Here is a 72089-nt window from a genome sequence, read left to right as displayed (position 1 = left end):
ACTCTTACACTCAACCATAAATAAAATATTTCAATGTCCATGTGAACTATCATTATCATATACCAATTTAATAGAGAAATAAAGTAAGTAAAAATAATAATAAAAACTTATACTTTTGAGTACAAGAAATAGTATAATTCTTATACTTTCTAAAATTAAACTTTTTAAAAATATTTAGTACATGACTCAAATAATGTTTTTAAATATGCATGACTTCATGCATATGTACATGGAGAGAGTGTAAATGACTAGTTATTTTAATGTTGAGCATAATAAAATATTTCAATGTTGTAAGAGGAGTAATTAAAGTAAAAAAGTTCATGGAGATATGTATTTTATTTAATTATTAATATCAAACTAAAATGCAACATTTAAAAATATATAATTAACAATAAAATATTCAATGTAACTAGCAAATTAATAAATTTTATATGGAGGGTTAATTAATATTGAAATGTATTCAAAAATATATTAATAACAAAAAACTCATTTTAATGTGGAAAATATATTCCATAGATAAAATATTTCAAGAAAAATATTTAAATGTGTATATATTATATATGATTAAAAAAACTATATATTCATTATATAAAGCAATTGAGAAAAAAAAAACATTATGGCTAAAACATTATAAGTAGTCTCATTGTGGCCCTTTTTTAAGGATATTTTTTGGTCAATTTTGTTTGAAATCAAACAAAGATTTGTTAGAATTGCAAGTTTAAGCTATGTAGTTTACACAATCCAAGTTCTCAAGTAATTTTTGAAGACATTGAACTCATTTTTTACATTCAAAAATATAATTTAAACAATGAAAAATTACAGGTGTTTTGTGTGTGTCTATATATGAAAATTTTTGACTAAAAAATTTGCACACAACAGATTTGGAAACCTAATCGATTTGTAATATATATATATATATATATATATATATATATATATATATATATATATATATATATATATTACAAATCGATTAGGTTTCCAAATCTGTTGTGTGCAAATTTTTTAGTCAAAAATTTTCATTGTAAAAGAGGTTTATTTTCTTGCTCCCTTGAAAAAATATTATATAATTGTCTCCAAGATTGAAATCCAATCCAAACCAACACAAACATGTATGTGTACACTGATTTGATCATGTGTGCACAAATTTTCTAAATTTATTGTTAGTTCCAAGTATTGCAGTTAATTTTCTAATTAATGAGTTCATCCTCATATCCCATGGATAAAAACATACATGCAAACAAAAAAATCATTGTGATCTCTCTCAATAATAATTTGAGGCATTGTACATAAGAATGTTTATCTAAAATGCTCAAGAAGCACTTGGAGAAAGCAAAATCTTCATGGATATCCTGGTTTTCAAAACCTTCGGGTATAGAGGAACTATGTCTTTTGGAATTTTCCCTTACACAATTATATTTTATATATAAATTTTTGTTACATCAATTTTAATAAAAAACAATGATTGAAAATGGTTTATATTTGTTTTACCTCTAGCTTGGTTCATAACAAGTGAGTTCTTATTTTAATAAAAAAAGATTACAAGGTAAATGAGTATGATTAAGTAGACGAGGAATAATATATACCTCTAGTTTCATGCATAACATTAGAAAAGAAAGCACATGTTCCATCCACAATTCATTATTCCCTAATGGTTTCCTATAACCATAATATCAATTCACATAACATGTTCATCACAAGCTATAACGTTATGGATGTTTACTGGTACATTCACATCCAAAAATAAATAGATATAATGATAATTAGTAAAAATGTTGTACCATCATATAAAATTCCATCTACAAGAATTACATTGGCACATATAACATTGATTTCCCATTATGAAGAAATAGTAAACCTATATCAATATTCAACATTCAACATTCAAATATTAAAATACTCCAACAAAGTGCATTGTATTAATCATTTGGATAAAAAAACTAAAGGAAAAGCTTATATATTTTAAAGTTGAAGGGCAACATTAACTTAGGTAGATAGATGTTCCACCTAACCATACACTCTATTGCACTTATTCTTTTTATACTAGGCCACCCAAATTGAGGCTATGATACCACTAAGGAAAATTGTAACATTTTTATGGAAATCATTCTATCTTAGGAAAAAAGAATTACCTATCCCATTTTCTCACCACTAATTGTTTTTCTTGGAACAACACAACTATTTGGTGACACATTGCTTTCCTTACATAGAAAAAGGAGAATACCTTCCTTATCTACTTAATATTCCCTCAAAAATCTCTGATCTCTCCCTCTATGTGTGCATAGAGGGTCTAGATACTATCCATTAACTCGAAAAACATTTACTTAGTTCTTGACCTTTTTCAAGTTTTAAAGGCTTCCTTGCTTGGTCATTCAACCCACACTATGCTTTCCTCAGATTTTATCAATGGCTTCTCCATAACATAGCTTGATATCTTTCCTACATCCCTTTCCAATCTAATTTTTTAATCTCTCTATGTTTTCCCTCTCTATAATTCGCTTGTTTTCCAAGGAATTAGCTTCTAACCATTTGAATCTCTTCCTTATCTATTTTCATAATCTATACATATTTCTATAGTTCTCATCACATGAAATCAAAATGGTCTTTATCATTCCTTGATCAACCTCCTGGTATGAATCGATATCTCTAAAACTACTTTCATGGATGTTAGCATCACCCAAGAGAGAATGAATTTACCCCTCCCTCCATTTCTTTCTCTCTTATAACCTACTTCTCTTCCATATGATTTTCCTTCTCTATTATGTGTAGCCCTATCCATCTCTCTTAAATATGATTTGCATGGGTTTGTAATGGTCACACACCATTTATGAGAATGTGAAATGGCCTCCGCTATTCACCTTAGAATACTATGTTGCTTGTATTAGTCCAATAATGACCAATAATGAATCATTCCTTCTTCCCTATAACTATTTACATACATTGTTGTGGGGAAAAATGCCTATGCAGGACGATCCTATCCACCTAAGGTGTGATAGTGCCTTAGCAACAAACAGAGACAGCTATTCTAGTATTCTTCCTTTATGAATTAAGAATGAAGAGAGATGGATGGACTAACCGATGTCTTCCGTTTGTCCCTCGATCCGGTTTCTCTTCTCTTTGAGAGTTCCCAGCTACTTGCCTTCTCGCTCGCCCAGCTTCAACAGGCCTCTGCAAGATCACAAGAGAAGAACACTACACAAGACATAAATTCATATTCATAACTAGTTCAGAATTAGAAGTAAACTAAACATACTAATGCAATCATACATCAAAGATACATTAGTATATAGGAGAAACCAAGATAGCTTTATTGATGAATAACAAGGTTCAGGAAGAGATACAACCCAGAGGGCTCCAATCCAGCATCTCCTTCCCAGCAAAATGGAATTCCTATCTTCACCTCCCTTCAAAGCATTAGGCACCCAATGATTTCAATCTCAAACCAACAGCAATTCTTTGCAATAACAAAATTCCAGCCTCTAGATCTCATGGAGGAGAGATCCATATATAGATATTTGGAGAGAGGATGAGTCAGCTTGAAATCTGACTAGTGTCCTCTCCCTCTGTCAGTTCTTGATTCCACTTGGAGATTCTTGCTTCCACTTGGAGATTTGGAACCTCTTACTCATCATAGTCGAATTCCCTGAGGCAAGTGTCATTGAGGAAGATTTTGGAAGCTTCCTGGGTTCTGACACCTTGTGAAATGAACTTGCCACATGTCAACTCTCGCTTAGCGCAGGTAGCCAGTGTTGGCTTTGACATTCAGCACAGGTAGCCAGTGTTGACTTTGACATTCAGCGCAGACAGCTAGTGGAGCCACTGAATTGATCCTGAATTGACTTGTTTTTTAGCAGTTTCTGGTGGAGAACTTCTGTGAATTGCTGTGGTTTGTTAGCCTTGTTCCTCTAGGGGTAGGAACAACATGTTTAGGGACTTTGGATCCCTTAGATTATGGACATTTCATGCTCAATGCTGTAAGGCACAAAAATGTCTATAACAGTTGCCCCCTAAAGTATGAGGCCGTTTATCGGGTGAAATGCTTTATCCAGGAGGGTCCGAAGTTCATCCAATGCTGGGAGGAGACCTGTAATAAGATACAATACAATACATTATTTTTCATACTGCTTTCATGATCTAGTGAGGCGGGCATTCCCATGCTCAGCTTTATAAATTCATTTTCTGTACATAGAACAGACAATCGTCTGATGGTAGACTGATAATTTTCATGAAATTATCATCCTTTGAGTAGGATGATTATCTGCTGCAATGATGTACATGTCAATGTCTTTATCTTTCCTGAATATATATCGCAGCCCGAATGGATGAAACTAGATCCGGGGTCTTCAAACTCGTTCGATCTTCACTCTAAGTACAAGTCGATCCATGTGAGAAATGTTCCGAAGTCGAACATGGAAAGACATCGCTTGATTACCGGTCAATGAGGTAAACCGTTAACAAGCGCGAGAGGAATCACCGATAATGATAATGACCCTCAAGGTACTGCAGTACAATTCACGTGGTGTGAATAAAGGACTTGGCGTCGAACACCACGCAAAATCTTTCGGTCGAAGGTCATTGATGTATACCTGTCGCCAGAAGTGAGAAACTTGCCATTGAGGCATGCAAGCTTCAAAGTACTGAAGGGGTTGTTCCTAGATCAACTTCTTGGATAATGAGCTGATGTCGACAAGAAGTGATCTGTCAAAGGAGGGCCTTAATGAATCCCACATCAATGACATGGAATGGAGTTAATGATTTTGATGGAGGAGAAAACGATCTGTGACATATGATTCAGGGTGGCAGTCATGAAAGGATGAAGGATAATGTATGGCAGTGAATGGGACACGGTTGACTTTTCTGAACGACTTCTCTTGAACATATGGCGACACTGATGCGATGGATCGGTAGCATTACCCCAAATATGGATGGTATGGCGAGACCATGGTGATGTGACCGGTGAATGAAACAAACCAACCTGATTGTGGTACGGAAGAAAAGTGTCATGTTCAAGAGCGACTTGCTACCATCAAAGTTTTCTTGAGTTTCTCCCAATTTTTCCCCAGTCATTGCTGACCAGTACCTCTTTATTTTTGTCAAGCTTGAGGAGGATAACATATGCTTGTTCTATAACCTGGCCTTCGGGCAAGCCCATCGCTATGTTTTAACGAGCCTAGCGATAGTGAAACTCGTTCTCGTCTAAAGACAAGTTTGTCGCTATTTAGTGATTTTAACGAGTCTAACGACAAAGATAACTCGGTCCTTTTCATTTTTAGAGAGTCTGAAAAGGTACATAAAGTTAACTCCAAAAGTCCTTTTTCGTCATCTAATCCCTTAAGTCCGAAAAAGTATAAAACAATACAGAAGGGATGAGTTTTCGATAGTTTTAACGAGCCGAACAAAACAAGCGCTCGATCTTTTTGTGCAATAATCCCTCAGGTCCAAAAAGATTAAAATCTAGAGGAGGGATAGCTCTTCCGGTCACTTTAATGAGCTGGAAGGCCAAAACTCGGCAATCTTTTCATATTTTACGAGTCAGTTGAAAAGAGCTTAAAGAAGACTCGTCTTTTGAGGAACGAGTGATAAACAGGGTTAGCAGCTGATTCCAGGTACAGGTTGGAATTTTCCAATCACGGCAGTGTCACAAGGATGGCTAGGTGAAATCACTCTTCGCAGCTGTTCCTCAAAATGGGTAAACAATCATATGGAGGTGAACGATTGGCCAAATGAAAAGTGGAGGTGATGGTGCAAACACGACCAAGGCTTTAATGGCTGATAAATTACATTCACGGTGGTTATTTACCGGGTAGTGGTTCATTTTTTATTTTAAAATGAGCTTAAACGCTGGTGGAAACACTTGCTCATTGCTTATGTTTATTTTTTAACGAGCATGAAGCCCGTGTTAAAACTGCTCGGATCTTGCGTTTATTTTTTAACGAGCATGAACTGTGTGCTAAAACTGCTCGATAAGTTTGTATGCCCCCAGCATAATAACGCAAATCGAGGTACATGCCCCCCAAGCTTCATTGCATTCAACTCGATGGTTGGAATGAAGGTTTACCTTTGAGATTTGGATAGGGGAGTTGTTTCATTTTTTTTTAATGAGGTTGACACAGTAAAAGAACTATCCTCATGACTCCTTGTTTCATTTTTTAACGAGGTTGACATGAGATAAGAACCGTCCTCGGAGTCCAAATCCATTAGATATAGAAGGTTTCATATTCCACTGTGGCCACTTCCGCCAGATTACTCGGAGGTGGTAGGGAAAAAGTACCCATTAAGGCAGGGTCTTTTAGGAGACCTACTCCGATATTTTGGAGCGAATGATTGCTTCCATGGATCATGGGAATGCTTCCTGTAACTTGAGAACCATTGGGGAGGAAGTTTGGCTGATCGACGATTGTGATCCCTCCTTGAAAGGGAAAAGCAATCTTTCGAAAATAGGTCGATACAACTGCGGCCATGGCATATATCCACGGTCTTCCTAGCAGGATGTTGTAATCAAGATTCCCATCGATTACTTCAACATCTATTTCTACTGTTTTTCCCCCTAGTTCAACCTTCAAGTTATTTAGGATACCATATGGGGTATATGTCCTTCCGTCGAATGCTTTTAGTGTCATCGAAGATCGCGACAAGGTCGGAGATCCTAACGTCTTCCAGCAACTCATCGACATAATACATGTGGATGCTCCCTCACCAATAATCGTTCGATGAACCGTTTTGTTGAGGGCTTTCACTTGAATAAGGAAAGCTAGTTGAGCTGGTAACTGAGGGTCATATCCTTTATGATCAAAGGCCACAAGATTGGAATCCATTGGGTCAATCCCACCTATTGCTGATAATAAAGCTTGCTCTTGGGAGAAGAAATTTTGCGGTACCTCAAGTGTCGACATAGCGGATGGCGATTGGGCCAGGTCCTCTATCTGTGCTATTCTCACACAAGGATTAAATGTCGATTTGTGTACTGCTCCCTTTTGCGACTTTATCATTGGCTCAGGAATGATGGGTGGCACAACTTCGGTCAAAGTTGTTGTCGAACTACTAGGTTGTTCATTAGCCTTGTTGTTTGACAGCTTTGGATTCCTGTAATCTTTATTCCTCGTCAAAGCATCATTTTTCTGCTTTGATACAGACAACATAAGCACTTGGGATCGGGAAGCATTTTGATTAGCAACCAGTTCGGTTCCTGGGCTTGGAAACGGATCAGTCAATACTGATGAGGTTTTTGAACTCTTAAAGAGTTTCTTAACTTCAGCTATATGTGGACAATCTCTCGTCCAATGATCCTCATCGCATATATGACACCCCGCAGGGGGTTTCCTTTTTCTCCCTTTCTTTTTCTTCTTGCCCCTTGGTTGCTTCAGTTGTTTGCCCTTGTCGGCCGACATGGCATTTACTTCCGAGGCAAGAATTTTGTCTTTTGCATTTTGATCTGAAATCTTACGGGCCTTCTTGGATGTAGCCTTTATCGATTTCGTGTCTGTTGTGCCAATCATGCCATCGCCGGCATGAGAGTCATTGTTTGATTTAGGAGGAGGAGGAATTGAAAATTCCGGTCTAGGGGCATCAGGTATTTTGTCGTAGAGCGTGCCAGACTGAGTATAGACCAAGTCTAGATATTGCGCACGAGCGATAACTTGCTCTTCCGTTACGACTCCCCCCTTCGCCACATCTTCTGTGATGGCAGGAAGTAATGACTTGATAAACCATTCAGCTAATAGCTGATCGGGAACGTACATTTTTACCATCCTACGATGACGTTGCCACTCATGTATATGATCAGATATGTGAGTGGCCGTTGTCTGTTTGAAGTTGGTTAGGAGTTCCGTTCCCGTTTCATACCTTATGGGTAATTGAAAATGGGTTAAGAAAGTCGTGGCTAGGGTACTGAAGTTGTCGAATGAAGCTCTAGGAAATTCGATATACCATTTTGCTGCCGGACTAGTTAACGTCCTCTGAAAAAGGCGAAGCCTAATCAAATAATCGTTTAGGGTGTTTGATGAACACCACAGATGAAATGTCATCACATGATTCGACGAATCTTCACTTGGATTTCCATTAAATTTAGGAATATCTGACGGATGTTTATGCAGAATCACTGGCCACCAAGGGGCATAAGCAATTGGATCATTCGTCAGCCGGTTTAAATATGGTAATTCTAGAGTTGCTACAAAGGGAAACTGTTGATTCAGGTTAGGCGAAGCATACCCAGGATAAGATGGAATCGCCTGAGCAGTGGGTCTTTACATACCAGCATAATGTATTTGATGCTGGCAACTTTGACAAGGTTGATGGGCATAACCATTATAATATGGTTGTTGGTAACCGCTTTGTAAATGCGATTGCCCATTACTTACAAAGACTTGTTGCTCAGGTCCTTGATATGATTGCTGGAATGGGGGTTGATGAGTTTGAACCAGCTCTGGTTGTTGGACCAGTTGTTGTTGTCCAATACTGGATGATTGACCAAGATGAGGAGTCATAGTACTTGTTTGAGCCTGAGTCGCTCCAGATAAGGAGGCACTAACCGGAGGTTGTGATTGAGTTGTTGAGACAAGAGGCTGTTGTATGGCAACCTGAGAAACTTGGGGTTGACATACAACAGGTAGCGCTTGTACTTGCGACGCAATCACCATACCAGGTATAGTGGCAACATTCGACACAGGGTGGACTGGTTGCATTGAATATGCAACCCTTGGTTGCTGAGGCAGTATCGGTACCCATCCGCTGGATGTAATTCCAGTTTGACCTGAACTTTGTTGTAAACTCCCATATGGTTGTTCTCCGGGAGGGAACAATGAAAAGGCATACTGCCCTCCATATGGTGGCAATCTAGTACTTAAAGGGTAGATTGGCCTTTGAAGACACATTGGATCAATTTGTTGAGTTTCAACATAAGAAATGCCAGATGATAATCCGGATGAAGAAATAGGAACTAACCATGTCGTCGAAACAGTCTCTGATTGGACTCCAGCTTGTTGTTGACAATTTGCTGGGACAGATGGTATACCAGCGAACATTGTTGGAGTAGCAGCAGGAGGCTCTGCCGTTGCTGCGTCGGATGACACAGTCCTGGATGTCGACGGTTGTTCAGACATATTTATTCTATCCAAAAGATTTCTTAGCGATTCTACAAGAACTTGTGATGAAGGGAGGCTAACTTCGAAGATCAACGAGGGAAAGGTGATGATTATTCCGTTTAAAATAAATTTTAACGACGCTTAGACACAACTTGCTTTTTCAATTTTAAAGAGTCGAGAAAAAACTAAAGATGACTCTAGTCTCCTTCGATGTTTTAACGAGCCCGAAGTGACAAATGCTCGGATGGACTTTTTCTGTTATAGAGTCTGAAAAAGGCCAAAAGGAACTGCTCTGGAGTTCTAGGTAGAGGGTGTGCCAAACTTTTCGCAAAACCGCAGAATACTTTTTAGGGTACGGGTGGTCAATCTTCCTGAATGCTGTGTTCAGTGCATTGCGATCAGTAGGGTTGCCGACACGACTTCCTAAGGATAAAGGTTTTATGCCTATAGGGGTCTCCCAATATATACTCGACGGTACGTGGGAGCACAATCCATACTGGCGCTATCGTCCCTCAGGAGGAATCACCCACCTTCAACGAGATCGACAGTCACGAGGCTTTACGACGCTGGAACACGTCTCTAGCCTAGACCTCTATGTTGTGCGTTATGTTGCAAAGCGTTGTTAAGTTCATTTAATTTATTTTAGGTTGATCTTTTTAGAAGTTTGCCTTTCTGGATCACCACGAGATGTATGATACAATTCCTAAATGCAGTCTAAAGATGATAAGCAAGCTTTATATCTTTTCAACTTTGAAAATCCTAGCTACTAAGGGAAAAGAAAGACACCATCTTTTCTCAAAGAGCAATCAGCACACTCTAATGCACTTTTCCTAAATCAAGCATGCAAACTATCAAGATGCAAATGCACAATGCAGGTGTTTGTTTTCCGCTTTCTTAGTATTGATGCCTACAAAGAAAGCTTTTTGTACAACTTTGAATTTGCCTTTAAATGACGAATACAAACAAGTTTACTTTTTCGAAATCAAAAAGGGTAGAAGAGAATACAACACTTTACGACTTTCGAAATGAACACTTGTTTCGACACTTAAAAGAGACAAAACTCAAACCAATAAGCAAAAGCAAATGTATAATCAACTGTAAACAACCAATGAACTCTCTCCTAAGATCACAAGCAACAGATCTGAATCAAGGGCTACAGAATGATTATTTCACTCATGCAAAGGAAAACTGCGAATGACGCCACAAACACATAAAAACACTCACAGCATTTTTGTACAAAAGGAGGCGGAATCTAAGCAGAGAAAAGGAGTTATCAGACTGGTACCTATGCTGGTTACAGGCTGCAAAAATCAGAGATCAAAACAGGGCAAAATAGAGCAGAGAACCCCAGCTGCACAAGGCCAAACTGGTTCAGCGCAACCTCAACACAGGGGTTTTGACATTCAGCACAGGTAGCCTTCACAGGACCTGCGTTGAAATGCAGAATCCCTTCACTGGGTCTGTGCTGAAGGAGAAACTCTTGTTTCTCACTGGTTCTGGGTCACAGATTGCTACTTAATCTACTGTTTTAGGCCAAATAAAAGCAACAAGCAAGGTGTAATCAAAGGGATGCTTTGAGGGACTACTAAGATCTATCACAAAGGATCATCAAATCATTTGTGAGTCCATTGTTCAGATCATAGACAAGTCCAGTGATTGGATCAAAGCAGCAACTGTCTACTTTGCATCTGGGAATAGCAGATGCAGTTCGATTGTTGCTGTCGAGTCTATGAAACAAACAATGATAGAAACACAAATAAAATGACTAAACAGATTTCCCCAGCGGAGTTGCCAATTTGTTGTGGGGAAAAATGCCTATGCAGGACGATCCTATCCACCTAAGGTGTGACAGTGCCTTAGCAACAAACAGAGACAACTATTCTAGTATTCTTCCTTTATGAATTAAGAATGAAGAGAGATGGATGGACTAACCGATGTCTTCCGTTTGTCCCTCGATCCGGTTTCTCTTCTCTTTGAGAGTTCCCAGCTACTTGCCTTCTCTCTCGCCCAGCTTCAACAGGCCTCTGCAAGATCACAAGAGAAAAACACTACACAAGACATAGATTCATATTCATAACTAGTTCAGGATTAGAAGTAAACTAAACATACTAATGCATTCATACATCAAAGATACATCAGTATATAGGAGAAACCAAGATAGCTTTATTGATGAATAACAAGGTTCAGGAAGAGATAAAACCCAGAGGGCTCCAATCCAGCATCTCCTTCCCAGCAAAATGGAATTCCTATCTTCACCTCCCTTCAAAGCATTAGGCACCCAATGATTTCAATCTCAAACCAACAGCAATTCTTTGCAATAACAAAATTCCAGCCTCTAGATCTCATGGAGGAGAGATCCATATATAGATATTTGGAGAGAGGATGAGTCAGCTTGAAATCTGACTAGTGTCCTCTCCCTCTGTCAGTTCTTGATTCCACTTGGAGGTTCTTGCTTCCACTTGGAGATTTGGAACCTCTTACTCATCATAGTCGAATTCCCTGAGGCAAGTGTCATTGAGGAAGATTTTGGAAGCTTCCTGGGTTCTGACACCTTGTGAAATGAACTTGCCACATGTCAACTCTCGCTCAGCGTAGGTAGCCAGTGTTGGCTTTGACATTCAGCATAGGTAGCCAGTATTGACTTTGACATTCAGCGCAGACAGCTAGTGGAGCCACTGAATTGATCCTGAATTGACTTGTTTTTGAGCAGTTTCTGGTGGAGAACTTTTGTGAATTGTTGTGGTTTGTTAGCCTTGTTCCTCTAGGGGTAGGAACAACATGTTTAGGGACTTTGGATCCCTTAGATTATGGACATTTCATTCTCAATGCTGTAAGGCACAAAAATGTCTATAACATACATGCCTCCAAGATTACATGAATAATTGACTCTCTACAATCAATTTCCTACATCCAATCATGATTTTGTTCCCTCCCCATCAACCACATGTGTGGGATGTATAATGATGAATGAATGAATTAAAAAATCACCTCGTCCCCAACATCCTGCAGTACCTAATTTTCCCCCTTATTGTGGGGACATGATTTTTTTCAAAGAAAATGTTAGAAAATATAAGTTTTACCACTCCTCTCACAATTCCCATGATGAAGGTACTTATTGATGCAGGAGCATGTGACTCAGAGGAAAAAGTCTTCCAACTTATTCCAAAAATCCAAAAAAAATCTACAGGCAAGGGAGTGGGGTCCTTTAGCCTGCAATTTCCATGTTTTTTTTAGTTAAAGATCGAATAAAATCTAGAAATAAAACATGCTAATATTATTTTAGATGGATAAGCTGTAGTAAAGCTTTTACGCTTTAAATCATTCATGTAAAGCATGCTTTTGTAACGGATAAGGACCGAGAGGGCCTATCCTTTAATTATAAATAAAGAGGCAGCGATACTCTCAGCAGAGAAGAGAGGAGCGAGTGCCAAAGCATTATTATTGAAACTTTTCTCTCGGCCTACCTAATTTAATAAGCCTTCTGTTAATTGAACTGTGTATGTGTTTATGTGTTTATTTATTGTGTGTCGAAGGTGGATGGATTGCCTTATAATTGCTGCATGATGTTTGATTAAGCCTTATGGGCGTTTCCCTTTCATTTATGCGTCCACAGGCCTTTAACTTCATTTTATAAAGTCCCGTGTATATTCTTGTTTACACTGAGGATTCGTGCATTTTCCCCTAAGCAGAACAGTGGGCGGACGTGAAGCATTATAAACATTGGTTTTTACCCTTATCGGGTCTGAACCAAATATCGCGTCGGAAGGGCGAGAGGGCCTTTAACATTGCGAAAGCTCTGATATATCTGAGCTGAATTATTATAAAGCACGACATATAAAGAGTGTCGGGTCCGAAGGGAAGCCATAGCAGTACTCCGATTTACGGAGCCGAAATATTATAAACCTCAGTATAAGGGAGCGTCGGGTCCGAAAGGCCTTTAGCTTTGGTAAGCTCCGATATTCGGAGCCGAAATATTATACATAGCAGTTGAAGGGGCCGTTGGGTCCGCAAGACCCATTACATTAACGAACCGCCGATAGGCCGAACCCGAAATCTCTTTAGAAGGGAGCTTAATGTGGGTTGGGTCCGCACAGCAGATCGGAAGCATTGGTGTATAGAATCCGCCGATAGCGATTACCGATATCGTATCAGGGGAAAGGGAAAAGGGATATCATAAGGCGTGAATGTATTTAAAGTCACTCTTTTGAATTACTGCCGATAGCATAAAGCCACCGCATAAGGCCGCCGATAGAGTGTTGGGCATATTATCCCTATAAAAGCCTCCGATAGTGTTTTAAAGTAATTCTTTTAGAATTACTGCTCCGATAGGAGTAAAGCCACTGTTTTTGCCAAATTGCAAGGTTTAAGGGGTTCAGAGGAAATAATGAAGCTATCAGTTTAATGACTGATACGCCACAAGAAGTAGAAAAGGAAGTTGAGGCTGATATAGAAGAACTTGCTGTCAGATTGGAAAGGTTATCCCTAACGCCTGCACCCACATCATCATTAGTGGTATCAGAGCCATCAACTGACATTGAATTGAATCTTAGGAGCGGGAGAAGGATGGCTTTTAGATTTGGAAGAGGACGAGGACGTGGTGGAAGAGGACGGCCTGTTGCAAATGCTGAATTAATGGAAACAGTAGAAGAGCTGCGAACTAGATTGGATGCGTTAACTTCAGGCAGAAACATAGATGATGGAGATGTTAGTGAAATCGAGGTTGAAGCTACAGAAGAGGAGGAAGCTGTACAGGTTACTCCTGAGATGAGGTTCTTTCAGTCAGTATTGAAATCCACAGCCAGGCCAAAGACCGAGGTACCAGTATACCAAGGAGGACTGAATCCAGAAGAATTGATAGACTAGATCAATTGCATGGAGAAATTCTTCGATTATGAAGAAACAGAAGATGAGAAGAAAGTGAAGTTTGTTGTCACCAAGTTAAAAGGCCATGCAACGCTCTGGTGGGATGGTGTGCAGGCAGAAAGGAAGAGACTTGGTAAGAAACCAATCAAGAATTGGAGCAGAATGGTAACAAAGTTAAGAGGTAAGTTTTTGCCAAGTAACTATCAGTAAACATTGTTTAGAAAAATGCAAAATCTTAGATAGAGAGCTTTAACAGTAAAAGAATACACAGAAGAGTTCTATAAAGTGAGCATAAGAGCTGGAGAAGCCCAAGATACAGATGAGAAGGTGGCCAGATATATGAATGGCCTCAGGATGGACATTCAAGATGAGATAAGTCTGTTGTCTCCTAAAACAGTAGAGGAAGCTTATCAGATAGCACTGAAAGCTGAGGAAAAACTCATGAGGAAGCAGTCTGCCAGAGGGAGAGGGACTTTTAGAGGAAAAGGAAGTCAAGGTGTTAGAGGAAGATCTACAACACCTAAAGATGGAGCTAGTGGTAGCTCAACCCAGCATGCACCCACAGGAGGTGATGCAAGAGGCAGAGGGAGTTTTTCTAGAGGAAGAAGAGGCAGAGGAAGAGGCAGAGAAATAAGATGTTACAGATGTAACAAGCTGGGACATAGAGCTTTTGAGTGCCCAGAGAATGCAGAAACAAAGCAAAGGAATGCAATTGTTGCTCCAGCTGAGGGAGAAGTACCAGTGGCGGCAGTAGCAGAAGAAGAAAATACACCAGAAAGAGGGGAATCTCTGGTAGTCAACAAAGTTCTACTTAAGCCAGCAAAGGAGGTGGCTGAACCACCACAAAGGAAGAATTTATTCAGGACAGTATGTAAAGTTCAAGGGAAATGTTGTCAGATGATCATTGATAGTGGCAGCACTGATAATTTAGTCTCTACAGAAGTAGTGGAGAAATTGAAGCTGAAGACAATGAAGCATCCAACACCTTATAAAGTGTCATGGTTGCAAAAGGGACATCAACTGTTGGTAAGTGAACAGTGTGAAGTGGAATTTCAAGTGGGCAAGTATAAAGATAAAATTGTTTGCGATGTGATGCCAATGGACGTGTGTCACATATTGCTTGGGAGACCTTGGCAATATGACAGAGGAGCCATACATGATGGGAAAAGAAACACCTACAAGTTTGGAAAGGATGGTGTCAATCATATGTTGTTGCCTCTGCAAGAAGAAGATGTACCGGGACAGAAGACTGATCCAAAAACTCTATTACTTGGAGGAAAAGAATACCTGAAGTAGATTGAAGAAAACGAGGTAAATTTTGCTGTAATTTGCAAGCCCAAGGTAATAATGACCTCTATGAAAGTTTCTAATTTACCCATTGAAATTCAAGAAATGCTGGAGAAATATTGTGATATTATTGTTGATGATTTGCCTAATGAATTACCACCCATTCGAAGAATCAGTCATCATATAGATTTGATTCCTGGAGCAAGCCTACCTAACAAAGCAGCATATAGAATGACTCCTACAGAAAATGAAGAAGTTAAGAAACAGGTACAAGAATTGCTTGACAAGGGGTTGATCAGAGAAAGCTTGAGTCCTTGCGCAGTGCCAACAGTGCTGAGCCCAAAGAAAGATGGAGGCTGGAGAATGTGTACAGATTTGAGAGCCATCAATAAAATTACAATCAGGTACAGATTTCCGTTACCCAGAATTGAAGATTTAATGGATTGCTTGTCTGGAGCAAAATATTTTTCAAAACTAGATCTTAAAAGTGGGTATCATCAGATAAGAATAAGAGAGGGGGATGAGTGGAAAACCACTTTTAAGACCAATGAAGGATTATATGAATGGAGAGTAATGCCTTTTGGGTTGTCAAATGCACCAAGTACATTCATGAGGCTTATGAATGAAGTTCTTAAAGAATTCATTGGTAAATTTGTAATAGTATATCTGGACGATATATTAGTCTATAGCAGGTCCAAGGAGGAGCACTTGAGGCATTTACATTATGTCTTACAGAAGCTACAACAAGAAAAACTATTGCTGAATCTGAAGAAGTGTTCATTCATGAAAGAGGAGCTAGTGTACTTGGGATTTGTTATTTCAGCTGAAGGGTTGAAGATGGATCTAGAGAAGATCAAAGCAATTATGGAGTGGCCTTCACCCAAAAGTGTTTTTGAGGTAAGGAGTTTTCATGGTCTTGCTAGTTTTTACAGAAAATTCATTAAGAATTTTAGTAAGATTAACGCACCTATTATTGAGACCATAAAGAAGGATAAACAACCATTTAAATGGACTGCTGAAGCAGAGAGGAATTTTCAGCTGTTAAAGAAGAAAATAACTGAAAAGCTTGTTTTGGTTCTTCCTGATTTTAACAAAACTTTTCAAGTTAAGTGTGATGCCAGCGCAGAAGCAATTGGAGGAGTTTTAAGCCAAGAAGATAGACCGATAGCTTATTTTAGTGAAAAGCTAAATGATGCAAAAAAGAAGTATTCTTCTTATGATAAGGAGTTTTACGCAGTTGTGCAGGCATTAAAGAAATGGAGGCATTATTTAATGTCAAAAGAATTCATTCTTTATTCAGATAACCATGCATTGTAGTTTATAGTGTAGCAGCCAAAACTCAGCTAGAGACATGCTAAATGGGTAGAATATCTTCAAGGCTTTCGTTTTGTGTTGAAGCATATAACTGGGCAGTCAAACAAAGTTGCAGATGCCTTAAGTAGGAGAAATGTATTGCTGCAAAAAATTCAAATCCAAGTGTTGGGTTTTGATTTTCTTAAGGAACTATATGAGACCAATTCATATTTTAAAGAGGCATTTGAGGCTTGTAAAAATCTTGTTTTGGCGGATAGGAGCAAGTGGTTGGATTATTTCCTACAAGATGTACTGTTATTTAAGAAAAATCAGCTGTGCATACCCAACTGTTCAATGAGAGAGAATTTAATCAAAGAGAAACATAGTGGAGGACTTGCAAGACATTTTGGTGCAGAGAAGACTTTTGAACAGCTCAACAGATTTTATTTCTGGCCGAAAATGAAATCTGAAGTAGAGAAGTACGTAAGAAATTGTAAAGTCTGCCAATATGCAAAAGGAAGGAGCCAGAACACAGGGTTGTATATTCCATTGCCAATTCCAGATAGGCCTTGGGATATGGTAAGTATGGATTTTGTGCTGGGATTACCAAAGACTCAAAGAGGTTATGATTCAATCTTTGTTGTAGTGGATAGATTTTCAAAAATGCCACACTTTATTCCATGTTATAAAACTAGTGATGCTTCTCACATTGCTAACTTGTTTTTTAAAGAAATTGTAAGATTGGATGGGTTGCCCAAAAGTATTGTTTCAGACAGGGATTCAAAATTCGTTGGACATTTCTGGAGAACACTATGGAAGAAGCTGGGAACTAAATTAAATTTCAGTTCTGCCTATCATCCACAAACTGATGGATAGACTAAAGTTGTGAACAGAAGTTTAGGCAATCTTTTGAGGAGCCTTACTGCAGAACATCCAAAGCAATGGGATCAAGTGTTACCACAAGTTGAGTATGCATATAATGACTCACCAAACAGGAGCACAGGACAAAGCCCATTCCATATTGTTTATGGAATGCATCCTAGAGGAATATCTGAATTAAGGAATTTGGGAAAAGAAGAAATGAGAAGTGTAGAAGGTGAAGACTTTGCTTCAAGAATGCAGGTGATACATGAACAAGTGAAACAGCAGATATAGGATAGCAACATCAAGTATAAAACCAGAGCAGACATGAGGAGAAGAGAGGTGAACTTTGAAGTGGGGGATATGGTTTTAGCACATCTCAGAAAGGAGAGATTTCCAAAAGGGGAGTATAATAAGTTAAAATCCAAGAAAATTGGACCTTGCAGGATATTGAGGAAATTCTCTGCAAATGCTTATGAGATTGAATTACCACCTAATGTGGGAATATCACCAATTTTTAATGTTGCAGACTTGTACAAGTATGAGAATGAAACTGCAGATGATACAACACAGGATCAGGAGAATCCAGAGATTAACTGGGTAAAACAGTTACCCACAGCCAAGAATTTACAGCCAGAAAGAATTCTGGACAAGAAAGTGCATAAGAAGACAAGGGGATGAGAGTACTTCCAGTATCTGGTAAAATGGAAAGGACAACCAATTGCTGAAGCTATTTGGGTTACAGAAGATGTTCTACAGAAACTGGGCAAATCTGTAGACGAGCTCATGGACAGGAGCCCATGAAGAATTTTGTCCTCAGGAGTCTGATGTGGGAGCATGTGACTCAGAGGAAAAAGTCTTCCAACTTATTCCAAAAATCCAAAAAAAATCTATAGGCAAGGGAGTGGGGTCCTTTAGCCTGCAATTTCCATGTTTTTTTTAGTTAAAGATAGAATAAAATCTAGAAATAAAACATGCTAATATTATTTCAGATGGATAAGCAGTAGTAAAGATTTCACGCTTTAAATCATTCATGTAAAGCATGCTTTTGTAACGGATAAGGACCGAGAGGGCCTATCCTTTAATTATAAATAAAGAGGTAGCGAAACTCTCAGCAGAGAAGAGAGGAGCGAGTGCCAAAGCATTATTATTGAAACTTTTCTCTCGACCTACCTGATTTAATAAGCATTCTGTTAATTGAACTGTGTATGCATTTATGTGTTTATTTATTGTGTGTTGAAGGTGTATGGATTGCCTTATAATTGCTGCATGATGTTTGATTAAGCCTTATGGGCGTTTCCCTTTCATTTATGCGTCCACAGGCCTTTAACTTCATTTTATAAAGTCCCGTGTATATTCCTGTTTACACTGAGGATTCGTGCATTTTCCCCTAAGCGGAACAGTGGGCGGACGTGAAGCATTATAAACATTGGTTTTTACCCTTATCGGGTCCAAACCAAATATCGTGTCGGAATGGCGAGAGCGCCTTTAACATTGCGAAAGCTCCGATATATCGGAGCCGAATTATTATAAAATGCGACATATAAAGAGTGTTGGGTCCGAAGGGAAGCCATAGCAGTACTCCGATTTACGGAGCTGAAATATTATAAACCTCAGTATAAGGGAGCGTCAGGTCTGAAAGGCCTTTAGCTTTGGTAAGCTCCGATATTCGGAGCCGAAATATTATACATAGCAGTTGAAGGGGTCATCGGGTTCGCAAGACCCATTACATTAACGAACTGCTGACAGGGAACCACCGATAGGCCGGACCCGAAATCTCTTTAGAAGGGAGCTTAATGTGCGTCGGGTCCACACAGCAGATCGGAAGCATTGGTGTATAGACTCCGCCGATAGCGATCGCCGATATCGCGTCGGGGGAAAGGGAAAAGGGATATCATAAGGCGCGAATGTACTTAAAGTCACTCTTTTGAATTACTGCCGATAGCATAAAGTCGCCGCATAAGGCCGCCGATAGAGTGTTGGGCGTATTATCCCTATAAAAGCCTTCGATAGTGTTTTAAAGTAATTCTTTTAGAATTACTGCTCCGATAGGAGTAAAGCCACTGTTTTTGCCAAATTGCAAGGTTTAAGGGGTTCGGAGGAAATAATGAAGCTATCAGTTTAATGACTGATATGCCACAAGAAGCAGAAAAGGAAGTTGAGGCTGATATAGAAGAACTTGCTGTCAGATTGGAAAGGTTATCCCTAACGCCTGCACCCACGTCATCACTTATTGCCTTGATTTCGTAATTGTGGAAGGTGTACATCTCCACAACACCACATGCGTTCAATGATTGGTAGTTAAGGTTTCTAGATTTTTAGTAAGGAACATGGTGATGAAGGAAACAAGGTAAAGTTTGGAGAAATGGAAAACTAAGGATTATTCGACATGTAGAACCCACTAGCTCCCTCTCACCCTTCCCATCTCCTTCTATCATAACCCCTTTTTTATGTTCTCCTATCTTAGGTAGCTCTATTATTTTAATAAATTCAAGAAATATAATACTTACATTATTCAATGTACCATAAAATTTCTTCCTCATGGTGTAAATAAAGAATGGTAATTAAAATATACATGCTAAACAAAATTGAACATTTAATCATAATTAAGTATAGTTAATCAATGGGATTCAATACTAGGACATTCTATCATATCCCCCTTCAAATCACACAATCATAAATATTCTCTTGTCATTAACAACACTTATTTTCCTCATTCTTCAGTTGTATTTGCAGTGCCATCCTATTCACTGTCTTGGTATACCACTAGACTTCAACATTCTAACATATGGCTACATTAGTAATCAAGTAAGCATACATATTATAGAAATTATCAAGAAACACTTATCTTATGCACAAGATTTCTTAATTCCATGATGTAAGCATTTATTCAAATATATGTATGTATTTTTTATTTAATACTTATCTCTATGGATATGCATCTATCCCATATAATTTCTTCCACATGAAATAATCAATTTCATTATCATTTCTAACTTACCCACAAGATTCTAGCCACCATCCCACATGAAATTTTAAGTTTCCTCCTCCTTGATATACTCACCCTCTAGGCTTAGGTGTCCCCTTCTCTACTAAAAAATAACTTAGGTGATCCAGGCTTATCATGGATTTCTCGTGTAAGGAGAGCACTAACTTACTACTAGACATCCACTAGTAGTATATAACGTGTGGAAATCACAAGGTTCCTTTGTCCTAACAATGGCCTTTCTTCGAGGGTTTCCATCTTCAATAGCCATAGATATATTCATAATAATACAACTTATAAATTCCAAGTCTAATTCATAAAGAATATCATATTTCATAAGTATGATATTCCTTCTCATAGTGTTTGGCTCTTGTGCATTGCAACACCTAATATTTCTTATAGAATTACACTCATTTTCATATTTGAGACCATTCTGCCTACAACCTAAACTTTTCAATCAACCAAATAAAAGTGAGTTCTATGCATATACTTCTTTCTTTAAATATTTACTACCATCCATGAGGTGTTCTAAGAATAATATTAACAAACTAATAATTCAATCATTTTTAGTTGTTAATCATACTTAATGAAATGGAACTATGATTCAATGTACATGGGTTACTTAACATACCTACCATTACAAAATGTAACTAAATATTTATTCCAATAAACCAATGTTCCAATACTCATGATCACATCTACTCAATCTATATTTTTCGCTTGATATCAAAATATTACATTTCTATACCATGTATTCCACCATCATTAGTTGGAAGGTCTAGCCAACACCTCAACACATCATCTTGTCAACTCCCATCTATACGTTAGGAATACTATAAGGAACTTCCCTTCTCTACTCTATATTACCTTAGGAACCCTCTCCTCTATAGGTGCTCCTCACAATTTGCAAGAAGTTTAAAGTCTACAACACCAATATAAGCATAGAGATAATTGGACACTTGTGTAGTATTATATCCTTCCATATCCATCAAAAATATGGTCTCACACATGATATCTATTGGCATTCACTTTCATGTGTTATACAAATTCATAACATGATTATGTTACCCATTCACTCATTGTCATGTGACTCAATCATGAGATACTAATCCATGGTTGAATCAAAAGGATTATAACAATCTTTCCATACAAAAAGCTTCTTCCTTCGTTATATCCTACCTAGGTATTATTATCATACATGAATTCCATCATAAAGAAATAAATGAATATATAAAGTTTTCCTAAAGGAATCCTTACTCCAATAATTTCAAGTCATATATGTTGGCATGATTAATGTTCATATTTGGATAGTTTATTTCAACATTCCTGGGGTTACTTGATCAATTGATATCTCATGGGAACTCTCATGATCCATTAATCAACCTATTGACAAGACAATACCTACCATTTTTTGGTCCTGATGATGGATCCCCTTTGGGGTTCGAAACGTCGACATGATGAATATGATACTATGGATAATCTGGTAAATACTACACAAAATAACGACCACATGAGCTTAAAGTCTTACAATCCTATCATCTTTATCCTTTCCACAAGGTTTTCTATCATATACCACTTCATCGTCAATATTTTTCAACCATTGTTGATATTTTTTTTGAAATAAATTGTGTGTTCATATTTGAAATGTCCAATATTCGAATGGACACCCCACCCATCATCAAGGAAAAAGAAAGAAATAACATATGAAGTGAGTTTAAGAATGAAAAGAGAATTTAAAGGTAGCATAAAGGATTTAACCATGAAAGAATAAAATGGTTTCCAAGGAATCGAAAATATCTTTAAATCATATAAAGAATAATGTAGACATTACAAGAAATTTGAGCCATAAAAGATAAAGTATTCGATTTATATATTTGATTATTTAAGGAAAGTTTTTCTTCCTTTCACTTTGTGGTGTCACAAATAATCTTCACCTTTTATAATCTACTATGTTTATTTTATATTTTCTCTGAAAATACTTATTGTTTGTTAATAAAGGAAAATGAGATCTACTTAGTTAACCTAAGAGAAAAATGCTCTACGCACTAGGATCCTATGTGTTCATCATAGGAGTCCTATTATCATGAGACTGACATTCATCTAGTGCAATTATACTTTGATATCAATACAAAAAAAGAATCACATGTTATTAGATGAGAACGATAGACTGTTTAGTGCACTACCATTCTTGAAGTGAAAAATCCCTTGATGATGATTATTTTGTGACATATTTTTCCAAGTAATGAGCATGCAAAGACTATTGTTTATATTTCTTAGCTCACCAAATGTAGTCCTTTTATGAGTTTGTGTTATTACCTTCTTTATTTTTTCTTCAAGTAGGAAATTAAGTTTCAATACATATTTATCTTCCATTCATTTTCATTTTTCATTTTGTGCGATTTGAAATAATTATTTACCAATTCAACATTATTAGAGTTGTCAACTGTAGAATAAAGTGCAACAAGTACTACAATAGTTATGATCCAATAATTAGGTGAAAAACCTACATATGACAAGGAATCACCGTAATTTAAAGCTATTATTTTATTTGAACTCGAGGAATTAGATAAGTATCTACATTTTAGAAAAGCGATGTATGAGAAAACAAATGAATTTGATGTAAATATTCATGATTTTAATATATCTATTCATAGACCTTATTTTCATATGTATCCTGCGAAATATGAATTACATTAAATATGATTGAGTTATCTAGATGCATCAAGACCAAGTTTGAGCAAAATAATTTCCTTAGTTCAACATCAAACGCCTTTTGGGGTGCCTTTCCAACTAGTTTCCCCTTGGGATGTCATAAGAAATTTGTGGTAAAACATGATAAAAACATGCAAAAAAAATTGTAATAGTGTATAATAAGAACCTAGAGTAACATTACTCTGTGATTTTTCTTTTCCAAAACATGGAAAATTAGTATATTATAATTTAACTAACTAATTTTCTTCTTCTTATTATTATTATTATTATTATTATTATTATTATTATTATTATATACATTATTAAGGAATCACCAATATTTTACAATGTTTTCTATTTTTTTAGAAGATTAGACAAGAATTTGCAATACCATATAGCCTAGTGAAAAATTCGCCAAGATTTAACAAAATTTTATAATTCAGTGAAAGATTCGCCAAAAAATTATATATGTATATTATATCAATGAAAAAATAGCCTATACATTTTTCTATATGCCATGGAAATTCACCCATTTATTATACATATAAATTTCGGGGGTTTCTTAAAATTTTCCTTGGCATGGATGCCTCTATATCCCTCCACCTAAACCATGAGGAGTTTGTCTGTCTCCATGTCTTGGCTTTACCATGTATCCCGACATTATCGGTCAAGGGATTCCTAGGCCTATGGGGTCACCACCCTCTAGGATTTTGCTATGTATCCCGCCATTATAGTTCAAGGGATTCCTAGGCCCAATCAAGGGTATTCACAACCAGGCTTTACTGTATATCCCACCAAGAGATTCCTAGGCCTTTTGATTAATCCTGAGACCACCCCACTCATCTTTGAATCCATCTAAAAATCTAGCTCAACCAAAACAAGAGAACCCCATCTCACTATGACTATCTGCAAATGGCAAGGAAAGGATGAAAACCACTGCCAGGCTTTGCAAGACCTATGCCAATGACAGGAAGAGAACCAAAAACACACATGCATGTACCATGCATGCAAAAACTAGTTAGGAAATATTACATGTAACTCGATACCTCCAAGTAATTCCACCATAGTCATTTGATTCCCGCTCTTCCTTGCTTGATCCTTGCTTCCTCTTGCTTTCTTGTCCTTCCTTTTCCTTCTTTCCTTCAATGCTAGAGTGCTCCAAGAATACTCTAAGTGTCCAAGAGTAGGAGAGAGTAGAAAATAGATAGTGCTCCAAAACTGAACTAGCAAAAGGTTGTGAATTGATCGTCAAAAGCCTTTTTATTAATGAAGCCTTTATTTTCTTCATTTTCCATTATTTTCCTTCATTTTCCTCCTCACGTGCAACCTACAACCTTTCACCATTTTTTTCTCCTAATTTCCTTTATTTTCATAAAAAAATTGTAACTAATGCCCCTTTTCCTTTTCAAATCCTTTGCAATTGTGTTTGGAAATTTCCCCTTAGCCATAATAAACCAAATGAACACCCACACTAGGATGTTTTACCCAACATTCAACGTGGAATACCTATCCCATGACCTTGGCTATTATTTTGCCTATATTAACTTTATTACATGGAATTTTGACCAGGGTTGTTACAAGACTAAGGCTAGAGTATGCCTTGGAAGGCACCTCTAATTTTGTTGCAAGGAAGGATCACATGGAGGCGGTATTGGGTGAAAATGGATTGCTAGAATACATCAAGAGGTTTCACAACCACCAAAATATGATGCCTACAACCATGCCCAATGGAAGAAAGATGCAGCGAAGACGAGGAGAATAATCTTGGAGGGAGTATAGGATCACATTGTCTCAAATCTACACAGAAAAGAAACTTCGTTTTCAATGTGGCATTAGGGGAATTTTGAGGTCTAAAATGGGCCTCCTAAGAAAATGTACAGCCAAAATAAACTTTATAAGAACTAATAGGATTCAAGATGATGATGTCAACCATGGGGGATGATTCACCATTTTTAGAGTAAAAAGGTAAAAGGATTAAAAATTAATAAAATAATAAAACTACATTTTCAACTCGTATTTTTAACTTATCTCCCTAATCTTTTACTCAAATTACGAGTGGGAGTACTCATTGGATGCAAAATTTAATTTCTCATCCAAGGAGTACCTATGTTTCCTACTTTCGATGGACCTTGCTACATGAAAAATGAGAAATACATGAAAAAACGTGATTGCAATCACGTTTTTCATGTATTTCTCATTTTTCATGTAGCAAGGTCCATCGAAAGTATGAAACATGGGTACTCCTTGGATGAGGAATCAAATTCTACATCCAATGAGTGTTTCCACTCAAAATTTGAGTAAACCCATAGGGAGATAAGTTGAAAATACGAGTTGAAAAATTAGTTTTTCTTTTTTCCCTCTAAAATTTGATGATGTAATCTAATATTATTTTATTATTTCCACTATTATTTTATAATTTCCTTAGGAGGCCCATTTTAGACCTCAAAACTCCCCTAATGAAAGCACTGACAAAATTGTTCGAGAATAATAGCGACCACATGAAGCTGGCACTCAAGGATAAACTTATCAAGATATAGAAAAATGACACAATTCCACAGTATCTAAGTAGGTTCACACCGTGTCATGATGAAATTGGTGCGGTCTATATTAATGTCCCTAAAGAATATTTTGTAAACCTAATCCTTCTAGGCCTTCCCAAGAGATGGCACAACTATCAAGATTTGGTGAATGGGGTGGAGAAACTACCAAATTGGGAGTGCTTATGGTTTCATTTGGTACAAGAGGAAACAAGGAAAAATACCAGAGATGAGACTTCATCCAAGGGTGTGGATGAAGAAAATTTTTCATTGGATGAAAAGGGAAAGAAGGGAAAATGGAATAAATCTCAATCCAAACCTGAATCCAGTCAAGGGGGGCAAGAAGAAAGATTTGTTGAAAATTAAATGCTTCCATTGTCATCAATTTGGGCACTATGCCATGAAGTGTCCACACAAGAAGGAAAGAAGGAATACCTCATGAGGAGAAGCAAGTGAATATTTGGATTAATAGATCGAGATTGACTTTACCCTCATACATGCATGGCCAACATAATCATGGGGAGCATGTTGTACTTGGACTCAGGTGCATTGTTCCAGATGATAGGGTGTAAAGAATTTTTCAGTGACCTAGAAGAAAAATATTTGAAGATTCACATCGAGATGGGGAATGATGGAAGGTATAGCATGATCAAGGTTGGTACAATCACATTTTAGAGGGAGTCAGGCTCCCCCCTCGGGCTCGAGGATGTCATGTTCGTTTCGGGCCTCAATGAAAATATTTTCTTTGTTGCAGTTTTGGAAGACCATGGTTATGATGTGATCTTCAAAAACAGAAAGGAATTCCTAATATAGATAGCCATAGGATAGGTGAAGCATATTAGGGTTTGTGTGAAGAAATTGTACAAGCTAGATGTGGAGGATTGTGCTACAGTAATCACTAAGGAAGAGAAGGTGCAGAGCCACGATGTCAGTGAACTTTGGCACATAATACTTGGCCATTTGCATCATGGTTCCCTGAAGATTATGCCATAGATAACCACAGACCTTCCCAAAGGATTACTTGAGAAGAAGGATGTATCCAAAGGATGTACATTTTGGAAGTATACAAAATCCACTTTCCATAATTAGGACAAAAAAGTGCATGCAGTGCTTGAATGGATCCACTCTGATGTCTATGGACCTCTCTCAACAACCTCCACTACCACACACAAATATTTTGTCATTTTTATTGACGACTTCTCACGACAGTGTTGGATCTTCCTCATTCGAAAGAAATATGAGACATTCTCCAAGTTCGTAGAGTTCAAGGCACTAGTTGATAAATAAACAACCAAGAAGGTGAAGGCTCTCAAGAGAGATAACGGAGGTGATTACACATTGAATGAATTTAAAAATTTATGTGCAGAAGAAGGAATTCAGCGGAAATTGACATCACCCCACAACCCATAACATAATGGGGTGCCTGAAAAAAATAATTTTAGCGTTATGGTTGCTGCGAGGGTGATGTTGCATGACCAAGCCCTACCTCTAAACTTGTGGGCCGAGGCATGCAACAAAACAGTATATTTGCAGAACCAGAGTCCTCATCGGATTCTGGGAATGATTACACCAAAGGAAGCTTTCTTGACAAGAAAGTCGAATGTGTTGCACTTCAGGATTTTTGGAGCATCTGTTGACTACCATGTCTCCAAATAATCAAGGAATAAGCTAGAGATAAAAACATAATTGGGGGTATTTTTTGGTTACACAGAAACTCCCCACAACTACCATGTGTAGTTTCCATCCCTAAAAATGATAGTTGTGAAAAGGGACAGAAAATTTGATGAGGAGAAAGCGATGCGGTACTCTCTTGAGAGGGAGCTTCAGATCCCACTGGAGGAGCTTCTAGCTCTAAAGGAGGAACCTCAAGAAGTTGTGGATAAACCAAAAATTGAGGAGCAGAGAGTGAATACAACCACTGAAGATGAACCATCTAGAGAAGAAAGAAAAAGAAGTTGAGAGACTTGTGCTGGATGTGAGGGAGAATGTGGGTGCTCCTTCAAATCAACATAGGTAGAGAAGGTCACCAGATCAGTACACTTACTACATCACTCTAATGACTGAGCTTGTGGAGACTGAGCCACCCTCTTTTGAGGAAGTAGTAGCACAACCTGTATGGGTTGATGCAATGGTGGAGGAATACGAATCAATTGTAAAGAACAATGTTTGGGAAGTCATGCCAAGACTAGAAGATAAATGAATTGTGGGTTCATAATAGATCTTCAAGGTATAGCATGCAACAAACAGAAGAATAGAGAAATATAAGGCTAGATGTATGGCTAAGGGGTACTCTCAAGTTGAAGGGATTAAATATGATGAGACCTTTTCTCCTGTAGCAAGGTACTCATCAATCAGATCAATTCTTTCTTTGGCTAGGAAGATGGGGTGGAATATCCACCAGATGAATGTAAAAACAACATTTCTCAATGGAGTTATTGAGGAGGAGGCTTGCATTAAGAAACTAGAATGCTTCGAGATGTTTCATCTAGATTCTCATGTGTGTAGACATAATCGAATGTTTTACAATCTCAAGCAAGCACCCCGTGCTTGGTACACCGTGAAATATAATAACCACGTAATAAAAGTTAATAAAGGAAATATAATAACCACGGTTGATGGGACACTTATTCCAAGATGAATGTTCGGCAGAAACATAGTGATGGTGATCACTGATGATTAATTCATGGCTAAGGAAATTGGAAAAGGCAAGGACAAAGGCTTTGGAAAGGAAAAATGACATTTTGGCACATTTATTTATAAAAATAATGGAAATTAGGAGAAAAGGGAAGTGAAAGTTCACATGTTGCATGTGAGGAGGAAAATGAAGGAAAATAATGGAAAATGAAGAAAATAGAGGCGTCATTAATAAAAAGGCTTTGCAGGATTAGTTCCCAAACTTTTGTCAGTTCAATTTTGAGCTCTGTCTCTATTATCTCTCTCTATTCTCTCTCTCTCATACTCATAGACATAGAGTTTTCTTGGAGCACTCATGGAGAGTGTCGCATACTGGGATTTTTGGAGTAAGAAGGAAAAGGAAGTGCAGGAAGGCACAAGAGGACATCGGGATCAACATCTATAGAAGGTTGTACTTGCAGCTACTGAGTTGCATGTATGTTTTCCTCACTAGTTTTGGCATGCATGGCATATGCATGTGGTTTATTGGTCATGATATGTCATTGGCATGCAGGGTTGCCTAGATTGACAGTGGATTTTCCTAACCTTTCCATTTCCTTGATAGCCATGGTGTTGTGGGTACATTTGTTTATTTATTTTTTTGTTGTTTCTCATGTTTCCTTTAGCTTGGGTTCAGTTACTAGTTCCTGGAGCCTTTGTTGGACAAACGCTCTGGAGTCCTATAACATCTTGCGTTGAGTTACTAGTCCTGGAGCTTTGGTTGGAAAAATGCTTTGGATCCCTTGGTTGGTTGAGTTACTAGTCTTGGAGCCTTGGTTGGACAAACGCTCTTGAGCCCTATATTAGTTGTGGGTTGAGTTACTAGTTGTGGACTCTTGGTTGGAACAAATGCTCTGGACCCATGGAAGGCTTAGGTAGAGACCAACCTAATGATGGTTTATGATGTCCGACTGTTAGGTGGAATCATTGTTTGATGGGTTGAGGTGGTTTGGCCTCTAGAAGCCCTGGATGATTTTGAATGATGTGTTTTATGAGATCCCACATTCATGCTTGGAATATGGCATGGGTGTGACTGGATGAAGAGATATTTGGCTCAGCCGTGTCGATGGTTGTGTGGTTCATGGAAGTCCTGAACCTAGTTGGCCTTTGCATATTTAATATGAGGTTATTTCTGCTTGTTAATTCCTGAGTATTATACTTGTTTATATGTGGATTATATGGTTGTTGTTTCCTTGGTATTTCTGTTGTTATTATGCTATATTGAACATCTATTATGACGGTGGCTATGTATGTCTGTCATCATGTTTTTACTTGTAAATGAATCAACAATGTATCTATGGCCTAATAGATGAAATTGTAGCTAATGTGTTGAGGCACCAATTCTTCATAGTGATTCTCAGATAAGTATGAGACCCGTATGCTTGTTGAGAAATGTAACAAGAAAATCCTAATTTAATTTTGTCCTTGAATTAAATTAGGAATTAAATTGTAATTCTAATTCTCATAGTGACTAGTAAGAGTTAACTAAGTTTATTTGACTTATTTGACTCAATTAATTTGAGTTTTGAGTCTATCTATAGTCATGTAGAGTGATCCCTAAATTTTAGGGGCCGAGGTTGAGTTATTTTGAGTTATAATTATTTAATTCAGTTTAACTGGTTCCAACTGATGGAGGAATTAGTGGGAGATCTAGTTGTGAGGTGTAACCTGTAGTATTGGGGTGTAACCAGGACTGCTCAACCAATAAACTAAATATTCACTCATAAATAACTCGTGCATGTCAGATCAGAGAAAGACCCAATTGAGATTAGAGTTCAGGGACAATGTACTATTAGTGGTAAAATCATCTAAATTAAACTGATGGTGCATGCAATCAAAGGAAGGCATAATGATGGATTGTGTAGTTATGGATGAGGAATTTACCAATTAAATACAGGGTAATTCCCTAGGAAACTACGAAAGGAAATAGGATCTTGGCAGGCAACATATTTGGCTAAGTATTGGCTGGAGTTTGTTTGTGAAGCAGTGAGAGAGATTGTGATAGTGCAAAGTTGCACGAGCTTGAGAAAAGAGTTGTAATCTTCTCAAATTTTCTAATTAATGCAACATATAGAGATCAGGGCTTTTTAGTTGTGGCTTCCCCCAAAAAATTATTGTGTTATGTATGATTGAATTCTTCCTTTTTCTTCTTCATGATTTCATCGATCAATTATTGTTTCCACTGATGAGTAGAGTAGATTCAAGTCAATTGTTTTAGCATATTAAAATCTGTAGTTTGAATCTACAAGGAATTTCTACATGGCATCGAAGCTTAAATCACTATAGAAGAGAAGAATATGAGTTTGTTTTTGCAGAAGAAATCAAATTTGCAGCATCATACTTGAGAGATAGAATATGCCCTTGAGGGCAGTTCAGACTATATTGTTTGGAAGGACAGGATGGAGGTAGTGTTGGAAGACAACATGCTTAAGGAATTCATAGACAATGATATTCCAAGGCCTCCAACAACTGATGCTCAAGGTCTGGATGAGTGGAGAAAGTGTGTGGAAAAGGCGAGAAGGATTATCCTAGAAGGAGTTTGAGATCATATTATCTCAAACCTCAATGGTAAGGAAACTCCATTTACAATGTGGAAGGTATTGACGGATCAGTTTCAAAAAAATAGAGACCATAAGAAACTGGAACTAAAGGACAAGCTCAGAAAGATCAAGATGGAGAAGGGCGATCAATACCGAAGTACTTTACCAAGTTCACCCAATGTTGGTATGAGATTTGGAGTGTCAGTGTTATAGTTGCAGAATACAATCTAGTGAGATTAGCACTTCTAGAACTTCCATAGAGCTATCACAGCTACCAAGACGCAGTTAATGGGAGAGAGAAGCTACCAGAGTGGGAGTGATTGGGGTTCGACTTCATACAATGTTGGAATAGGGGGTCCTGACCCAGGTTTAGAGTTAGATGCACCAACCAACCCTACACTACTAGCCCTTTCGGAAACAACCTGCGTAGCACAGGCTACAGTCTCACCCTAAGCAGTATCGGGGGATGCAAGAACCAAGTTTCTACATCCAGATACTAGTGTGATATCTTCTAGCGCCTTGTATCTGCCTTTGCGCAGATCAATAAACTCATAGGGCACGTTACTGCAACTCAGTGAAACCAGCCTTTAGACCTTCATGAAAGCCCATGATCAGTCCTTATGGGCCTTTAACAGTTGATTCACCTACTTATGTGCATCAGAAAGAAATCATAAATCAGAGTTCACGCAGATCTACTTTATTCGCTAGAAAACTTAAGAGAAATCACCAGGAACTTCACAAAACCTAATTCTCTATCTAACTTCCTTCTAGTTACTTCTTTATTTTGCTAAGACTCAACCATGGGGATGATTTTTTGCTCGTTTGCCATCCTAAGCTAAATCGGGGACCACTACAGTGCATGTCTCCCCATCCTTTCCCATGTCTGTTTTAGTAAAGCATTCTCACCGAACTCGAGATCCAAGATGACCTGGTTCATCTCATAATCACCTATTTGCGCTGTTAGCCTCATCTCTCGTCCTTTTCGCGCCATATGCTTGCTAATATTTCTGACATCGCGGTGTTCATCAGGGGCCTTTTCCTTGTTGGCACATTTATTTATTAGTTCCTACAGGCCTTCCACAACCTTGCTATCGCACAGCAGTTTCATGAAAGTCTCCAAAAATATAGTGAGTAGAGAAGGATCAACATCTACAGGTGCGCTGAGTTCTTGTATCTTGCCCTGGATTCCTGAGGTAGAGGCCTCCGGGAAGCTCTTCTTGGCTTCCATAAAAGTTTCCTTAGCATGATCCAGATCAAAGCCAACTTCTTTCTCTGGCACTTTGCAGACTCATCCCTCTTCTTCAGGTTGTTTACCTTTGTTAGACTTTAAGCTTCTGTAGTGGTTTTTTGGAGTAGTATGATCCAGATTATCCACAGTATTATGTTCATTATGTCGACGTTTTGAACCCCAAAGGGGGTCCATCATCAAGACCGAAAATGATAGATTATGAATAGCTTGAGAGAAGAATCTTCTGACCATAATATATATATAAACCTAAAGAATGATGAATTTTAGTAGAAGCCGACCAATTCAAAGAGTAACCTACATATATGAATTATTCAATTTTTATTTATTTTAGTTTTAATTATTTTAATTTTAATTAACCTAATTAGTGTATAAAACTAATTAAATGAGATAATAAATAAATAAAATAATTGTAATAAGCTTATTTTACATAATGTGATATGATTAGTTTCTAACTAATTTCTATTTATTATTATAATTGTTTTTTTAATTTTAATATAATTATTTTATTTTAATTTTAATTTAAAATCTTTATTTTATTTTTATTTACTAGTAAAACAAAAGAATTAACTAGTCTATTAAAATTGTTATGAAAGATTAACTTATTTTATTCTTATTTTATTTTGTAATTTTTTTTTTACTTTTTTTTTTTTATATAGATAATTAAACCCTAAGTACTTTAATTAATAAAGTAGTAAATTATTTAATTAATTTATGATTTTTAAAACTATTAAAACTTAGTTAATTTTAAAACCATTAAAACTTAATTTTATATTTTGTTATATTAGTTATCTAGATTAATTTTATTTATTTATAGATAATTAAACCCTAAGTATCTAATTAATAAAGAAGTAAATGATTTAATTAATTTATAATTTTTTCTCCGAAAATGTTAATTTTTAAAACTATTGTTACTATAATTTATAGTCAATAGAATAAACTTTTATTTTGTTATATTGGTTATTGTTAATAATAATCATTTATTTATTTATTTATTTTAAGATAAATGGTTATTATGTCAAATAAACAATTATTAATTCCTAAAAATTTATTTATTTATTTATTTTATTTTTTTCCTTTATTAGCGCGAGTCGTCTTTCCACTTCTTAGCACAATATTAACATTATGATCTTCATCGCAGGGCTCAACCCTCATCATTTGTAAATTTTGGGTTGGTTGTTGAGGCTACATTTTATTCTCTTGCATTTTAGCTATTAGCACTGGGCATTCTTCTATAGTATGGTCAAACTATCTGCAGTATTGACATGATGAGTGTGTAGGATTCTGGGGTTCTCGCGCATAGTGCCCCGGCTATCTGCAACTGTAGTAGATAATCTAACCTCAACCTCTACCAGGTCCTCCTCCTCCTCAACCTTGCCCTCAACCCTAATAATCTTTGTGCACTCCTCCATCACCTTGATCTGGAGGTCGAGTTTCTGCTTGCATACGGTACGTAGGGGTTCTTTCCATCATCCGCTCATAGCTTCGATAGTGGCACTCATCGTGGCCTATAGATTTGCAGAAATTATAGAACAACTGTTGGGGTGTCTGAACAAACTTTTGAAGTAAATGCAATTATTCGTCGCATGTTGCCCAGTTACATGACAAATGGCGCACCATAGCGCAACTCCCATGCTCAATCCTACTGGGGCTTCAGGTTTTAGGGGAATTGGTCCCCCTCCTATAATATAATTCACGTATACGGAGTAGTGATATTTATCATGCCTATGTCCCTTGCACTTCAAACACCAGACTTCTACATGCATTTCTAGTTTAATCTCCTTGTCTTTCTTCAAACTCTAGGTACAAGTATGCTAACTGTGAGTGGATCTGTTGTACCCCTAGATTTGTATCCTGAATAGGTGATGCATGCAACCTCATTATGATCTCCAAGGCTTATGCCTTTGTATTTATCTTCTGTTGGGACAGAGCGATCCTCAAATGGGGTAGAAGCGATGCGATAAACTAGTTACGATGTTGGCCATTCATGATCTGCATGTTAGCGTGTCTGATCTGGAACTTCAACCTCTGATCAAAATCCCAAGGTGTCTCCTCAACCTTCATCATGATCTCTTTAAATTCAAACACTGACTGTGACTCACATTTAGGCTTACTAAACTCTTTGTTCAAAGTCGTTTTAGTCTCTACTATTGTTGCAAGAGGATTATCAGCACAATACTTAATGTACCAAGTTAGCGCGCAATCCTGCAAAGTAGTCACCAACTGTTCCTTATATATGTTATCATTGGTGATCTTTTGAGTTGTCCATATAGCATTCGAAACAAACCAGAATTTCTCATGATTTTAACTTCCTATGCCCTTGAAGATTGGCATTTCCATTGTGTTTGACATGTTCAAAGGTGGGGGTGGAGGTGGAGGTGTGGGCGAAGGTGTATATGGTTGAGGTGCAGGTGGCGGTGAAGTGGATGGATGGTTTGTTCTTGGAATCCCCTGAGTGATTAGATGAACAGAATTATGTGGTGTAGTTTTCCCCACCCCTTCATTGTCACTTGAAGGAGGTCGAACCAATGGACTATACTTTGGTCCCGATCCTTCGCGATTTCTAAAGAATCTTCCACTTCGCATAGCTCTAAACATCAACATAATGGTATCACCCATTTTTCACACAACAAAATTTTAATCCAAGTATTTAATGATCTTAAATACTTACCTCACAGTCCTTTGAAGAATCTTCACTATAGCTGACTGAGGTATCAACTACATATTCTGTAACAAATCCTCCTAGATTTTGATCGAGCCAGTGATTGACAACCTGTTGGCTTGAGGGGACCTGACCCAGGTTTAGAGTTAATTATCCAAATGAATCCCTACACTATTGGCCCTTTTGGCATTAGCCCGCGAAGCATGGACTGAAGTCTCACTCGAAGCAGTATGGGGGATGCTGGAACCAAGTTTCCGTACCCTTGAGATGTTTGAGGTGTCATTTTAGTCCAACTATGCCTACCTTGGCGCAGGTCACTTTACGCACTGTCCTAACCTGCAAGACCTTTCCGATCTATTATAATCACCTTCGGCACAGTCCTAACCAGGGGTTGAGGTGATTTCGTGCTGCTATGGCAGCAATCTGTGGTAATTCCCCAAATTACATCGTATATCTTACTTATCTTTTACAAATGTTAGTTAACCTTGCATAAACGGATATTCTATCTCACATTCACTTAATCAACACAATCTATATATGTTTTTGCATCATATAATCAGTAGAAATGAAATTTATACCCAATATATTCAATGCAAAAAAATAGAAAATAGATATGCAGAATTGATATGAAACTTCTCTTTATTAATGCTCCAACGATTACAGACTTGACTCACCATAAGCACTTAGTTGTAGGGGTCCGCACACTCAGCTGCGCAATACTAGGCCTCTGCGCACCCAACTATAGAGCCTTCTCCTACTCTACAACCTAAATACTCAACTTTACACTTCAGATATGACTCAATTCTTCATCCTTAGATCACTACTTAACTACTTAGAGCCTCACTCTATTTATACAATCTCATGGTCCGCAGACCATGGGTAGATCTCTATAGCTGACATTACATTACAAAATTGAGGGCGAACAAAACTATGACTATTTTACAAGCTACGCACTCCATGCCCACAAAATACGAAGTCTTTACATCGGATTTATCATTTGTGACCAAAATCTGGGCTCTAAGCCCCAAAACTTTCCTTGGGGGATTTCGCGCCCAACAGGCCCCCAACACAAACATTGTGACTTGCCCTCGAGTCACTCTATTGGTGCGGAGATCTTTACGCAAAGACCTCCCAACTCTTCCTGGATCATTGCCAGATCGACAATGCACTGAGCAGCTACCTGCTGCACTTCCTGGACGCACTATTCAAAGACTGCTATGGCTGAATTGCTTTCGTGAACCTATTCCTGCATACCTTGCATATGCACGAGCTTTACTTCAATAGGGGCTGTAATGACAAAAGCCTCATTGATCCATGGTTATACGCACACCTTCAAAACGACTTCCTTGTGTCGAGCAGCATCCACCTGCTCCTTGAGCGCTTTTGCCTGCTCCATCCATGCGAGCTTCTGTGTAAGGGCAACCATCTGCATGATCCCTTTTACTTTGTCATACTGCTACTGTAGCTCGTGCACCTCTGTTTCTAGGTGTTGTATCTGAGGGTCCTCTTGCAGAGTAGTGAGAACCTCGAACGATTCCTCGAATAGCTTCGTGCAATCCTTTACTGCACTGTTGGCCTCCGCTATGGCTATTGTAATGGCACTGGCACGCTATTCCTTAACCTTTGGAGCGGTTGAAGGTTGCATCTTCAACTGTAGTTCAGCTATCTAAATCTTTAGCTCCAGTTGAACCTTGGCCATCTCTTCTTTAGCCTCGCGCACCCCTACTGCTAGTTTTTGGATGTGCGCCTCCACTTGTTCCTCTGCTTGGATGGCCAGCATTGCGACGATCTAGCAAGCTTCGTCGACCACCTACACAATATGCCAGTTCTATGCTACTACTTTGTCGCGCTGCAGGCTCAACTATTCGATGTTGATGCACTTCTCACTCATGACCTAGAGCACGCGACCCTCCCTAGCTCGCAGTTCTGCAGTCACTTCGTCCTGCAAAATATAGAGTGTCTCCCAAGGGAGTGCAGCCATATTTATTCCAACTCCCTTCATCACACTGACCATAGGCCTATCAGCCCCATTTTCTATAACTCGTGCTCCCTTTAGCAGCACTATGGTGTTAGTCATATGGGCGCGCAGCATTTCCTCAGCCGCGATCGTGCCTACTACGAGGCTAGTTGATAGAGTACCAGTCTATGGAGTGCGCACCTGCAACTCCTGTATCTGCCCCCGGAGGGCCCCCAACACCATCTGGTGTTCCTACGTGAACTGTTGGAGGGCCTTCGCGGTGACGTCCCTCACCATTTCCCCAATGTCATGCAGACCCCCCTTAGTGAAGGTGATCGGGTCGAAAGAAGTTTTCAAGGCCTTTGACTTCTTCCATGGCCCCACCTGCTCTCTTAGGCGCTCTCGGTTTAGCTGTGTGGACGTTCTTTGTGGGTCCACCCACCTTCCTCTATATCTGTTTCGTGTTTGGGCAAAGGTGGCTTCTGGATTTCGCGCTCCTTCTCAGCTACCTTCCGCTGCTCTTCTACTGCCTTCGCAGCATCTCGCGTCACCTAGGCCTTCGCTACTGCTGCTTCATTCTGACGCTTCTCTCCCAACTGCACCATCCATAGTTTTGCCTCCTCCTTCTTCCTCTGTGTAGCGGACTTCTCTGCTTCCACAACAGAGTTGGCTGGAGCACGTCACTCTGGTATCCATGACTCAAGGATGGCGAATATGACATCATATGTCCCTAGATAAGGGAGCTCATTCCAAGTCTTCACGGGGTCCTTGCGTGCCCTGATGTATACATGATGAAAGTCTGCCTTGAACTCCATGAAGCTCTGCAAACTATTATAAACTGTGGGCGATAACCGTGGCTTGCAGTTAATCCCCATTCTAATGTTCATCTCCATGAACACTGAGAATATTTTGCTCTCTGATCCTCTACGCATCCTTAGTTGCCCACAGCGAAGCGTACTTCGTTGCCTCTAGAAGATCCTGAACAATCGTTGGGAAATGGATGTCCTCGGGCAATTCCCAAGCCACTAGCACTATGGATAGTATAAGCCATGCATAGTGGAAAGTCTTCCCCTATTCCTGTGCCTCGCGGCAGTTCTCCAGGAATTCTTTGCACAAGTAAGTTAAACTATACCCCTTCTGTGCATTGCGTGGCAAGTGAAACCACTGGTGTAGGAACTTCATCCATGCAGCACTTCCACATAACTTTCTCGGCCAGTATCTACATCACAAATTTGACCACAGAGTTGTTGATGCTAGAAATTGTGTACCCTCTCTTCTTCTTCTCCATCTTGAAATTTTTCTTCATGGCCTCTGCAATGGCCAAATCGTTACTCTTACCCTCCGAGATATTCGTGGGATCCTCCCCTTTGTAAGGGAGCTAGGTAATTCTGTGGATTAAGTGGTCCGTGATGGGGATGGGCTCCTCCAGCCACAAGCACCCATCATGCACCAGACAGAGCAATTGTCTGATGACAAAAATAGTTATTGGGGTGCGATGGTAATGCAACACCCAGAGCAGGTTTAACAACCCTGACCTCTCTACACCTTGCAGCCACTGGCACAGCTCCAACTCTATAACTCTCAGTGATGTGTTTTTCTTCTGGCACATGAGCTGTGCAGTTGCTAAATGTGGGAACTTCTCGTGGTCCACAAGATCCCAGTCTTCAAATTTTAATACTGGCACTTGCCCCAAGTGTGCGCCTTCAAAAATGATGTCGTCAGGGAGCAGTGAGGTCTATAGAGAGCTCTTTCTCTCATCTAGGTCCTTGGGCACCCTTGCTTTCCCTTTTCGTGGAGGAACATACGGGGCAACCTGGTCAGAGGGTCCACACCTTGGGTTTCCACCTCCATCTCTACATCTTCCTCCTCCTCTACTAAGATTTCTTCGAATTCTTCCTCCTCATCGGTTTCCAAGTTGACTGCCTCCCCATTTTCTTCCATGGTGAGCCTAGTCCTTAACGGGTTCCTAGGGACACATGCACCGGTACCATAGGCTGCTTGTCTTTCTTAGGTCTCAGCATGCGTGGCGATTTAGGGATTTCTGCGACTATCCCGACACTTTCTGGGGCTTCTCCTTCCATTATGGCTTGCGCAGCCTCCTCAGTGGTCATTGCTCTAGTATCCATGGCTTCCTCTGGCGCGGCCATAGTGCTATTCCACAATTCTCTCAACGGCTCAAGTAAGTTCTCAAATAATGCCTTCTAGTTCAAAAGATTAAACAATTCTAGATTCATGAATCTCTAGGTGCGCAACAACTCAATTCTCAAATTTGCAAGTGTTTTTTGTTGGGCAACCCTTTGCAATTTATAGTGCCTTTTGAATTTGAATTCAACCATTCCCCCCACATTCGGTCCATTAATGCTCCCTTGGTGGCAGATTTTCAAGAATCTAGCCCATAAAGTTCGCCTTAAATGCCTGCCGCCTGCTCCACTTGGTCTCAAACCAAGCATCACATCATGAATAGTGACTGTAATGGTCACTTTCCAACCAACCCATGCGGCAGCACAACTACCCTCGTGCTGTCACGGACCTTGTGACACTTCGCTACTGCACGAAATCCTAGCATCATGCAACTCCCGGGAAGAGTATTTTATAGTCTCACGCCTCCTTTAAGCTGCTTGGAGCGCTAAGACTGTACTTCCTATGACTAGTTATATGGTCGGGCCACCTGTATATGGCTTCAAATGACTACCATTTACTTTTCTAGGGAAAAGTTCGCCATTTAATTTTACCAGCTGCATCGCGCCACCGTCTGTGATTTCCTTAATAACATACGGTCCCATCCAATGCATTCTGAGCTTCCCTGGGAATTTATCAAACTTACTATCGTATAACAATACCAAATCATTCACCTTAAAGGTGTGTAACTTGTTATGTCAGTCATGCCGGGAATTTTCGCGCTGCTTTTGTACCTACTGGTGGAATCCAGCCAAAAATCTTTCTTCTTCAAGCTCCTCCAACTACACGAGCCTCTCCTCCAGGGCTCCATGATCCATCATACTTGTGAGCACTTCTATGCATAGACTAGGCATGATGTACTCCATCGGAATTAAGACTTCGACTCCATAGACAAGCCGAAAAGGTGTCTGTCCTGTCAGCTTCTTGCATGTTGTCCTATAAGCCCATAATACTGTGGGTATGCACAAGTCCCAATTACTTCGCTACACATTGCATACCTTTTCTAGCGCGTTGCATAACTTATTGAATGCTTTTACGTGGATAACCTTCTACAAAAAAAAAATTCCTACATAATTTCTTCCCAACATTAAGATCCATTTGCACATTTTCCCCCCAACACATGCTTATTGACCATACCTCTCAGCGCGAAGTTCATGTGCATCCACGTAGGTTGTTTTCCATATGCCTGCACCCACTTGGCCAGATGTGCACGCAGACTATCCCATCCATTGTACTTGTCCATCAGCTGCACCCTAGGCTTCCCAAATCGTGTGTGCATGCTCCTCCTACATTTGTGCCAATCATCAAAGCTCCCTTTGTGCGTACCCCACCACCTCGAGGGTGTAGTGTGCAGTACCCAATCCAAGGCCTGGAAAAGCTTTTTCGGCACTTCCCTTTCAAATTTATCCAAGATCAATCTACCTTGCTTAACCAATCATAAGTAGGTAGGTCTCTTACTTCTATCGATACACACCGCAGTGACCTGGTCATCATATTACAATTCAACATTGTTACTTCATGTAACCGATTCTTCCATCACTCTATCTCCTCATCAGAATTCGAAGTACAACACCTCTCGCACTGCCTTGAAATTTTCCCATCCGTGATGGGATTCACCTAGCCCTACTCTCACGCAGTTATCTTGTAGATGTATTCCAAGTCATCATCACTTTGATAGTCGCACACTGGCTCTATATAGCACGATCCTTCAGGGGGGTCTAGTGGTATAACTACATGTAGAGACTTCTTCTCAAAAATCGTCTTGAACTTCTTCAGATTAATCACCCCATTCATGTCAGTGGCCTAATCAATTCCTAAGAGCGCTAGATAGGGATTGTTGTCATCAACATTCTCTATCACTTCAAAGTTTACTAGAACACTCACTCCCTCAATATCCACAGTGATTCCCTGCAATCTCCCCATGGATATTATTTTATGTCGGTTCGACATTCGCATCTGAATAGGAGACCACTGCAGTGTAGGTCTTCCCATTCGCTCCCATGTCTATTTTGGCAAAACATTCACGTCCGATCCTAAATCCAGAATCACTTGGTCCATTTCATATTCTCCAATCTGCGCAGTTAGCCTCATTTCTCTTCTCGTCCTCATCTTATGCTTTCCAATCTTTCGAACTACAAGCGGTTCTCCTAGCGCGGTCCCATCGCATCTGTTAATGAGTTCCTGTAACCCTTTTACAGCTCTATTTTCACGCAGTAGCTTCATACATGCTTCTAGGAACGTTGTGAGCATGGATGGGTCCATCTCTGGCTCCAGTCTAGCTTTTCTTCCTAAAGTGGAGGCATCAGCGAAGCTCTTCTTAGCTTCCATGAAGGTTTCCCGAGTGCGCTCCAAATCAAACTCCGCTTCTTTCATTAGAGCCTTGCGAACCCAAGTACTATGTTTTGGCTATTTTCCCTTATTATCTCCCATCTTGATTCCACTTCGAAGCACAATGTTCACATTTGGGTCTTCCTCGCGGGGCTCAGACCTCATCATCTGCAGGTTCTGAGTTGGGGGAGGTGGTAGCACTCCCTTGTCATGTACCCTAGCTATCAACATAGGAAAATCTTTTGTCTCATGATCAAACAAGGTGCAATACAAACATGACAGGTGCCTCATATTTGTGCAATCATGGGTATAATTTTTTGGACCTCCGCAATTGTAGCATATCAACTGTCTGCGACCTCTTCCAGGTCCTCCTCCACCTCGGAGTCATCCGCGCCCCTAAAATCATTTTCACGCCATTCTTGCATTCTGGTCTAGGGGTCGCATTTCAGCCTGAACTCTGTAGGTTGGAGTTCTATCCATCATCAACTCATAGCTTCTACAAGTGCGTTCATTGTGTCCCATTGACCTACAAAAATTACAGAACAACTGTTGTGAATTTTGTGTATACTTCTGTAACAAATGACAGTTGTCTGTAGCATGCTTTCCACCTATTGGACAAATTGTGTGCCACAAAATAGGTGTCATGCTAGGTCTTGCTTGCGCTTCCGACCTTAACAAAATCAGTCCTCCTCCTACGAGGTAATTTGCGAACACTGGACAATGGACCTTATCATGACCCTGACCCTTACATTTTACGCACCACACCTCTTCCCGCACTTCTGGTCGAGCTTTCCTGTCCTGTTTTAGACTCTGCATCTCAAGGCATAAATTCTTCAACTGCATGTGGATCTGCTAGACTCTTAAGTTAGAATCCTGCATCATGGTCTCATGCAGCCTCATCGCGATCTCTAAGGCCTCTACCTGCATCGTTAGCTTCTGTTGTGATAGCACACTCCTTAAATGTGGCATCAGTGATGCTACAAACTATTCGCAATGTTGTCCATCCATCAGATTCATAATAGCTTCGCGAATCATACTTTTCAGCCTCTGATCCAACTCCCAAGGAGTCTCGCCTGGTAGCATTGTGATCTCTTTGAATCCAATGATTGATTGTGCTTCAGACTTTGGCCTGCTAAATTCCTTATTTAGTGCAATTTGGATATCCGTGATTTTTGCATTCAGATTATCATTAGAGTGCTTAATATACCAGGTCAACGCACGATCCTGCAGGGTGCTAACTAGTGTTTTTTTCTTTTTATTATCATTTGTAACTCCCTGCGCTTCCCATACAACTCTTAAAATGAACCAAAATTGGTCCGGATCCTCATTTCCCAATCCCTTGAACACAGGCAACTTCATTGTGCTAGCCATATTGAATCACGATGGTGGCAGAGGTGGTACGGGTGAAGATGGAGGTGATGGCGGTGAAGCTGGTGGTGGTGTGGGTGGGGGGAGGGGGGGTGCGGGGGTATTCCTAGAATTATTTTCCTTATCAAATGGATCACACTTCGTGGAGAGACCCTCGGGAGCTCTTCCTCGTCCCCTCATGGAGGTGAAATCAAGGGGCTATTCTCCAGTCCCTTACTTCCTTCATTCCTGTAGGTTTTTCCACTTCGTGTAGCCCTGAACATCAATGTAATTACATAACCCTCTTTTCACACAATAACATTTTAATCCAAGTATTCAGAGGCTTTACATACTTACCTCGCAGTCCTTTGAGAAAGCGTCGCTCTGCTTCGCTACAGGTAACTGAAGTGTCGACTGCAAACTCAATAATGAATCCTCCTATAATCCGATCAAGCCAGCGATACATGGTGCGCGTGATCTTGTCCTTCGATTCTTCCAACCTGCGCACTAGTTCTGGGGTCCACACAATGGGACCATCGAGTTTCCACCTTCCTTGGCTATCTGCTGGCTTCGCGATCCACTCATACAACTCAGTAGGGAAGGAAGTGAAGAATATTTCATGGATCTCTATTTACAGGTGGCAGTCTAACCACTCTTCTTTTGATAGTTGTGGATTCTTGTTCTCCTACGCCGCGAACTCGTGGATTCTTCTGCCCAACCTGCCTTCAATTTCCTTCTTAGTTGGATTCCAATGATACGACATCAAACATCTCTATGCAGATTCCAATCCTGGCAACGGAACCATTTGTTGGCTTGAGGGGGCCTGACCCAGGTTTGGAGTTAATTAGCCAAACAAATCCCTACACTAGTGGCCCTTTGAGCATCAGCCCATGGAGCGCGGATTGAAGTCTCACCCAAAGCAATATGTGGGGATGCTGGAACCAAGTTTCCACACCCTTGAGATGTTTGAGGCGTCGCTTTAGTCCAACTGTGCCTACCTTCGTGCAGGTCACTTCACGCACTGTCCTAACCTGGGAGACCTTTGCAATCTTTTATAATCACCTTCCTCACAACCCTAACCAGGGGTTGAGGTGATTTCACGCTTCTATGGTAGTGATCTACGCTAATTCCCAAAATTACACCGTGTATCTTACTTATCTTCTACAAATGTTAGTTAACTTCATGTAAAGAGATATTCTATCTCATATTCACTTAATCAACACAATCATATATGTTCACACATCATATAAACAATATAAATGCAATTTATACCCAATATATTCGATGCAAAAAATAGAAAATAGATACACATAATTGATATGAAACTTCTCTTTATTAATGCTCCAACGATTACAGACTCGACTTGCCTTACGCACTTAGCTGCAGGGGTTCGCACACATAGCTGCAGACTACTAGGCCTCTGCGCAGTCAGTTGTAGAACCTTCTCCTACTCTACGAACCAAAGACTCAATTTTACACTTCAGATATGAATCAATTCTTCATCCTTAGATCACTACCTAACTACTTAGAGCCTCACTCTATTTATATAATCCCATGGTCCATAAACCATGGGTAGATCTCTATAGCTGTCATTACATTACAAAATTGAGGGTGGACAACCCTATGACTCTTTTACAAGCTACACGCCAACAAAATGTAGAGTTTTTACATCGGATTTATCATTTGTGACCAAAATCTAGGCTCTAAGCCCCAAAACTTTCCTTGGGGGATCCCGCGCCCAACACAGCCTGCGCGATCTTGTTTTTAGAAGCTTCTAGCCGTTGCACCAATTATGGAGTCCACACTATAGGACTATCAAGCTTCCACCTTCCTTGACTATCTGCCAACTTGGCTAACCACTCGTATAGTTCAATGGGGAAGGTGCAAATGAAGATTTCGTGTATCTCTGTATATAGATATCTATCCAACCAATATTCCTTTCACAGGTGCGGATTCCTGTTTTCTTGCACCATGAACTCGTGAATCTTCTGATCCAACCACTTTTGAATTTCTTTATTATTCGGGTTCCAATGATGCGACATCACACATCTCTTTTAAGAAGATCTCGGTGCCAACAACAGAATGATTTGTTGGCTTAGGGGGTCCTGACCCAGGTTTAGAGTTAGTTGTGCCAACCACAAAAACCCTACACTACTGGCCCTTTTGGTAACAACCCACATAGTGCAGGCTTCAGTCTCACCTGAAGTAGTATGGGGGGATACAAGAACCAAGTTTCTGCATCCAAAGCTAGTGTGATGTCTTCTAGCACCTTGGATCTGCCTTCACATAGATCGATAAAATCCTAGGGCATGTTACTGCAACTCAGTTAAAGCACACTTCAGACCTTCGTGAAGGCCCATGATTAGTCCTTGCGGGCCTTTAACAGTCGATTCACCTACTTATGTGCATCAGAAAGCAATCCTGAATTCAGGCAGATCTACTTAATTCGCTAGAAAACATAAGAGAAATCACCAGGAACTTCGTGGAAGTGGCTAACCATTCATTTCATATATTATTAAGATAAATTCAATACAATTGTGTAGCATTTAATCAGTAATTTATAAAACATGTCATTTATCAACAGCATATAACATTAACAGAGATAAACATAAATACTCAACAATTCTTTAGAAAACTATCTTTATTGATCTTCAATTCACTGATTACAAACTCAAACTTCCCTGCACACATAGCTAAAGGGGTTCACGCACTTAGTTGAAGACTCTACATAGGCCTCTGCGCACTCAATTGCAGAGCCTTCCTTCCTCTACCTAAGCACAGTAAGCATAGCCTTCCTACCTTAGCTTCTATATGAGACTCTTCATTGAACACAATTCTCTATCTAAGTTCCTTCTAGTTCAGTTCTTTCTTTTGCTAAGATTGAACTATTTATAGAGTTTTCTATACAATGCCATGGTCCGCGGACCATGGGTGAATCTCAAAACTGATTCAAAACTTTACTTAAAACAAGGGGCTAAGCCCCTTTGACTCTTATTCATCCATGCGCTCCACTTCCACAAATCCTGGAGACTTTAAATTTTTTACAAAATTGTATACAAAAAAGGACTAGTTAATTTATGAAGATTTTTAGAAAAATCAAATTGCCAATATTTGGTCGACGTGAGTGTGGTTCATCTTCAGGACAAGATGAAGAGACAGATCTCAGAAGAAGGTTAAATAGGAAGATAGGTCATCCTAAGTGCTAGAGGAAAATGGCTAAATTTGACCAGGGAGGGGAAATTATATTGTTGATTAATTAATTAATTTATATATTATTATAATTTAACCAAACAACTATATTTGACTAGGGGAGGGAATTATTTAATTCGTTTAAATAATTAATAATTATTTATTTATTTAATTTATTTATTTATTCGATCTCTTATTTAATTACTTATTATTCTTATTTAATTATTTATTTGATATTTGATTTGGAAAAATTAATAAGGATTATAAATTGTTAAAAAATAATGAATAAATAAGTACTAATAGAAATTAAAGGTGAAGGTGAAATAATAATAATAGTAATAATAACACATATATTAAGAGTGATTTTTTTTTTTTTTTAATCAAGGGAATAAAAATAAAAAGAGAGGGTGTTCTTCTTTAAAAAAAATAAAAAAAATTAATAACAATAATAATAAAAATAAAAATAATAGTAATAGCGATAAATAAACAAATACTAATAATGAATACATAAATAATATTACTAATAAAAATTAATTAATAAATAAATAAACAGTGAGGCTAATCCTCTCTAATTAATAAAAGGAAGAATTAAAAGGCGAATAGAACATAAAAATGAAAAAGCCCAGACAAAGAGGAGAAAAACTAAGAGGAGAGGGCGGGAATCCAACAACTACTAATTTTCCAGCCGTCATCCCTATTAATATTATTAGAAGACCTCTCAATTTCAATGGCTTCCCTAAACTTGTGGTGATGAAAATGAGAGATATTTGCGACGACCTTAGCCTCCTCAATGTATATATGATGCTTGGTCTTCGTTGCATGCTCCGCGAAAGCAGAAGATTTGGTCCTCCCATGCTTGATATCAACAGCTTGTTCCTTAATCCTTTGGTTAATAGACTAATTAATTCCATTATTCCTCGGGGGACCCCATCCCAACATACAAGAAGAGATCCGATGGAAAAATAGAGATGGATCCTCATCCAAGCATGATGATGAGGAGAAATGTGCCTTAGATGGGAAGGCGAAGAAAGGGAAGGGGAAGTCATCCCATTCCAAATCAGATTGCAGTTAGGGTGACAAGAATAAGGACATGTCGAAGATTAAATGTTTTCACCATCACGTGCTAGGACATTATGCCACAAAGTGTCCACACAAGAAGGCTGGTAAGAAGCCCTTAGGAGGAGTAGTAGATGAAGCTCTTACTTCACAATTCGAACTAGACTTCACCCTCATCACTTGCATGGTGACATCGGTGATGGGTAGCCTGTGGTACCTTGATAGTGGAGTCTCATTCCATATGACTGACAACAAAGAGTTCTTCAATGACTTGGAGGAGAAGGACTTCCAGATGCACACAAAGATGGGAGATGATGGGAGGTATAGCGCGACCAACATCAATATTGTTACCTATCAGAGGGATTCTGGTACTCCTCTCACATTAAAATATGTCATGTATGTTCCAGGTTTGAATAAGAATTTGGCTTCAGTTTCCATGTTGGAGGACCATGGCTACATTGTGATATTTAGCAAGGGAAAGGATTTACTTCGTCGCATAGCCTCAATATAGGTGAAGAGGATCAGGGTTCAGGTGAAGAACCTCTACAAATTGGATGTAGAAGACTATGTTGCTTTGAGCACTAAAGAAGAGAAGGTGTTGAGCCAAGACATCGGTGAGTTGTGACATAGAAGACTGGGTCACTTGCACCATAGAGATTTGAAGATCATGCAACAAATTTCTATAAAACTTCCCAAGGGTACACTAGAGCAACGAGACACATGAAAAGGGTGTACATTGGGGAAGGACACCAAAGATTCCTTCCATGATGAATATAATCAATTACGATCGATCCTTGATCGAGTTCACTCAGATGTGTGTAGACCGTTATCGACAACATCCATGACCAAGCACATGTATTATGTAATATTAGTTGATGATTTTTCTTGTCATTGCTCGATTTTGTTCATGCATAAGAAAGATCATATGTTCGCTAAATTTTGTGAATTTAAAGCACTTGCCAAGAAAGATATTGGTAGGAAAAATAAATCTCTAAGAAGTGATAATGGTGGAGAATATGTGTCGAATGAATTCAAGAATTTGTGTGCATCAGAAGGCATTCGACAAGAGTTAATAGCACCTCATAACCCATAGTAAAATGGGGTGGCTAAAAGGACTAACAAACTTATTATGGGATATGTATGAGCGACGTTAGATGATTAGGGCCTACCTTTGCACTTGTGGGTTTGAGCAAGCAACACAACTGTTTATTTGTAGAACATAATCCCTCATCGAATTCTCAGGATGAGTACACCCGAAGAAGATTTTTCAGTAAGAAACTAGAAGTGGAAAACTTCAAGATCTTTGGTTCATCAGTCTATTGCCATGTTACTAAGGATACATGAAAAAATATAGAGCCACCAACTAAGTTGGGCATATTTTTGGGGTAGACTGATACACCTCATGACTATCGGGTGTACCTTCCATCCAACTGGATGATAGTGGTTCGTAGAGATGTGAAGTTAGACAAAGAGAAGGCCATGATATGTTCACTTTAGAGGGAGCTTTAGTTACATGCATATGAGGATGTTTTAGCTCTATAGGAGGAACCTCAGGATGATGTGGAGCAACCACATGTAGAGGAGAAGAGAGTAGAAGCACTCACTCATGTAGAGACTTCCAAATATGAAAGAAATCACACTAGAGAGGGTGAAAAATTGATCCAATGTGCTAGAGAGAATATGGGATCACCCACATCATAGCACAGGAAGAGGAGGTTACTAGATTGATACACTGGCTACATGGCTCTGATGAGTGGGAGTGTAGAGGTTAAGACATCCTCATTCGAGGAAGTCATGCAACAACAAATATTAGTTGATGCCATGGTTGAGGAGTATGACTCCATTATGAAAAACAATGTCTCGGAAGTGGTCCCAAGACCAGCAGACAAGTCAGTCATGAGTTTGATTAGCTCATAGAAACGCAGATCAATCCAGGTTGAGCTCTATTGGTGTGAGCTGTTATGTAATATCGAATGTGTCCAATAATGGTGGAAAGTATGGCCGAGGGTGATCTACATTGAACACTGGATATGGACCAAGGAACAGTGGGATATTGACCTCACAGCCATTGTCATCGACATCCTTGGTGATTTTGTATGGCCCATATCAGAGTGATCAAAGCTTTCGGTGGGGTCTAGCGAGGTGTTCCTTTTGAAAATGTAGCCAAACTTTGTCACCCTCCTGGAACTTGTGTGGAACTCAATGTAGATCATGATGTTTCTTGTACTTAGCATTGGCTCTGTTCAATATATCATGGACCCACTGGCGAATGTGTTGAATGTGCTCAATGAATTTGTTATCCCTGTCAACTTCGGACCAGACGTCAGTTGAATCTTCCTGAGTGGTTAGAAATGGTATGGCCACATCAATGGGACATAATGGTTGAAATCCCAACCATACCTGAAAGGGGTTGTGGCCCATTGAGCTGTTGAGAGCTATGTTGTAGCTATGCTGGACGTAGGTGAGACTTTCATCCCACGTGCGTGGATGCTTTGAGTTGTACATGTGCAAAATGTGTATGATCATCGTGTTGACAACCTCTATTTGGCCATCAGTTTGTTGGGTTGTGTTATATTCTTTCCACGACTAGCCCACGTAGTTAACCAAGGGGTAATAGGGGGCGACAGCCCCCCCTGTCCAGGGAGTTTGAGGGGGGTGGGTAGCCCCCCTTTACAGGGTCTAGGGCAGCACCCCAGGGAAAATTGTTTGGGACCCTATATTAGTTGGGAAAAACCTACCTATGGTTTTGTGCATGGTTTTAGAACATGGTTTTGGACACGATGGTTTCTCAGTCCATGGTTTTGGGCACGATGTTTTTTGGTCCATGGTATTGGATGCTTCGACACGTATATATGTGTATTGTAACATTGAAAGGAACATAATGAAAAATCAAGTTGGTAGTCCCGGTTTTGGGATCCAAGTGAAAATCTTTGTGTATATGTGTTTTATGTGTTACGCTCTCGCATTATTTACTTTTTGTGTTTTATAATTCATATGCAGGTAATTTCTATACGAGGTTAAAACCTACACAGTTTGGGGATGGAAAGTCGTGGACTTATTAATTTTTGTATCCAACATTGACTAGAGACTTGACCAAAATGCACTCAAGAATCTGTTGTCCCGATTTGAGACAATGGATTGTGGGAGCCTAAAGTGTACCCACACTCGCTCAAAGAAGATCTTACGAGTTTCCTCTATTTTGATACTCTTCTTGTAGGCTACCATGATGGCCATCTTATAGAATCTATCGATGACCACAAAAATGCAATCATTCCCATGCTTAGTAGAAGGAAGGCCTGACATGTAATCCATGGAGATAGATTACCAAGGTCGATTAAGAGTAGGTAGAGTAGTATATAGGGATTGTTTCTTAATGGTTGGTCTGGCAATGGCGTAGGCAATGCAGGATCTAATGTACCTCCCAACATCCTAATGAAGTTACAGCCAATAAAAATACTTCTACAATATCGCCACTATTTTCTCTACTCCAAAATGTCTAGCAACCCAATTGTAGTGTGCCTCCCAAATAATATTGATGCGCTCGCTTGAAGGAACATATATGTGTCTCACGTGGAATAACAGTGCATCTTGAAGGTGAAAATTTGGAACTTTCTTCCCTTCCAGGACTGTCAGGTATGTGCTGTCGAATTCTGGATCACTACCCTAAAGTCTCATGCCCATAGGAGTCGAGCACAATGATCAGCACCATGACTAGTGGTCTGCTGAGGAAATTAGCACATTATTGGTGCTACCTTTCTTATACTTAATGTTAAAATGGACTTTTTGCTGGTAGGTGGACCATTTCTGATGGTGATCATTCTCCAACTTCCCTTGTGTCTGTATGAATTGTAGGGGTCGGTGGTCTGCATGGATGACCGTTTCCTTCCCCGGGATGCAATTCTTCCATTAACGAAAGGCCTGCACAATGGAATACATTTATTTGTCATAAGTGGGATATTTTCGAACTATGTCTAAAAATGTCTCATTGTGGTTGTTGGGTGTGGAGCCTAATTATCTTCCGTATTGAAAGGTATCGCCACATTGGACCCCAGTTCGCAATGGGGTGGCAGTGCCCCTGAAGCTAAAAATAGATGTAAAATTGCCTTGTAAAATGTTGTAATTTTGTAGTCAATCTGAGCTGTTCATTAGGCAAAGATCTGATGGTAGAAGTTACGTTTAATTTAGGGTTTTTTGCCCTCGAAGGTAGCCCCTCACTATATATGAGGGAATTGTATTGCGTCTATGTATATTTGTATTCTGAGTGAGGAAGAGAGTGGAGATTGAGAGCGAAGAGGGAATTACAGTGGATCTATTGTAGGTTGTATCTCTTCAGTTTGCTAGATAATATAAAAGGAAGGACTGGTTGTTTCTTCGTGGACATAGCCCAAACTGGGTGAACCACATATATCTATGTCTCTCTTGCTTTATGCATTTTTTGTGTTTATATTTCTACAAAATTTTATGTGTTCCATTGCTCTGTAATATATAATTTTCTAACAACTAGTATCAGAGCCGAAGGTCTACCTGGTTGATAAACTCACAGGAGAGAATGGTTCCTCGTTCGAGTGGGAGAAATAACAGAAGATGGTAGGTTTAGGGTCAAAAAATTTAGTAGCCAAAACTACCAGTTATGGAAGATACAAATGGAAGATTATCTGTATCAGAGAGATCTGTACCAACCATTGAGCGGAAATGCAAAGAAGTTGATGAGTATGACAGACACAGAATGGGATATTCTTGACAGAAAGGCACTTGGAACAATACAGCTATGACTAGCGGCATCGGTAGCCTTTAATATTTCAAAGGAAAAGACAACAGAGGGTTTATTGTCAACATTAGCCAAACTATATGAAAAACCCTTGGCCTCAAATAAGGTATTCCTTATGAAGCGTTTATTTAATATGAAAATGTCAGAAGGTGGATCTGATGCTGATCATTTAAATGAATTTAATACAGTCACCAGTCAGTTAAGTTCTATAGGGGTAACTTTTGATGATGAAGTTAGGGATCTATTATTTCTGTGATCATTTCCAAAAAGTTGGAATGGTTTAGTTATGGCTATTAGTAACTCTGTCTTTGGATTTAGTACTTTAAAGTTTGATTATGTTGTCGGTGCAATCCTTAGCGAGGAAATGTGATGGAAAAGCTCTGGTGATACATCAGGTAATGCTTTGACTACAGAGACTAGGGGAAGAAAAATGGAAAGAGGAAAGAGCCCTGGATATCACAATAAGTTAAGAAAAGGCATATCCAAGTCTAGATCGGGGATGGTGTGTTGGAAATGCGGGAAGAAAGGACACCTGAAGAAAGACTGCAAGTCTCGGAAGGGAAAAGAAGGAGATGCACAACAAGAAAATAATCATGAAGTGAATGTAACAGGTGATGTGTTGCAAGATGCTTTGATTCTTTCTTTAGAAAATATTATTGATGCCTGGGTGGTAGATTCAAGGGCCTCATTCCATGCCACACCTAATAGGAAACATTTTCGTGATTATGTTCAAGGAGATTTTGGACAGGTTCGATTAGGTGATGATAAACCCTGTAAAATCATTGGAATGGGTATAGTTTTCATAAAACAGCAGAATGGAAATCAATGGCTATTGAAGGAGGTAAGGCATGTTCCATATCTGAAGAAAAATCTTATTTCAACAAGTCAGTTGGGAGGTGAAAGTTGTGTGACTACTTTTATAGATAAAACTTGGAAGGTCACTAAAGGATACTTGGTAATAGCAAAAGGAGAAAAGGTTGGTACATTGTATTTATGAAATGGTATTTCTAATTCTGTTAATGCTTTAACCTCTACAGGAGAAGATACATCATTGTGGCATCATAGGCTTGGGCACATGAGTGAGAAGGGGATGCAGATTCTTCACTCAATAAATTTGTTGCTAGGTTTGAAGCATGTTGATTTAAAATTATGTGAGAATTGTGTTTATGGAAAACAGAAGAGAGTCAGGTTCCTCAGAGTTGGGAAAGAAAAGAAGACCGAAAAATTAGATCTTGTGCATACAAATTTATGGGACCTTCTCAAGTATCATCTCTTGGTGACTCTCATTATTATGTTACTTTTATTAATGATGGAACCAGAAAAACCTGGATTTATTGCATTCAAAATAAATCTGATGTATTTGATACTTTCAAGAAATGGAAAGCTTTGGTTGAAAATGAGACAGGAGAAAGGTTGAAGTGTCTCAAATTAGACAATGGAGGTGAATATTGCAGCAAAGACTTTGATAGGTACTGTTCAGAGAATGGAATTCGTAGAGAAAATATAGTTCCAGGAACACCACAAGAAAATGGTGTGTCAGAAAGGATGAACAGGACAATCATGGAGCGTGCAAGGTGCATGAGATTTCATGCAGGATTGCCTTTACAATTTTGCGCAAATGTTGTAGATACTGTTGTTTATCTAATAAACAAAGGGCCTTCAAGTTCCTTGGATGGTGGTTTTCCAGAGGAGGCATGGACAAGTAAAAAGGTAAACTACTACTTTTTAAGGAATTTTGGTTGTGAAGCCTTTGTCCACATTAAAGAAAATAGAACAAAGCTTGAAGCAAAATCAAATAAATGTACCTTTATTGGATATGGTGTTAATGATTTTGGTTATCACTTTTATGATTATGAAAAACAAAAAATCATTAGGATCAAAGATGACATATTCAATGAAAAGGTTTTGTATAAGGATCAGCTACACGAAAAGAAACAGGAAAAAGAAAATAGAGAATACATAGTGCTTGACGAGATCACAGAAAAAGTGATGGTGCCTAAAAATCATAATGATCAACATCCAGAACAACAACCACAACAATAACAAGAACCTCAAACACCTGAAAGTGGTGTTGGAAGATCTACCAGGAGAAGTAGACCCCATGAATGATACTCTCCTTCATTATATTATGTATTGTTGATTGATTCTGGTGAGCCAGAATGTTATAAAGAAACGGTATAGGTAGAAACTAGGAAGAAGTGGGAGCAAGATGTGAAAGAAGAGATGGAATCCTTAGCACATAACCATACTTGGGACTTAGTCAAGTTGCCTGCAAGTAAAACAACATTACAGAATAAATGGGTTTACAAGTTGAAGGAAGAAGATGGAGGTAGAAAAAGGTATAAAGCTAGACTTGTGGTGAAAGGGTTTGTACAGAAAAAGGGCATAGACTTTGATGAGATATTTGCTCCTGTTGTGAAAATGACTTCAATCATAACTATTTTAAGTCAAGTAGCAGCTAAATATTTTCATCTTGAGCAGTTAGATGTGAAGACAACCTTTCTCCATGGGGATTTGGAGGAAGAGATATATATGCAACAGCCACAAGGACATGAGGTAAAAGGGAAGGAGAAACTAGTGTGCAGGTTGAAGAAGAGCTTGTATGGCTTAAAACAGGCTCCAAGGAAGTGGTATCTAAATTTTGACAGGTTTATGTCTGAACAAGGTTATACTAGATGTCACTCTGATCATTGTGTTTATCTCAAAAGGCAAAATGATGGCAGCTATATTATATTGTTCTTGTATGTAGATGACATGTTTGTTGCAGGTTCTAACATGCAGGAAATAAATGTGCTCAAAATAAAATTGGTGAACTCATTTACAATGAAGGATTTGGGTGCTGCAAAACAAATTCTTGGTATGAGAATAACTAGAGACAGGAAGAATCGCAAATTAACATTGTCTCAAAGTGAGTACATAGAAAAGGTGTTGAAAAGGTTTAATATACAAAATGCAAAACCAGTTAGTATACCTTTGGCTAGCCATTTCAAATTAAGTAAGGAGGAGTGTCCTAAGACTCAGGAAGAAATTGCTCATATGTCTAATGTTCCATATGCATCAGCAGTTGGAAGCTTATGTATGCAATGGTCTGCACAAGGCTCGATATTGCACATACAGTGGGAGTTGTAAGTAGGTACATGAACAATCTAGGAAAAGAACATTGGATGGCAATGAAGTGGATTCTCAGGTATTTGAGAGGTACCACAAATCAAGCATTATGCTTTGGTGGTTCAAACATTGTTCTATAGGGATATGTTGATGCAGATATGGTAGGTGATAGAGATAACAAGAGGAGCACAATAGGGTATGTGTTTACTGTAGGTGGAACAGTTGTCAGTTGGGTCTCAAAACTGCAAAGTGTTGTTGCACTCTCAACAACAGAAGTAGAGTATGTTGCTGCTAAAGAGACTAGTAAAGAAATGATTTGGTTACAAAGGTTTCTGGATGAATTGGGTAAGAAGCAGGAGTTGGGCAGGTTATACAGTGATAGCCAGAGTGCCATACATCTTGCAAAGAACTCTGCATGTCATTCCAAGACTAAACATATATAGCTCAAGTACCATTTCATATGGTTAGCGTTGGAAGATGGATAGTTGAAGATGGAAAAGATACACACTAGCCAGAATCCTGCAGATATGTTAACAAAAGTTGTAACCAGGGCGAAACTAAGAATTTGCTCAGTTTCAATTGGTCTTCAATTATGATGAAGAAGATGAGAAATAGCCAGGTCTAAAGTGGAGTCATTGTCCAGCAAATGAAGCAGTGGTGGAGTTGCTATAGTCAGTCTCCAAGTGGGAGATTGTTGGGTGTGGAGCCTGATTATCTTCTGTATTCAAGGGTATTGCCACATTGGACCCTAGTTCGTAATGGGGTGGCAACGCCACCCGTAAAATATTTGCTGCAGGGGGGGGTCCAACGGGGGGTAGCTACGACCTTTGGGAGCCCCGAGGTAGTGCCCCTAAAGCTAAAAATAGATGTAAAATTTCCTTGTAAAATGTTGTAATTTTGTAGTCAATCTGAGTTGTTCATTAGGCGAAGATCTGACGGTAGAAGTTGTGTTTAATTTGGGGTTTTTTGTTGGAATAATACTGATAGGGGGGGTGAATCAATATTATCTAGTCAATTATTTTCTTTTTCAAATCCAGAACATATACGCTACTTCAGTTAGATAAAACCGCGTATATACGCAACTACAGATAAGGAAACCTGCGTATACTGTGCAGACTTATAATTTAATTTATTCTACAGATGTTGATCATTAATCTGTGCATCAGAATCATATAAACAGTAACCAGGAACAGTAAAACAGAGCATAAGACAATCACACACAAGAACACAAGATATAAGGTGGAAACCCAATGTGGGTGAAAACCACTTACTGCAATTTGTCTCTATCTTCTTTTAATTAGAAACTTCTTTTTACAATGTTTCTGTACTAGTGCAGACTTATACCAGTACGCAGGCTTCTACCTACAGAAGGCTACAACCTTCTCTCATTCTCCAGCCTCTCCTGGAAGGGAGCTACAACCCCCTTAGCTCTTGTACTAGTTGAGGTACTAGTACGTAGGTGCTGACCTACAGAAGGCTACAACCCTCTCTTTCTTCCAGGGACCACGTTTCATAAATTTTCATACTGGATCCATGAATAATATCAATCAAACTTCAAGAATTTCTGCATCAAACAATCTCCTTTTCACCAATCAAAACTGAATCAAAATAGACACCTATCTAACAGTTGTACCCAGAACATAGTACCTGTAATTACACACCAATTCTGAACCCAGAACACTGCAGCAATAAACAGAAGCAGCTAGAACACAATTCAAGAGATGTACGCTACTTCACTAGTCAGAAACCTGTGTGCATACGCTTTTGTGTTAAGACCAACCTGCGTATACGCCTCTTTGACTTACAGAAACAACGTGTATACGCGCCTTCGCTTCACTGAACCTGTGTACAAATCTATAAAGGATAATTCATTCTTTAAAACATTCAGACATTAGTTAACCCAGATTATCAGATTTATAGATCAAGCGTGCGCCACATATCATAGATCAAAATCATACAAAGATACTATTATTCAAGCCTTAAGATTTTGACCCATCAATAGAACTTATCATTCTCCTTGCGCTTAGGTTCCTCCTTTATTCAGATCTAGCTCTGCAACATAACCCAATTACCAGTATTCCAGATCTCGTTCTTTATCAGATATTCAATTACTCAAATTATCCTTTACCTAATGATCTTCTTCCTCTTTTATACCCTTGCCTTTCACAATACCATGGTCCAAAACCATAACAAATCTATACCACGGACCCAATACTTGGGATCAACACTTCGGACGAGATACCATGGTCCAAAACCATAGGTTCAAATACCAAGGACTAAATACCACAGACCAAAAATAAGTTCTCCCACATGTACGTGCTTTGCCCTGCTTGAAAGTGCGTGTATACGCATACGTGACTTTGGAACGTCTAACCTGCGTGTATACGCGTCTTAGTCATGGTGAACCTACGTATATATATTTTTCCTTCATTCTGAGAGCCTGAACTGAGATCTGTTACCAAAGTGAGTTGCCATCAAGGACAACACCTGTGCCATAATGCCAAACCTGTGTCATAATGCCAACAATCTCCCCCTTTGGACTTGATGGCAACCCCAACAAAGTCATTCTCCCCCTTTGTCATCAAGGGCAAAGGGTTATGCTCCCCTTGAGTACATGCTGAAATCTCTGCTCTGCTGTGTTGACCATGCTCCCCCTGACTATAGGCAAGATCTGCAAAAGATTTTCTTCAAGAAGAACCATGACTTATACATCATAAAAGACCTTCCTATCACCAAAAGACTTTATACAAACATCCATCACCCAACCAAGTGGGGATCATCCACCCAATCAAGTGGGGATACATCAGAAATTTACATATGACAATCAAATACATTACATCATTCATCCCAGGCATAGTGGGGAAACCAAAATAGGCCGTTACATGACCTTGATAATAATAAAAGATATACATGACATAGAGACGAAACATCTAGAGCAAGACTATGAAAGACACCAATAACTAATATCAGTAGCATCTGTCAAACACTATTCAGATCAGCAACCATGTTCTCCTTCTATTCTCCTTCTACAACAGATCCACCTAAAACCAAAAACAGCTTGTGTACATGAACCAAGAGCTTCTAAGGGAATGCCAACAATGCATTGTTAGAAGATTATCTGCTCCCCCTGAACCTGTGCCAGATGGTCTCTGTCAGACCCATATCAGACTCTCTTCAACCAGAGTCTGTCCCCACTGATTTCCTTCAAACCATCATATACGCAACTTTACCTGCATAAAACGACGTATGTACGCGGATCCTCCTCATACAATTCGCGTACAACCTCTTTTCTCTGAAACAGATAGGTTTCAACAGCAAGATGATGCATCAACTACTCCTAGCTTCTGTCTGAGGCATTCAAATGTCTCCCTGGGCAGTGGTTTGGTGAGTATATCAGCAACTTGTTCCTTAGAGAGAACATACTCCAACTTGACCTTTTGTTCAAGCACTTGTTCCCGAAGAAAATGATATTTGATAGGTATGTGCTTGGTTTTTGAATGCATGACTGGATTCTTTGAAATGCTTATTGCACTTGTATTATCACATAAGATGGAGATAGGTGGAGTACAAGTGATTTGATAATTGTGTAAGGTTTGCATCATCCAAAGGAGTTGTGTGCAACAAGATGCAGCAACCACATATTCTGCTTCAGCTGTAGATAATGCAATCGAACTTTGTTTCTTGCTGAACCAAGATACTAATCTAGAACCCATAAAGAATGCACCACCACTAGTGCTTTTTCTGTCATCCACACTTCCAGCCCAATGTGCATCTGTATAAGCATGAAGAGTGAGATCTGTATCTCTAGGATACCATAGACCATAGTTTTGAGTTCCTTGAAGATACTTGAAAATTCTCTTTACTGCCTGAAGATGAGTTTCCTTTGGATTTGCCTGAAATCTTCCAACCATTCCCACTGCATGCATGATGTCTGGTCGGGTACCTGTTAAATAGAGCAGACTTCCAATCATGGATCTAATGGTTGGTTGATGCACTGCTGTTGATTCATCATTTGCACTGAGGCTGCATCCTGTGACCATAGGGGTACATACTGGTTTCAAATCTTCCATGCCATATTTCTTCAAGATCTGGTTGAGGTACTTGGTTTGAGATAAAAAGATACCGCCTTCATTTTGTTGGATTTGTAAACCAAGAAAATATGTTAGCTCTCCAAGCAAGGACATTTCGAATTCTTTCTGCATCACCAAGGCAAAGTTTTGACTCATAGATTCTTCATTGCTGCCAAAGATGATATCATCAACATACACAACAAGTATTAGCAATTTGTCATTTTCAATTTTTATATAAAGATTGCTATCTGCTGATCCTTTTGAAAAACCTTGTTGATGAAGGTATTTGTCCAGACGATAGTACCAAGCCCTTGGAGCCTGTTTAAGACCATAGAGAGCCTTCTTAAGTCTGCATACAAGTTTTGGATCATTTCCAAGGATGAATCCATCTGGTTGCTCAATGTACACTTCTTCTTCTAAGTCTCCATTCAGAAAGGCAGATTTCACGTCCATTTGAAATACTTTGAATTTCTGAAAGCTAGAGAGAGCAAGAAACATTGTGATGGCCTCAAGTCTAGCAACGGGAGCAAAAGTTTCTTCAAAGTCTATTCCTTCTTGTTGAGCATATCCTTTACACACAAGTCTGGCCTTGTTTCTAATAACTTCCCCATTTTCATTCAACTTGTTTTTGAATATCCATTTTGTCCCTATGACATTCTTATCTTTTGGTCTAGGAACCAACTCCCAAGTGTTGTTCTTTTCAATCTACTCAAGTTCTTCATCCATTGCCTTGACCCAGCATTCATCTTTGCATGCCTCTCTTACATTTTGTGGTTCAGTGGAGGAGAGAAATGCCAAATAGCTTGAAGCTTCTGCAATTGTTCTTCTTGTTTGTATACCTGCCTCTTTTTGCCCCAGAATTTGAGTTTCTAGATGATTCTTTTGAAAGTATCTGGATGGAGTCTTCTCTTCTATCCTTATCTATTCTTCTGGTGCCTCTTGAGCTTCTTCTTCATCATATGTCTGATTTGAAGTTGAAGGATAGTCCTCATCATCTTCAAAATTTTTGGAATTTTCTTGCCTAGGTATGTTTCCTTCTTCATCAACTACTACATCAATGCTGTCAACAATTCTTCCTAGTCTTTTATTGTAACACTTGTATGCTTTGTTGTGGGGAGAGTACCCAAGGAGAATTCCTTCATCTGCTCTAGGTTCAAACTTGCCAAGATTTTCATCAGTCCTTTTGATGTAGCATTTGCTCCAAAAAATTTTGAAGTATTTTACGGAGGGAGTCTGACCATACTAGAGTTCATGAGGAGTTTGTGTGTTGTTCACCCGGACGTTTGTATTCTTGATAATAACAACTGAAGCAAATGTAGCTTCACCCCAGAAAGTTGTGGGAGTTCCAGACTCATCCATCATAGCACGAGCCATTTTTTGAACCGTTCTGTTCATCCTTTCCACTACTCCATTTTGCTGAGGAGTCCTTGCAGTAGAGAATTCTCTTCTTATTCCACGTTCTTCACAAAAGTCGAAAAATTCATATGAGGTAAACTCCCCACCTCTATCAGACCTGAGGCATTTGATTTTGTGATCTGATTCGTTTTCAACCAAGGCTTTGAAAGATTTGAATTTTTCGAAGGCTTCATCTTTATGCTTCATAAGTCCTATCCAACACATCCTGGAAAAGTCGTCAATGAATAATATAAAGTATTCTTCTCCCTGAGGTGACCTTTTCCTAGATGGACCACATACATCAGTATGGACAAGTTCAAGTGGCCTGCTAGCTGATCCTTCCTTCTCAGGGAAGTTAGTTTTGGTTTGCTTACCAAACTGACATGATTTGCATATTGTATTGTCTGGAATTCTGATGTCTGGAAGACCACGAACTGCCTGGTATTTGCATGCTTTCCTTATTTGTGAGAAGCTTAGATGCCCCAATCTCCAGTGCCATAGCTAGTGTTCATCATTCTTGCTTAGATAGCATTGATGTTGTCCTTCTTTGAATATGTATAAATTATTTGGAGTTCTTGTGCCTTTGATCACTATTTTTCCTGTATCAAGATCATGAACACTACATCCATTTGATCAAAATATTACCTCAGTTCCTTGATCGTACATCTGAATGACACTCAATAGATTATGCTTTAAGTCATCAACATACATAATATTTCCAGCTTTGACCTTTTCTTTCAACTGAACAGAACCTTTACCTTTTATGAGTGTAGGGGTGTCATTTCCAAATGAGACCTTCTTCTCCTTCTCTAAGGCACTATATGACTGAAGTTTTTCCTTATCACCCGTCATATGTTTCGAACATCCACTATCGATGTACCATTGATTTTCCTGCCCTTCTGCATATAAGGCTATACCACATCTTTCTGGTTGTGGTTCTTTCATTCTCCATGTTTTGGTACTTGAGGCTTGTTCCTTCTGAGTTGTCTGCCGAAACCTGCTCCTGCATTCAGAATCTTCATGACCGAAGTTGTTACAAATAAAACATTCAATTTCATTTTCAAGAGCCGAAAAGTTATTGTAGGTCCTTTTCGTGATCCCAGTCATACTTCTTTGTTTTTGAGCTTCTCTAGTCATGATTGTTTTATAGGCTACACATTGAGTTGCTTTGTGACCCAAGTTATGACAAGAGAAACATTGGCCATTGAAGAAACTCCTGCGATTATCATATCTACCAACTGAATGATTGTAGTTTCTATTGACATCCATTCTTGAGGCGAATTGAGAAGGTTTTACCTGTGGTTGGTTGTAGCTTCTGTTCATCCTTAAGGTAGATTGGCCCTGATTTACCTGGTAATCTTTGTTCATTCTTGAGGTAAATTGTCCCTGATTTACCTGGTGTTCTCCATTTGGCCTTTGCTCACTTCTCCTTGCTGCATCAAGATAGCTTTTGGAGGTGGATGGCTTCTGCGCTTGAGATACTTCTTCATTATATCCCAGACCTTTCTTGATTAGTGGAGAGTGCTGCACTTTGATAATCTCATCTAATGTTTCAGACCCTTTAGCAAATCTAAGATTAAGAGCTTTAGTTTTCTCAATCTCTTTTCTAAGTCCCACAATTTCACATTCTAACTTTTCATGATGTTTTTCCCTTTCAGCCAGTTGGAATTGCAGAGTATCAATAATCATATTTTTCTCTTCTAAACAAATTTTGAGTTTAGAAATCTCTTCATAAAGACCTTCTTCATCTATAGCATCCATGAAATCATCATCTTCAAAAGCCATTAAAAGTCTATAAGTATTACCTTGTTCATCTTCATCACTATTTGAAAGTCCATCATTGTCTTCATGAGTGTAATAGATTTTCTTATTTACATTTTGTTTCTTATTCCATCTAACAGGTTCCTTACCTTTGTCAAGCTTATCTTTATGAGGACACTTGGCAGCATAGTGACCGACTCTTCCACAAGAAAAACATTTGAAAGGTAACTTACCTCTGAATCTTCCAGCACCCCGTTGAAGGTTCTTGACAAAGTTTGATTCTTCCTCCTCTTCTGACATTTGTCCTGACTCATAGTAATCTCCTTTGCCTGAAGCCTTGAATGCAGCTTCTCTTCTGTCTGATGGTCCTCCTTTCCTCATTTCGTAAGCAGTTAGAATTCCATGCAGCTGTGACATGGTAAGGTTCTGTAGATTCTGTTTTTCTTCTATTGCAGAAACTTTTGATTCAAACTTAGAGGACAAAGATATTAGAACCTTTTCAACCACAGCAACCTCTTTTATTTCTTCACCCAAGTTTTTCATACAATTAACAATCTCATCTATACGAAGGAAATAGTCAGCCACACTTTCATCATTGTGCATTTTGAGATTTTCATACTGAATTCTGAGGGTTTGAAGTTTTGCTCGTTTTACCTGTTCATCTCCTTCATAGCTCAGAACGATCTTGTCCCATATTTATGTTGCATAACCTTGACAAATTCTGATTGAGATAGATATCCTAATAGAGTATTGACAGCCTTTGCATTTGTCTCATATTGCTTCTTACCAGCCGGATCTGTAGGAGTTGCTGATGGAAAAGTGTACCCTATATCTATGATATCCCAGACTTCAGTACTAAGAGATTGAAGATAAGCTGTGATTCTTACCTTTCAATAGACGAAATTTGTCCCATCAAAAATTGGTGGTCGGATCGATGCTTCTCTCTCGTAGTTGCTCATGATGATAGATCTTCCTTCAAGCGATCAAGCTTCTTCTGAAGGACCTGCTCTGATACCAATTGTTGGAAATAATACTGAGAGGGGGGGGTGAATCAATATTATCTAGTCAATTATTTTCTTTTTCAAATCCAGAACATATACGCTACTTCAGTTAGATAAAACTGCGTATATACACAACTACAGATAAGGAAACCCGCATATACTGTGCAGACTTATAATTTAATTTATTCTATAGATGTTGATCATTAATCTGTGCATCAGAATCATATGAACAATAACCAAGAACAGTAAAATAGAGCAGAAGACAATCACACACAAGAACACAAGATATAAGGTGGAAACCCAATGTGGGTGAAAACCACCTGCTGCAATTCGTCTCTATCTTCTTTTAATTAGAAACTTCTTTTTACAATGTTTTTGTACTGGTGCAGACTTATACCAGTACGCAAGCTTCTACCTACAGAAGGCTACAACCTTCTCTCGCTCTCCAACCTCTCCTGGAAGGGAGCTACAACCCCCTTAGCTCTTGTACTAGCTGAGGTACTAGTACGTAGGTGCTGACCTACAGAAGGCTACAACCCTCTCTTTCTTCCAAGGACCACGTTTCATAAATTTTCATACTAGATCCATGAATAATATCAATCAAGCTTCAAGAATTTCTGCATCAAACAATCTCCTTTTCACCAATCAAAACTGAATCAAAATAGACACCTCTCTAACAGTTGTACCCAGAACACAGTACCTGTAACCACACACCAATTCTGAACCCAGAACATTGTAGCAATAAATAGAAGTAGCTAGAACACAATGCAAGAGATGTACGACACTTCACTAGTCAGAAACCTGCGTGCATACACTTTTGTGTTAAGACCAACCTGCGTATATGCCTCTTTGACTTACAGAAATAGCGTGTATACGCGCCTTCGCTTCACTGAACCTGTGTACAGATCTATAAAGGATAATTCATTCTTTAAAACATTCAGACATTAGTTAACCCAGATTATCAGATTTATAGATCAAGCGTGCGCCACATATCACAGATCAAAATCATACAGAGGTACTATTATTCAAGCCTTAAGATTTTGACCCATCAATAGAACTTATCCTTCTCCTTGCGCTTAGGTTTCTCCTTTATTCAAATCCAGCTCTGCAACATAACCCAATTACTAGTATTCCAGATCTCATTCTTTATCAGATATTCAATTACTCAGATTATCCTTTGCCTAATGATCTTCTTCCTCTTTTATACCCTTGCCTTTCACAATACCATGGTCCAAAACCATAACAAATCTATACCACGGACCCAATACTTGGGATCAACACTTCGGATGAGATACCATGGTCCAAAACCATAGGTTCAAATACCAAGGACTAAATACCACAGACCAAAAATAAGTTCTCCCACATGTACGCGCTTTGCCCTGCGTGAAAGTGGGTGTATACGCATACGTGACTTTGGAACGTCTAACCCACGTGTATACGCGTCTTAGTCATGGTCAACCTGTGTATATATATTTTTCCTTCATTCTGAGAGCCTGAATTGAGATCTGTTACCAAAGTGAGTTTCCATCAAGGACAACACCTATGCCATAATGCCAAACCTGTGTCATAATGCCAACATTTTTTTCCCTCAAAGGAAACCCCTCACTATATATGAGGGAATCGTATTGTGTCTATGTATATATGTATTCTGAGTGAGGAAGAGAGAGGAGATTGAGTGCAAAGAGGGAATTACAGTGGATCTATTGTAGGTTGTATCTCTTCAGTTTACTGGATAATATAAAAGGAAGGACTGGTTGTTTCTCCATGGACGTAACCCAAACTGGGTGAACCACGCATATCTGTGTCTCTCTTGTTTTATGTGTTTTCTGTGTTTATATTTCTGCAATATTTTATGTGGTCCATTTCTCTATAATATATAATTTTCTAAAAATGGTAAGCCATTGGATTCCCCTATTGAGTAATAACTACACCAACAGCATAGTCAAAGGCATCTGTCTCAATCTCAAATGGTTGTTGCAAGTCTAGTAATGTGAGCACTGGTGCAAAGAAGAGGAAATGCTTCAACTTTGAAAAAACTGGTTGTTGGGTTTTGGACCAAAAAAAAAATTCTTTTGCTCTGCCCTTGGAGACTTGACTTAAAGTCGAAGTATGAGAGAACCCAAACACAAATCTATGGTAGAAATTGGCAAGACCCAAAAAGTTGCGGATCTCTGTTAGAGTGGATGGGTTTGGCCAATCCTGAATGAGTTATATCTTGGTTGGGTCCACATTCACACCCTACTCATCAATGATGTGCCCCAGATATTGAACCTGGGTCAGGCAAAAAGTGCTTTTCTCCAAGTTAGCACACAACTTGTGTTGTCACAGGGTTTGAAGGACCTGTCAATTATGGTGGAGGTGCTCTTCCCAACTCTGGCTGAAGATCAATATGTCATCTAAATACACCACCACTAATTCATTGGTGAAGGGTCATAAGATGTCTTCCATCAATCTCATGAAGGTTGCAGGGGCATTCTTCAATCCAAACGGCATGACCAACCATTCGAAAAGGCCCTCCTTCGATTTTGAAGGCAGTCTTCCAAACATTGGATGGTTCGATAGACACTTGGTGATAACCTGACTTCAAGTCAATCTTGCTAAAATATTTGCCCCCTTGAGTTGCTCCTAAAGGCCATCATTCAATCCGTGGGTTTGGATACCTATTCCAGACAATGATCTTGTTCAGTGCTCGATAGTCAATAGATAGTCTCCAGGTCACATTCTTCTTCTATACCAATACAATCGGGCTCCTGCACATTGATGGGATTGGCTTGATATGCCCTTTCTACAATAGTTCTTGAATCTGCCTCTTGATCTCATCATTCTTCATAATAGAGCATCAATAGAAAGGTCCATTGGGTAGTAGTGAGCCTCGGGTCAGATCGATGGAGTATTTGGATTGCAAGTGTAGAGGTACCCCTATAGGTGAGGTGAAAATGTCCTTGTACTCCTCCACGACCGTGTCCATCTATTGTTGTTGTGCGGAGGAGCCCTGCCTAGAAAGCGTGGCCAAAACCTTCTTTTTGCCCTGAGGGCAAATCATAAGGAAAACAAATTTCCTGGTCTAGGAAAGGATCTTACTGCATTTCTTTATAGTGATCAAAGAGATGGCGGTAGGCGGGGCTATGTTTGGTATCCTATACAACTTTTTGGCCAAACTAATAATCACAGAGCAAGGTCTAGAATCATATACAACAGTTTTCTTCCACAAGTATGGTTGTTCTAATAAAGCATCACAAACTTCAAGAGGAGAAACATCGCATTGTACCTCATATGTGAAGGGCTTGATGGCAAAGGGAAGGCAACACTACTCACTGACGTGGAGATCTCATCCTTGGTGTAGCCACCCGATGGTGTATGGTTGTGAATGTGTTGTAGTCTTTAGGCCCAACTGCTTCACGGCCTCTTCTAAAATGAGGTTCTTTTGTCTCCTACTATCGACAATGAACTGTAGCAAAGAACCCTTCATCCACATCTGTGAGTGGAAGAGGTGTTCCCCCTCCTCTGGATCTTCAACTCAATCTTCTGGATCTTGGTGGTGGCCAGAGTGGCACTAGGCTCTGCATTAATGATCTTCTTCCCTTTGTCATTCCCCTTATTGGGTTATGACTCATATTCGGAACATGCATGTGATTCGAAGGCCTTCAGCTTGGCCACCAGTGACTACTTGGCCTGACACTCACTTGTGTTGTGAGTGGATCTCTTATGGAACTCACACCATTTTCCCGTGTCCTTCTTTGTCTTCATGGTGTTGTTATTTGATTATGGCTTTGGTGATTTGTCCTGGGTAGCCCCACCGTGGATATGTCCTTTGCTCTATGGTTTGGGGGTGCCTTTTCCTTGCTTTGGATTCACAGATCCAAATTCCTTCTTCTTCTATTTAAACTTACTCTCAATCTTAAAAGTATATTGGTACGTCATGCCAAGCAAGGAAATGTCGAGGAATCCCATCTCGTCCTAGATGTACTTGTGTAAACAGTTGCGGTGCTTGAGTACCAAATGCCACTCATAATCCTTGATACCCATCTTCGTGCAAAGGTTATGGAATTTCAATGGCATCAACCCATGGTATTCATCCACCCATGGAATTTACCCATGGTATTGTAAGTGGCATCCACCCATGGTCTTTATCCACTCGTGGTATTGTAATTGACATCCACCCATGGTATTCATTCACCCATGGTATTTTCCCATGCTATTGTGACATCCACCCATGGTATTCATTCACCCATGGAATTGACCCATGGTATTCTAACTGGAAAATACTATAAGTAACAAGTCACATTTTGTAAAAGGACAGTTGGTCCACAACAATGTAGCTTTTACAGTTATTCTCTGTTTTTAATAAAAAAAATCTTTGTGGTTTTTTTATTGGGCATTCTCCTCTTTTTCTTCTGGCATTTCAATTTTTCAAATCTTGGGGTCCTCCCCCCCAAGATCCATTTCAATCATTTAGATCTTGCAGCCCCCCCCCCCAAGATCTAGATCAGTGGTATCAGAGCAAGTTATGATTCCATGGGAATGAGGGTTTGATGCATATTTCAGGTTCAAATTTTACAGTAATATTCAACAAACTTCAAGCATATGCTACGTCCTCCACAGAGCATTTTCTTGCGCCAAGCGGGAAGATTTTTTTTTTTTTTTTTTTTTTTCATTTTTTTGCAGGAATGTTTTTGGGCGGCGAGTTTGTAGATCAGATCTGAATTTTTTGTTACAAAATTTACAAAAACAAATAACAGATCTAGATTCCTTGAAGAAAAATACCCAAATTCAAAAAAAAAATCTGCCGAATCAGGGTCTGAATGAGGGAGATATCACTGATTTAAAATCAACTATGTTGCAGAAATGTTTATGACGGCAATTCGTGGATGATGGCTCTCGTATATTTGTTTTTAAATTTTTGTGCAGAATTTCATAAAGGTGATTGTATATCTGATATCTTCTCAAAAAACCGCTCAATTTAAAAAAAAATGGGTTGAATCGGAGTTCATATGTGGGAGATATCACTGATCTAAAATCAGCTATTTTTTCATAACTTTTGTGACGACGGAAAAATTGCAGCACGAACCTGAGATTCTAGAGTGTCCATATAAGAATTTCCAACACATGGGAAAATGAAAAATTGTCATTATGTTTCCAAAAATAGGTTATAATAAATATTCTGAGTTTATAGTAGGCACCTACTTCACATTCATCGGTCTCATCATAGCAGCGTTTGACTTGGGTTATTTGGAGACATGCCCTCCCACCCCAGGCTATGTAGGCACATGCTACCTCATCAGCAGCCAACATCATGGTTATGGGTCAAACGCACAAAATCTTTTTGATCGAATTCCATTTGCTAGGCTGCACACTATTAGTATCACAATTGGTCACAAGCATTACAGGGTATCTCTATCCTCGGATCTTTGTTTCCCCTGGTTATGGGTCATCCACAAACCCACACTTCATCGAAGTCCATTTGCTAGGCCGCACACTGTTAGCATCAGAGTTGGTCACAAGCATTACAGGGTATCTCTATCCTCGGATCTTCATTCATCATGGTTATCAGTCATCCACAAACCCACACTTCATCGAAGTCCATTTTCTAGGCCGCACACTGTGAATATCACAGTTGGTCCCAAGCATTACATGGTATCTCTATCCTCGGAACTTCATTCATCATGGTTATGGGTTAACCACATAAAACACTTCTCTTCAGTGGCTCTTCATATTCAACAAAGGCTTCACAAGAGGGAACTTTACGCAATGGGGACCATTGCTTCATAAGGAGGGAGGCATGATCCGAATGGAAAATGGAATCAACCCATCGTATTCATCCACCCATGGAATTTACCCATGGTACTGTAAGTGGCATCCACCCATGGTATTTATCCACCCGTGGTATTGTAAGTGACATCCACTCATGGTATTCATTCACCCATGGTATTTTCCCATGGTAGTGTGACATCCACCCATGGTATTCATTCACCCATGGAATTGACTTGTGGTATTGTAATTGAAAAATACTATAAGTAACAAGTCGCATTTTGTAAAAGGACAGTTGGTCCACCACAATGTAGATTTTACAGTTATTCTCTGTTTTTAATAAAAAAATTCTTTGTGGTTTTTTTTATTGGGCATTCTCCTCTTTTTCTTCTGGCATTTCAATTTTTCAAATCTTGGGGGCCTCCCCACCAAGATCCATTTCAATATTTTAGATCTTGGGGCCCACCCCCAAGATCTGGATCATTGCGGTAGGCTACGGGCCTATACCAGACATAAAAAAAAACGTCGTTAAGGGGTCAAAAGTGCTCCAAAAGTTCAGGACTCGAAAAACTGCTAAAAATAGTAAATGTTGAAATAAACAAGGAAATAGATGAAACTCGCTGGACGTCTAGGTAGAATAGGTGTGTGGCCACAAATATTCACCTGGATCAAAGTTCTAAATGGCTTTACAAGGCAAAGTGAGAAGAAAATGGGAGTGTGGAGAAACAAAAGGCCAAATTTGTGGCTAGAGGGTTCTCTTAGGTGAAGGGAATTGATTACGATGATATCTTTTCTAAAAAATAAAGGTACTCATCAATCAGATCTATTCTGGCACTGCCAGCGCATATGGGATGGATGATACATCAGATGGATGTGAAGACAACATTCCTCAATGACATGATTGAGGAAGAGGTGTATATTGAGAATCCGGAAGGATATGAGACCTTCAACAAAGAGTCACATGTGCAGACTCAAATGAGACTTGTATGACCAAAAAAGGAACCCCGTGCTTGGTAGACAAGAATTGATGGCTATTTGACCAAGTTGGGCTTCACCAAAAGTGAAGCAGATGCGAATCATTACCATATTGTGGTTGAAGTTAAATTGTTGATTATAGTATTATAAGTTGATGATTTGATTCTAACAGGTGATGAGAAGATGATTAAATCTTACAAAGAGGATCTTACAAGAGAATTTGAGATGAAGGACCTGAGGCTCATGCAATTATTTTATTGGTATGGAAGTATGACAAGGAGATGAGGAACTATTTGTCCCTCAAGGAAAGTATGCCAACAAGATACTATAGAAGTTCCACATGAAGAGTAACAAACCCATGGAGACTCCTCTAGCAAGTAACTGGAGGAAGGAGGATGCTACTTCAGTTGAATTAGTGCAGGCTACTATTTATAGACAACTTGTGGATTCACTTATGTATTTGGTGAACATATGACCGGACATGTATTTTTTAGTTAACCATCTTAGCCAAGCCATGGTTAAGCCAACCAAACTATATTGGAAGGCAACAAAACATGTAGTGAGATACCTCAGAGGTACCACTCAGTTTGGTCTTTGGTACAAATGAACAGAGGGAATGAAGCTTCAAGGCTTCATAGATGTAGAATGGACAGGGATTCCATCCGATAGAAATAGCACATCAAGGGGAATCTTGAGTATTGGATCAGCATCAGTTTCTTGGTATAGCAGGAAGCAGAGATCAATTGCACTCAGTTTAGCAGAAGCATAATACATGGCTGCTAGTCAGGTAGTTTGTGAGGCTATCTAGATGAGGAAGATTCTTGTTGGTTTTTTTGGTTAGTAGATGGATCCTACAGTGATTTACTATGACAATCAGAGTTGTATCAAACTCTCTGAGAATCCATTTTTTCATGATCGGACCAAGCATATATTTGACATTTGGTATCACCATTTACGAGATTGTGTGCAGACAAGAATCGTGTTGCTGAAATACATTCCTACAGAGGAGCTGGATGAAAATATTTTGACAAAGGCATTGTCAAGATGAAAATTGGAATTTCACAGAGGCAGGATCAGGTTAGCAGATAATCCCTTTCTTGTTGACAGGGAGTGTTTAAAAATGCAACAAGAAAATCTTAATTTAATTTTGTCCTTGAATTAAATTGAAATTCTGATTCTCATAGCAACTTGTAATAGTTAACTAAATTAATTTTACTTAGTTTACTCAGTTAATTTGAGTTGGGAGTCTATCTAGAGTCATGTAGAGTGATACCTAAATTTTAGGGGCCCGGGTTGAGTTCATTTGAGTTGTAATTATTTAATTTAGTTTAATTGAGTTAAATTAAGTTAAACTAGTTCCAACGGATGAACGAATTAGTGGGAGATCCAATAGTGGGGTGTAACCATCACTGATAAACTAGTAAACTGAATATTCACTCATAAATAACTCATGTGTTTCATATCTGAGAACGACCTAGTTGAGATTAGAGTTCAAGAACAATGTATTGCCAATTGTAAGATCATCTAAATTAAACCAATGGTGCATGCAATAAGAGGAAGGCCTATTGATGGATTGTGCAATTATGGATGAGGAATTTGCCAATTAAATGCGGGGAAATTCCCTAGGAAATTGCACAAGGAAATAGGAGCTTGGAAAGAAGCATATTTGACTAAGTATTGGCTGGAGCTTGTTTGTGAAGCAGTGATATAGATTGTGATAGTGCAGAGTTTGCTCAGGCTTGAGAAAAGCATTATTATCTGTTGGAGCCTTCGTTTAATTTTGGGAAAGGTTTTGACCAATTTTGACTAATTGAAGGGCAAGAAAGAAACATGTCGCAACAATGGTTGGGTGGCGGAACAGACAGTTGGAGAGGAGTTGCATCAAGGTGGCAGCGGAAGGAAAAGGTAGCCGAGGAGGCGACAAGGTGTAGAAATAGCCAAGGGGGAGAACAGTCAAGAGGGAAAGGCAGTCCAAGTAGTAGAGAAGGACATAAAAGGGGAAGACCAGAAAGGAAGAAGTTTGTTGTTGGACTAGCTAGTGAAAGAGGTAGTCGGTTGAGCCGAGACCAAGCAAAGAGATATCCGGCTGCGGTGGCTAAATGTCAGAGTGCAAGAGTTCGAGGAACTTAGTTGTGGAACCAATCTGAACTCGTGGGACTGAGCCGGGTACTTTTTGTAATGTTTGTGGTGAATGATGGATCATGTTGTAATATTTCTTGTTAAGTTTAATATAAGAAATGGCTGATACTGGTTGCGACTTCTGATATATTTGGGCATTGTGTATAATGCGTCTATAAAAATTTTGAATGACTTGTCAATTGCATGTAATCATTAATTCATAGATTGTCTCGAGGATGTTGCTATCTCTATTTTATGTGTAATGGTTATATCTTTGTGATCAAATGCAACCTGATTAATACTTCCTTAAGTCCTTGCTGAACCCTTCTCCCTTTTGATCGCAACATGCCACGGGTGAGACGCCTTACCCC

This window comes from Pinus tabuliformis, chromosome 2_2 (genome assembly GCF_031772625.1).
Source record: "Pinus tabuliformis cultivar Carrire ecotype Pingquan chromosome 2_2, CPIR1, whole genome shotgun sequence".
Classification (NCBI taxonomy): domain Eukaryota; kingdom Viridiplantae; phylum Streptophyta; class Pinopsida; order Pinales; family Pinaceae; genus Pinus; species Pinus tabuliformis.
Note: the sequence above shows the minus strand (reverse complement) of the source record.